The 72,089-nt window shown below is 40.4% G+C and overlaps 2 protein-coding genes and 1 pseudogene across 2 annotated transcripts; 2 read left to right on the top strand and 1 right to left on the bottom strand.

The window, feature by feature from the left end:
- LOC140467080 (acidic mammalian chitinase-like) overlaps positions 1-11,063 on the top strand; it is a 13,155-nt pseudogene extending 2,092 nt beyond the window's left edge.
- A 9,595-nt stretch (positions 11,064-20,658) lies between these two features.
- On the top strand, positions 20,659-41,435 carry LOC140467379 (acidic mammalian chitinase-like). The gene is made up of 10 exons (XM_072563700.1): positions 20,659-20,732; positions 24,782-24,983; positions 25,339-25,395; positions 29,482-29,647; positions 30,524-30,648; positions 32,096-32,219; positions 32,810-32,992; positions 34,802-34,918; positions 36,188-36,323; positions 41,197-41,435. The coding sequence occupies exons 1-10, from the start codon at positions 20,708-20,710 to the stop codon at positions 41,433-41,435; spliced, it is 1,374 nt and encodes a 457-aa protein (XP_072419801.1). The 5' UTR covers positions 20,659-20,707.
- A 3,063-nt stretch (positions 41,436-44,498) lies between these two features.
- LOC140467378 (acidic mammalian chitinase-like) lies at positions 44,499-66,887 on the bottom strand. The gene is made up of 12 exons (XM_072563699.1): positions 66,848-66,887; positions 64,275-64,304; positions 63,988-64,189; positions 61,258-61,314; positions 60,665-60,815; positions 60,014-60,138; positions 51,925-52,051; positions 51,617-51,799; positions 50,891-51,007; positions 50,044-50,182; positions 49,135-49,380; positions 44,499-44,676 (listed from the first exon to the last, which is right to left on the bottom strand). Exons 1-11 carry the CDS (start codon positions 66,870-66,872, stop codon positions 49,142-49,144), a joined length of 1,395 nt encoding a protein of 464 aa, XP_072419800.1. The 5' UTR covers positions 66,873-66,887; the 3' UTR covers positions 44,499-44,676; positions 49,135-49,141.
- Positions 66,888-72,089: the final 5,202 nt, after the last annotated feature.

Here is a 72,089-nt window from a genome sequence, read left to right as displayed (position 1 = left end):
CGAGCCTGAGAGGGGTGACTATTCCTGGCAGCGGGGGCCTGCAGGTTAAGGCCTCCCTGTACATGGATGACGTCGCTGTTTTCTGCTCGGATCCGCTGTCCGTGCACAGACTCATGTGCATCTGTGACCAGTTCGAACAGGCCTCGGGGGCCAAGGTAAACCAAGGCAAGAGCGAGGCCATGCTCTTCGGGAACTGTGCCGACCAATCCTCTATCCCCTTCACCGTCAGGACTGACCACGTGAAGGTGCTGGGTATTTGGGTCAGGGGGGCTGGGGCGTGCGCCAAGACCTGGGTGGAGCGGATCAGGAAAATGAGACAGAAACTAGGCAGATGGGGGCAACGGTCGCTCTCCATCGCGGGAAAAAACCTGGTCATCAGGTGTGAGGTACTCTCAGTATTGCTATATGTGGCACAGGTCTGGCCTATCCCCAGGACCTGTGCCGCCGCAGTCACCCGGGCCATCTTCCACTTCATGTGGAGATCAAAGATAGACCGGGTCCGAAGAGACACAATGTACAAAGACCGGTGCAATGGGGGAAAAAACACGCCCAATGCCACCCTCACTCTGATGGCCACCTTTGTGTGTGACTACATCAAGCTGTGCGTGGATCCCTGGTACGCAAACACCAAGTGTCACTACGTACTGAGGTTCTACCTGTCCCCGGTGTTGCGAAGGATGGGCCTGGCCTCGCTGCTGCGGAATGCTCCAAGTCGTTGGACCGTTCCGTATCATCTGTCCTTCGTGGAGAAATTTATGAGGAAAAACACCTTTGACCACAAGTCCATCAGGAAGTGGTCAGCACGTAGTGTCCTTGAGACCCTTCGGGAAAAGGAGAGGGCGGATCCTATCAAGCAGTTCCCTGAGCAGACTGTCAAAGCCATTTGGCAGAATGCCTCATCGCCAGAACTTTCCAACAAGCACCAAGACATGGCTTGGCTGGTGGTGAGAAGGGCTCTGCCTGTGAGATCCTTCATGCATGCCCGGACTCTCTGCCACACCGCACGCTGCCCTCGAAGTGGCTGCGGTGGGGACGAGACTGTCACACACCTCCTTCTGGAATGTGCCTATGCAGAGGAAGTCTGGAGAGGAATGCAGTGGTGCTTGTCGAGGTTTGTCCCGAGCAGTGCCATGACACGGGACTCCGTGCTCTACGGCCTGTTCCACGGGACTCACACTGAGATGAACATTAACTGCGCCTGGAGGAGGATCATCAACTCGGTGAAGGACGCTCTCTGGGCGGTCCGAAACCTGTTGATCTTCCAGCTGAAGGAGTTGACCCCGACTGAGTGTTGCAGACTGGCACATTCCAAGGTCCAAGACTACGTGTTGAGGGATGCGCTGAAGCTTGGGGCAGCTGCCGCCAAGGCGCGGTGGAGAAAGACCACCATGTAACATTGGCCTGCCTAAAGAAGAACAGGGGGGCCCATGCGGACGTTTTTTGGGCTCTGCTGATGCCTCAGCCAAATATATGTGCATAAGATTGAGAAATGCACAGACCTGTATATAACAATGATAAATTCTGATCTGTGTATGTAAATGTTGACATATGTATGGCATGACCAAATGTACAGACCATCAAATCATTTTATGAATAAAGTATATTTTTGAAATAAAAAAAAGCTTTTGGAATGGTGCCCCTTTGTCAGGTGAAGAACAAAACTTCACCTAATGAAGGAGCAGCACTTCAAAAGCTTGTGATTTTAAATAAATATGTTTGACTATAACTATGATTTCTGACATTTCAATGTTGGAGGCATACAAGGTTATGGGCCAAAGCTGAGAAATGGATTTGGAATAATAAAGTGACAGTTTTTGACCAGCATAGATGTGATCGGCTGAAACTCCTTTTTCTGTGTTGTAAATCTCTATGACTGTCTGACTCAGTGAATTTTTTTTATCTCCAGATTAATTAGATTTTCACAAAATCTCAACCTACATTTCCTGAAAAAATTTAAAATCAAAGACATAAGCAGAAAAACAATTTATTTACGACTTCAGTTTTAGAATATATATTTTTCCCACACAAGAATACATTTAAAATTTCAGTTTAATTCATTTTCGATGTGTCTTTTAACAGTAAGGTTCTTTGGTATTTAGTGACACAAAATTGCATTGTGTGTTTATTTTTATTTTAGTGAGTTTAATCCTACTGCAAGGATCACTGGGTAAGTGTTGCATATTTATAGATATTATAACTTTTTTAAAATTGGTCCAGGAACAGTTAACATGGTGTTTATATTACTGGGGTATTGACCCAATCAAGTATGATTTTAAATCTCACTGTGGCAATTTGAGGGTTTGAATTTGTGAGAATATTAAAGTTACTGAAAATTGGAGCCAATGTACAAAGTATGACTGAATTGATTTCATTACTTTCATAATATCAATCATAGTCACAGTTAACATCTTTGTGTCAAATAAGCAACAGTACATGAACCCAATCCCAACTCAAAAACGATGATTTGTTGATAGCCTAGTGTCTTGTAGATTTCTACAGATCATTGTCTATAATATTTCAAATAACCGCATGTTTTCTTCACACTTCAGTCTCTTCCTTACAAGCTGGTTTATTACTACACAAACTGGTCTCAGTACAGACCATCCACTGAAAAATTTGTTCCAAGTAATGTTGACCCTACCTGTGCAATCATCTGATTTATGTCTTCACCGATATGACAGATAACAAACTCACCACCTATGAATGGAATGATGAAACTATGTATGTGAAATTCAATGATCTGGAAAAAAAAGTAAGTCTTCATTCACTCTGTGCTCTAATATTTACAAATTTAAAATCTAAGTTATAATTAATTTCATGTTAAGCTACTTCAACATTTTGCAAGACAGTGAGCAGCAACATTATTTTGTGAAATTTTCCGGTAGAAGCGAATTGAATATTCATATACTCTGCTTCAGGTTACTGCAAAACTGAAATTCCCAGTTTGTGCACTTTTACTCAACAGAAATTCCAAGCTGAAAACACTTTTAGCTATTGGAGGTTGGAAGTTTGGTACCAGCAGGTAACACCTATGTTAGGTTATTTTCGCAAAATTGTAAAATTCCCAATGTTCAGTGATATGAGAGTTGAGATATATGAATCAGCAATTCTATGTTTAATTAGTAAACTGATATTGGTGAATTTTCCTGCATGAAATAATGGCAACATGTGCCGAGTTTAAGGGGTTTTAAGTTTGTATCTTACTAGATTATTTACATTGCCAAAAATCATAACAATGCAAAATAAGTTTATATGCAAGATATAAGTTTATCATTGAAAATTTGTACTTATGAAAACTGTTACATGCTTAAATCAAAACTTATATTTGAAGAATTGTTGGGCCAGTGCTGGAGTTTGTCAAGTTAAAGAGACAGCATTCCTGCTTGTAGCTTTCACATCTTGTTCTAAATATCTCTGTCCTTTGTTTCATGTTATTCTGTGAACTAGTGGAGGTTACTATGGGCATGTAGAGTTTTCAGAAGATAAATGCTGGACAGAAATATTCAGTTGGTTTTCAAGTGGAGATTGATCAATTTAATGCATTCTCTATTTTCAAACTTATCCCGAGATTAGATTTATCAGCATGGTGGCTACATCGCAGACTCGCAAAATATTTATCGATTCTTCAATCGACTTTCTGAGGAAGCATGGATTTGATGGTTTAGACCTGGACTGGGAGTATCCTGGATCGTGAAGCAGTCCACGAGAAGATAAACAGCGTTTCACAGTCTTGGTCAAGGTGAAAGGTCAAATGTTACCATGGTTAGACTCACACCATGTGACAGCATCACAGGAAAAACAGATTGTAACTTATTCAGAAAGCAAATTCTTCCATCTCATTCTTTTGAAATTGTATTTTGGTGCTTTTCAAATTTGTGAATGTTGTTGATCAACAAAACATGTGGAGATTAAATACAGAAACCCAAAGCCAGTAATGCTTCCCAAATGTCACTGAGGGCCAATTAAAAAACATGCAAACCTGAAACATGGGAAATAGGGACAGAAGTAAACAATGTGAACCTGCTCCTGCATTCAATGTAATCATGGGTGGCACGGTGGCACAGTGGTTAGCACTGCTGCCTCACAGCGCCAGAGACCCGGGTTCAATTCCCACCTCAGGCGACTGACTGCGTTGGAGTTTGCTCATTCTCCCCGTGTCTGCGTGGGTTTCCTTCGGGTGCTCCGGTTTCCTCCCACAATCCAAAAATGTGCAGGTTAGGTGAATTGGCCATGCTAAATTGCCCGTAGTGTTAGGGGCAGGAGTAAATGTAGGGAGTTGGGTCTGGGTGGGTTGCGCTTCAGCAGGTTGGTGTGGACTTGTTAGGCCGAAGGGCCTGTTTCCATACTGTAAGTAATCTAATCTAATCTAATAGCTAATCATCCAACTCAATAGCCCAATTCCTTTAATCCTAAGAACTATATCTACATCTTCCTTGACAATGTTGAATAGTTTGGCCTCAGCTGCTGTCTGTGGTAGAAATTTCACAGGGACACCACTCTTTGAGTAAAAAAAATCTCTTCCTCTCACTCCTAAATGGCCTACATCGTCTCTTTCGACTGCGACTTTCATGGAAATGGATGCACTGGAAATGGCCTTCGTATAAATAGTTAAGGCGGTAGATCAGGGAAATACACTCAACATCACAGAAGAAAATAATCCCTTAAATAAAGGCAAAATATAAAAAGCTGAATCTGACATGAACCATAGTCCCAGAAGGATGCTCTCTTATTGAAAACAAACTTGTGGTGAGTTTGACCTGACAGACATCACACCTCAGGCAAGTAACAAGACTGAGAATTCAGGACCTTCGTTGTAACCTCACACAGTACAGGAACCTGCACAGTTGGCGTCTCTCTCCATTGCAAACCAACCCATCCAACCAACTGCCCTAATCTGATCGAGTGACAACTGATGTTGAGTAACAAAATTCCCATGAACAGTGCACTACGGCAACTATTTTTTGAAAAATGTTTATCGTAATTTAAAAACAAAGTGTGCTCACTCTCTGTAGGAATTGCTAGCGGCCTTTAAAAAAGAGGCACAATCTTCCAGCAAGAACAGACTCCTGCTGACAGCTGCTGTTGCTATTGGAAAAGGAACCATTGATGCCGCATATGAGATATCCGAAGTTTCAAAGTGAGTACAACTTATAGAATGGTTCAAGCTTACAATCTTTGGGAAAAAGCTTTTATAAAGCATGTTGTAACTGAATTAGTTAAAGTTTAATGAGACATGGGAAGAACAATCAAAGCTTTTTAAGAATGTGAGCTTTGAAACTGTTGAGACAGAAGTTGTCCTCATGTACAAACATGACATAGACAGCCTTTTTAAATCACTTTTTTTCTTCTTCCCTAACGTTCCTGACCATTTATTCAATGTTGAGTTCAAGCAACAAGTCTGTTTTAATGATATTTCCTACACTACAGGCTAAAAGCAACGTAAGTAAAATATCCTTATATAGATTGAATTTTCACTGTAAAAGGGGATATGGGCTCAGCTGCAGAGTGCTGAAGTTAAAACATTTAAAAGTACCAGCAGCCTGGGAAGACGACATAATCCTGCCCAATTCCAGATTTTACCTTGGAACAAAACTTCCCTTCAGTCCTTCATAATCTCCAATTTGACCTTCCAGAGAACTGGAAGGATTATCCTTCCAAAGTCTTTCTGCCAACCTTTTTCTCCTTTCTGCCTTCAGCAGCAGTGCTGACTGATTTCAATCTGACTCCTGGACGAGGGCTATTTAAATCAATTCCCTTCCTTTAGCAGAGTACGTGTCGTCATCATCATCACTGCACTCTGTTATTGAGTGGAAACATGTCAGTGGTATGCTCATAGTGTGGCAGTGTGAAAATGAGACAACAACGTTTCTAGAGGAACTAATAGATTCTCAAAATAATTTCCTGTTGCAAGAAGGTCTTTTCTCAATAACATTTTCCCCAAGGCAATGAGAAAAATGATACAATATCCTGTCTACTACAGGAAATAAAATTTGTTATTTTTAATTTTGTTCTTTATTCTTTCTGCTCAGTTCCACAGTTTACAATCATACAATCCCTACAATGGAGAAAGTGGCCATCTGAGCCAGCAAGTCTGCACTGACCCTCCAAAGAACATCCTGTTCACCACTCCTAATTTCCAATGAATAACCCAATGACCCGGAACATACCTGGACACTACGGCCCAATTTAGCATTGCCAATCCACCCAGTCTGTACATGTTTGAACTTTTACAGACATCTGATTTCACTGTAACTGTAGGTGTGATTGCAAGAGTTTCAATGAATGAAGCAGTATGAGATCCTCCTTTGGAGATTGAGGCTGCTTGATGTTTCCTATTGTCTGAGACACAGTTCTCCTACAAAATGAAGATCACCACCTGATGCTGAGCTGAGGAATAAAGAAACACCACGATTAAGAATTGCCTTCGCTCCAATAATCAAAGAATAGGATGTAAACCAGGATGTAAACAGGTGGTGGGCGGCACGGTGGCACAGTGGTGAGCACTGCTGCCTCACAGCGCCAGAGACCCGGGTTCAATTCCTGCCTCAGGCAACTGACTGTGTAGAGTTTGCACGTCCTCCCCGTGTCTGCGTGGGTTTCCTCTGGGTGCTCCGGTTTCCTTCCACAGTCCAAAGATGTGCAGGTCAGGTGAATTGGCCATGCTAAATTGCCCGTAGTGTTAGGTAAGGGGTAAACGTAGGGTTATGGGTGGGTTGCGCTTCGGTGGGTCGGTGTGGACTTGCTGGGCCGAAGGTCCTGTTTCCACACTTTAAGTAATCTATTACCCAGGCATCAATACTTTACTATTAGAGCCATTGGCTGAGTAATACTCATAAATATTATTGTATTTAACTATCCAAAATAATTTTGAGTTTTCATGCTTCAAGTCATGTTATTTTTAAACAGATATTTAGACTTCATCTCTGTCATGGCATATGATTATCATAGCTCCCTGGAGAGAGAGTGACTGGACACAACAGCCCTCTGTATTGTGGCTCTACTGACCGAGGCCAATATATTTACTATAATGTCTGTAAACAGGATAGCCAAATTTGGTTATATTCATTACCACTGTAATATTTGACAAAAATTAACACATTTGTGGTGATTGAATCTCAGTAAAGCTAACAAGCCAAACTATCTTGCAGAACTTCACCATGAACTACTGGAAAGAAAATGGTGCCCCATCAGAGAAGCTGATTGTTGGATTCCCAACATATGGACTACCTTCACCCTAAGCACCTCACAAACAGGTGTTGGCGCTCTAGTGTCAGGTCCTGGTCAAGCTGGAACATTCACCGGGGAAGCTGGATTCTGGTCTTTCTATGAGGTAATTAGAGTGAAAATGATATCAATTTATCACAGAGTAAACTCTTCAAAGTTATCTCACCATTCAAACTAATAAACAATAGTTGTCACATTTCTGGACTCCCTATGTCATTTCAATTGTGTTTTCATGTTGCACAGAAGACATGTATCTTAAGGATGAGTCATTAACTACCATGAGAAACTAAGGACTGCAGATGCTGGAGATCAGAGTTGAAAATGTGTTGCTGGAAAAGCGCAGCAGGTCAGGCAGCATCCAAGGAGCAGGAGAATCGACGTTTCGGGCATGAGCCCTTCTTCAGGCTCATGCCCGAAACGTCGATTCTCCTGCTCGGATGCTGCCTGATCTGCTGCGCTTTTCCAGCAACACATTTTCAGCTCATGGTGTATATATATAGGTAAATATACAGGTATAATACTTACTTAACGGTTCTTATTCAAGAAACGTGTGTCAAAGAACAAAAAATATTTACAGCCAAGGAACAGGCCCTTTGGCCCTCCAAGCCTGATCAATCCAAATCCACTGTCTATACCTATTGTCCAATTTCAAAGCGTCTGTATCCCTCTACTCCCCACCTACTCATGCATCTGTCCAGACGCACCTTCAATGAATCTACCACGCCTGCCTCTGCTACCTCTGCTGGCAATGCATTCCATGCACCTACCACCCTCAGTGTATATCCCCCTTAAACATTTCACCTCTCACCTTGAACATGTGACCTCTCGTTATTGAATGCCTCACCCTGGGAAAAAGCTTATCCCTGCCTGTACGCTTCATAGTTAAAAATTGCACAACACCAGGTTATAGTCCAACAGCTTAATTGGAAGCACTAGCTTTCGGAGCATCACTCCTTCATTAGATGGTTCATCAGGTGGATTATAACCTGGTGTTGTGTGATTTTTACCTTTGTACACCCCAGCATCAGCACCGGGATCTCCAAATCATGTACACGTGAGCACTCATTATTGAATCCCTCACCCTGGAAAAGCTTATCTATACCCTTCATGATTTTGTAGACCTCAATCAGGTCCCCCCTCAATCTTCTTTTTTCTAATGAAAACAATCCTAACCTACTCAACCTCTCTTCAGAGTTAGCACCTTCCATACTAGGCAACATCCTCGTAAACCTTCTCTGCACCCTCTCCAAAGCGTCCACATCCTTTTGGTAATGTGACGACCAGAACTCTACACAGCATTATAAATGCGGTCGAACCAAAGTCTTGTACAATTTTAACATGACCTGCCAGCTCTTATACTCAATACCCCATCCAATGAAGACAAGCTTGGCATATGCCTTCTTGACCACTCTATCCACCTGTACAGCCTTCAGGGTACAATGGACCTGAACTCCCAGATCTCTCTGCTCATCAACTTTTCCCAAGGCTCTTCTGTTTACAGTATAGTTGGTTCTAGAATTAGACTTCCAAAAATGCATCACCTCACGTTTGCCTGGATTGAACTCCATCTGCCACTTCTCCACACAACTCTCCAGTCTATCGATATTCTCCTATATTCATTGACAGTCTCCTATGCTTTCTGCTACTGCACCAATCTTTATGTCATCTGCAAACTTACTGATCAGACCAACAATGCTCTCTTCCAAATCATTTATGTATATTACAGACAACAGTGGCCCCAGCACTGACCCCTGTGAAACACCACTGGTCACCTTTCTCCATTTTGAGAAACTCCCTTCAACTACTACTGTCTCCTGTTGCTCAACCAGTTCTTTATCCACCGAGTTAGAATGTCCTGCACACCATGTGACTTCACTTTCTCCATTAGTTTACCATGGGGAACCTTATCAAATGCCTTACTAAAGTCCATGTATATGATATCTACATCCTTCCTTCATCTATCAATGTCTCACAAACTTGATTGAGTTTTTTGAAGAATTAACAAAGAGGATTGATGAGGGCAGAGCAATAGATGTGATTTATATGGACTTCAGTAAGGCATTCGACAAGGTTCCCCAGGGGAGACTGATTAGCAAGGTTAGATCTCACGGAATACAGGGAGAACTGGCCATTTGGATACAGAACTGGCTCAAAGGTAGAAGACAGAGGGTGGTGGTGGAGGGTTATTTTTCAGACTGGAGGCCTGTGACCACAAGGATCGGTGCTGGGTCCTCTACTTTTTGTCATTTATATAAATGAGTTGGATGCGAACATAAGAGGTATGGTTTGTAAGTTTGCAGATGACACCAAAATTGGAGGTGTAGTGGACAGCAAAGAGGGTTACCTCAGATTACAACAGGATCTTGATCAGATAGGCTAATGGGCAAAGTGGCAGATGGAGTTTAATTCAGATATATGTGAGGTGCTGCATTTTGGGAAAGCAAATCTTAGCAGGACTTATACACTTAATGGTAAGGTCCTAGGGAGTGTTGCTGAACAAAGGGACCTTGGAGTGCAGGTTCACAGCTCCTTGAACGTAGATTCGCAGGTAGATAGGATAGTGAAGGCGGCGTTTGGTATGCTTATGTCTATTGGTCAGAGTATGGAGTACAGGTATTGGGAGGTCATGTTGCAGCTGTACAGGTCATTGGTTAGGCCACTGTTGGAATATTGCATGTAATTCTGGTCTCCTTCCTATCGGAAAGATGTTGTGAAACTTGAAAGGATTCAGAAAAGATTTACAAGGATATTGCCAGGTTTTGAGCTATAGGGGGAGGCTTAACAAGCTAGGCTGTTTTCCCTGGAGCATTGGAGGCTGAGGGGTGACCTTAGAGGTTTACAAAATTATGAGGGGTGTGGATAGGATAAATAGTCAAAGTCTTTTCCCTGGGGTCGGGGAGTCCAGAACTAGAGGGCATAGGTTTAGGGTGAGAAGGGAAAGATATAAAAGAAACCAAAGGGGCAACCTTTTCACAGAGAGGGTGGTACATGTATGGAATGAGCTGCCAGATGACATGGTGGAAGTTGGTACAATTGCAACATTTAAAAGGCATTTAGATGGGTATAAGAATAGGAAGGGTTTGGAGGGATATGGGCCGGATGCTGGCAGGTTGGACTAGATTGGATTGGGATATCTGGTTGGCATGGACTGGTTGGACTGAAGGGTCTGTTTCCAAGCTGTACATCTCTATAACTTTATGATTCTGTCGTCACTTGTTCAAAGAACTCTATTAAGTTAGTAAGACACGATCTACCCTGCACAAAACCATATTGCCTACCACTGATAAGCCCATTCTTTTCTAAATATAAATAGATTTTATCCCTCAGTACCTTCTCCAGCAAGTTTCCCACCACTGACATCAGGCTGACTGGTCTGTAGTTAACTGGAATATCCCTACTACCCTTCTTGTACAGGGGCACAACATGAGCAACCCTACAGTCCGCCAGCACCTCACCTGTGTTTAAGGATGCTACAAAGATATCTGTCAGGGCCCCAGCTATTTCCTCTCTCGCCTTCCTCAGCAACATGGAATTGATCCCATCCGATTCTGGATTAGTGGTGATGGAAGAAACGTCGATTTCAAAGCCTGAACTGCTGTGCTCTTCCAGCACCACTAATCCAGAACCTGGTTTCCAGCATCTACAGTCATTGTTTTTACCTCGTTGATCCCATCCGATCCTAGGGATTTGTCCACCTTAATATCCTTTAGCCTACCCAACACATCTTCCCTCCTTATGTCAATGTGATCCAGAGTAAACAAACTTCTATCTCTAATCTCTGTCCAGTATGAAAACACAACTGAAATGTGATATCTATTGTTTATTAGGTAAGCCCTTGAGAAAGATTTGTTGTGATGACAATTTGCCCTTCCTTTGTGATTAGTCTGCAAGATTGATCTATCAGGACTCCAGCAATTCTTACCATCTCCATCCTTATCTGCCAGTTCTTGATTCCCTCCTGTTTATAATCAACTGGGAGAAAGTGAGGACTGCAGATGCTGGAGATCAGTCGAAGAGGGTGTCGCTGGAAAAGCACAGCTGGTCAGGCAGCATCCAAGGAGCGAGCAGGAGTGTCGATATTCCTGATGATGGGCTTATGCTCAAAACGCTGACTCTCCTCCTCCTCGGATACTGCCTAACCAGCTGTGCTTTTCCCTACTGTTCATGTTTGAGACCATTCTCCTCTGCATATGTATTAGCACATTCCTTGGTTTTGAGATGATTTAAGGAGGAAGAGATAAGTTTGCTTTTGATTTTCAAATAATTTTAACTGTGATCAATCTTTTTGCCATGCTCTAAGACACAAATTCAAAATCAACATTTCTTAGCAGGTTTTATCTTTGCATCACCATAACCTTCCTTAAACTGACATCATTTTAACCATACATATTCCAAACTCATTATGGGCACACACACTGCAATTTCAAATCATCATACATTCCCAAAATACAAGTTAAATCCAAAGTATCCCCAACTGTCGAGTTCCAGAGAACAAAGTCACACAAATTATACAAGACAACATATAACAACCAGCAAAGATGCATTCAAACAAGACCACGAAGAGTTAGCAATCTACTCAGAAATTAGTGTCTCTCTCTCTCTCTGTTTCCAACAGCTTGACACTGCCTGTCTCTCAAGACTATCTCCTCTAGAATGAAAAAGCTAACAGTCACTTGATGCCAATATTTCTTCAACATATTGATACTCAACAATAAACTCTTTTTCTGGAGATTTGGACAGGCAACCAAATAATTTACTTCAACACATCGTCCCCTGGTTGAAATGGAACGGATGTAACAGGTCAACCTTTGGTCTGAAGATACCACCTTCTTTGGGGGAGATTATATGTGGCCTGCAAGAGCAGAAGTTGTGTGTGGCTTCATTAACCAGGAGTTAAAATTCCACTATCCTGACAGCATGTTCAAATTTAAATATTACACTAGTGGACCTCACACTGCTCCCTACTGGTCCCCTAGTTCTAGGCAACAATCTGGTATACCTCTTCTGTATCTTCTCCAAAGCATCCACATCCTTCTTGTAGTGTGGTGGCCAAAACCGTATGCAATATTCCAAGTGTGGCCTAACTAAAGTTGTATAAAGTTGCAGCATAACTTGTCTACCGTTACACTCAATGTCCCTTTCAATGAAGGCAAGCATGCCATAGGCCTTTTTGACTGCCTGTGCTGTGCTGCCACCTTCAGTGATCTGTGGAGCTGCACACCCAGATCCCTCTGCATATCAAAACTCCTAACAGTTCTGCCATTCATTCTATAGTAAGATGTACTGCTTCATAAAGAACTACATTTACGTTGAACCTTGAAGTCACAAAGCATTCTATAGAAACAGAAAAGGACATTGTGAGCAGCAATAGAAGAAAGTCTGGTGAGAAGACTGAAACCGAGGACAAAAGGAAATGGTTGCAGAAGTTATTTAAGGGGAATGGAAAGAAAAAGCTAACAGTCTCCTGATGCTAGTGTTTCTTCAACATAGTGATACTCCAACAGTCAATTCCTTTTCTGGAGCTGTAGACAGGCAACGAAATAATTTACTTCAACTCTTCATCCCCTTAGTTGAAATGGAACAGATGAGACAGGCCAACATTTTAACAAAGTTATGCTATCCTTTGCTTTTTTTTCTTCAGACAGATAATAAAACCAGCAATTCTGAAAGGTCTGGCTTACATGGGTTGTAGGGCCAGTTTGATTATACCTAACAGATAGTGCCTCAGGCAAGAGGCTTTCAAGTTTTTTTAAAAAAACACTTGCACAATGAAAGTGGAGTGGCCAGTTTTCCCAACTCAGCTTATCTCTAATTTGGTTTGGTTTTAGCAGTCTGGCTGTTCACAGAAAACAGTCAGTGGATATGAAGTTGCTAGACCCAAAGAAGCAGATCCATGCTGATCCTCCCTCTCTCTGACATCTCTCCTGTATGACCCTATGTTTGGTTTTACCTTTTGTGACAGGACAATTTGAATCTGGATGGGAAAAAAAACAAATAAAAGACATTGTGGTCACACCTTACACTGAAAATTACTTCAAAGACTGATATAGGACTTACTTCAGACCTGATAAGGATTGTGGTGGAACAGAAAGAATTTCCAGCTCCTAAGCTTAGGCACATTGGTTTCTGGGAGTGGTGCCAAGTCTGAGCTTTGCCAGTGAATGAACAGACATTGGCATCAAAACCAAAAATACTTGGTACAGAGGGGAAACCTGAAAGATCTTGTGTTACAGGGTAGCATCCCTACCTCTAGGCTAGGGAAGTTGGAACCACATGAGGAGCCTCAGTATTTGACTGAAAGGGTGACAATTTGGCCTGAGGAAATCACCTTCTTTGGGGGAGATTGTATGGTGCCTGCGAGAGCAGAAAACATGGGTGACTTTATTCAGCAGGAGTTAAAATTCCACTATCCTGTCAGCAGGTTCAAATTTAGATGTTACGTTAGTGGACCTCACACTTCTCCCCACTGGTTTCCTAGTTCTAATACATTTGTGTTCCATGAATTCTCATCATATTAAAACTGGTTACACTTATATTCTACCTTTGTGATTAAGTAAGCGACTGCCAGAATTTAGTGTCACTTAATTCACATTCAGTTAAAGGTGAGGTGTATTGGTATTATGCCACTTTGTCTGAAGTCAGTGGTTGAATTACATGGCTCAAACATGAGGAGCAGGTGAAGTGCAGCCTTCATGGAGGCTCCTCATGTGGGTCCAACTTCCCCAGCCTAGAGGTAGGGATGCTACCCTGTACCACAAGATCTTCCCTGTGAGCATGTCTTCTGGGTCCAATGAGCATATTACACAAGTCAGGTTGCACAAATATACCATTGGAGTGAAGTAGCAGTGATATTAAAATCAACGTGAATGACTCAGATAATTGTTTGTGGAATTTGAAGTGTGGCATGTTAATCATAATGACGGAATCAGAAATTACCTTCCATTTTTGTTTTGTTCATTATTGCTGGTTTAAAATGGTGGTACAAGGGAATCATGAGACGAGGAATGAGTTTCAGTGGTGAGAGCTCCCATTAGCTGACAATGCAGCAGACGTGTGGGCTGCAAAAAATCCTCCTGGGTAAACAGCCTAGACCACAACTTTCCATACAAACACTGGGGTTCATCACTATTATTTGCTGAGGCTTAAAGTTCTGGCAAGCCCAGTTGGCAAGCATTAATGGCTGCAGGTGAGTTAAAAACATTGCATACATAGTGAAAGAAACCATGCAATTCACACTTTATGGAACCTTCTTGTAATGTCCAGTATTGCATTCATCATTCGGTGAGATATGACTGAACTTACAGACTCAACCTGACATGCCAAGCGAAAAATCACTGACAGAGTAACTAGGGGCCAAGCAGCCTGATGGCGTAGTTATCAGGGCAAGACTTGAACTTGCAATCTGGTGAAATAGATTGAGAGATATTTGCTTCAATAGTTTAAAATGATATAATAGGTTATTTGTTGATCTGGGAAACTTACATTCTTTGGAGTGGGTTTTATGTAGCCATCAAGATGATTCTCAGTAGGAAACTGAAGAGTTCTGAATGAACTCAAACTCAAAGTCATAAGCTCTGATAGACAACACCCATGGACCACAATAACTCAGACTGATTATGTGATATGGGTTTAGATCAGAGCGGTGCTGGAAAAGCACAGCAGGTCAGGCAGCATCCGAGGAGCAGGAAAATCGACGTTTCGGGCAAAAGCCCTTCATAAGGAATAGAACAGGCTGATTGTGATATGCTCAGTGGACCCAGAATACATGCTCACAGGAGAGATCTTGGGACACAGGGTAGTGTCCCCACCTCTAAGCTAGGGAAGCAGAGTTCAAGACCCACTTGGTCTACAGATATGCAATAATACTCTGAGCTGGTTGATTGGAAAATATCTGTATAACCACAGGAGGTGATGTGATGTCATTTGACCTTGCTATTTTTCTCAGCACCATGACAAATGTTAAGATGTTTTAAAATTAAGTCAATGTTTTCCTTACCTCAGCAGACTCTGTAAATATTCGTCAGCACCACAACAGGACAAAGCATGTTATATAATCAACCAAACTTGACCTGATTCAAATGCTTTTGGCCTGGTTACCATTGTAATAGTGTCCCCACATCAGTGTATTTTTTTCTTTTAACATTAGATCCAATTTGCTCACAACTTCACAGAATTATATTACTTGAAATGCGAATGTTCTAAAATGCCACACACTATTCAATTACTGAACAATAGCTTTACCAAAGCAGCCAGGCCTCCCCCTCCTCCATCCCATTCCCCCACCCCACAATAGATGGATGACTCAATAATGACTCTGAATATGACACGTGAAAATGGATCGTTACAAGTTATTTGGAACTTCAGCTGTGAATATACACAACATCTTTTTGCCAGTACCTAGAGGAAGGAGAGAAAGTAAGTACCTGAAAGCTTGAACAAAAATCTAAATGCTCAACACTTTAAATAAAATGGTGACACTGTTCTAGTGGGTCAAAACAACCAGGTCAAAGTTTTCTCAACAATTTTAACCAGTGGTTGGTATGCCAAACAATAAAAATGTCACAAAACATGTGACCAACTTCAAAAAGTTTAAAAATGTGGAATGCTCAAAAAGCAACTTCTATTTGGTTGAAATAAACCCTGAGTAAAAGACTTATAACAAAGACATGCACTGCGTTCTGGCAGCTGACCATTTATATTTTTAATATTACACTGAATCTTAAGATTTTTCTGATTTATTTCAAGTTCACACTAGAGATTCTTTGCACGAAACTGCTCCAAGTCAAGATTGACACCAGAAGTAGATCACCCAGATTATAGCAAAAACATTTTCAATACCGTGCATCATCAACCCTAGATGTGCCAGTCATGTCATTGAAAATCCAATCTGCTCAACAAATTCAGACAACTAATAATTTACAATCAAGATGAAGCATGGAGCAAAATCTGTTAATTTCTGCAACAATTAGTCATGGCCTTTACTACATTTCTTATCACAGAGCAGAAGTTCCCCTATATTACCTGCTCACAAAAAAGGAATTATGTTCATAAACTGTCTTTAATGTAATGAAATATCTCAGGGTGTTACAAAGGGGCATTATGAAGTAAAATATTACACTGCATAAGGAGATATAAAGTTAGATAGTCAAAAGCCTTGATCAAAGAGGTGTATGTTAAGGAGTGTCATAAAGGAGGAAAGCAGGATCTTGAGATCAAGGTATAGGGAAGGAATTTCAAAACTTAGAGCGAGAGCAGCTAAAGACACAGTCTCAAATGATGTACCAGTTCAAATTGAGAAGCTCAGGAGGTCAGAATGAAAGGAGTAGTTGATATCCTAGAGGATTGTAGGACTGCATGAAATTTCTGACATTGAGAGAGATATGGCCATGGAGGACACTTAACAGCTAGGAAGAATACTTTACAATCAAGATATTACTTGACCAGCAGACAATGTAGCCCAAAGAGCACAAGAGGAAGAAATGTGAGAGACAAATTAAGAGCAAGTTCTAATAGAGAAGTCTAAGAGTAAAGATAAATGGTTTGGAACTGAAGATAAACTCAAGCAAAATTGGGTAATGTTGCAGGGGCAGCAATGAATTTTCTTAATGACAGCATGTATATGTGGTCAGAAACTCATCAAATATGACACTAAGGCTGCAAACAGACTGTTGCCATTGACAGGAATGATTTCAGTAGCTGGGAATGGAGTTTGAAATGGGGATCATAATCAATGGTGTCTGTTTTCCATTCACTGAAGCTGATTAGAATTTATCCTTGCTCTGCTATAGGGGGATAAAAAAACTAGCTGTTGGTGAGACCCTTCCTCCAGTAGTTGGCTCTTAACTTCAGTGGAGGGCAGAGGTTAATTAGTGAGCACTGGTAAGTTTTCAGCTATTCTAATTCTAATAAATAGTTTATAAAGTTATAGGATAGTAGGTCAGCTTGGCCAAATGAAGCGTGTGTACTGCATTTTGTGAAAAGTTCTAGATGCACAATGTAATCCAGACAAACACATCCACAGAAGGTGATGTTGGCTGCATGAAGGTGAGCTCCAGGTTTCATAACTGTGCTCATTAGCTTTTCAGCCAAGTAAAACAGTTGATCACATAAACATTTATTACCACATAGATATACAATACCATCAAATTCAGTGCACATAGAAAAAGTCACTTACATGCTTTCTTAGGAAACTAAGGCATAAACATATGAACATAAGAAATAGGAGCTGAAATAGACAATTCAGCTCCTGAACCAGTTCCCCACCATCAATAAGATCTGTTCGTGTTTCGAATTCTACATTCCCAACTATCCCTGACACCTTGTGAGTTTCTAGCCTATCAAGAATCTATCTGCCTCTGTCTTAAAAAAACCACTTAATGACCTCGTCTCCACTGCCTTCTGAGGCAGAGTTCCAAAGAAAGACATTTCCCTCATTTCTGTCTGAAAGGATTATTCCTAACTTAGAACTGTGCAGCCTCATTCTAAATTCATCCAAAAGAGAACATCCAAATTACCCTGTCAAGACCATTCAGGATCCTGTACATTTCGATCTAGTCACTCCTTACCCCTCAATACTCCAGTGAAAATACATCTAACCTGTCCAACCTATCAAAGGACAATAACCATAAGATATAGAAGCAAAATTAGGCCATTCAGCCCATCCAGTCTGCTCTGCTGTTCGGTCATAGCTGATAAGTTTCTCAACCCCATTCTCCTATCTTCTTGTATCCATCATCCATCTACCAATCAAGAACCTATCTATCCCTGTCTTAAATACACTCAATGATTTGGCATCCATAGCCTTCTAAAACAATGAATTCCACAGATTAACTACCTTCTCGCTGAAGAAATTTCTCCTCTTCTAATTCTAAAGGGTCATACCTTCACTCTGAGGCTGTGTCCTCGGGTCCTATCTCTCCTACCAGTAGAAACATCTCCCCATCCACACTATTCAAGCCTCTCATTTTCTGTAAGTTTAAACCAGACCACCCTTTATCCATCAAGTTCAGACCCCCCAAAGTCCTCAACCATTCCTCATATGACAAGTTCTTCATTTCCAGGATCATTCTTGTAAATCTGCTGTGGACCAGCCACTGCCTGCAGATCTTTCCTTAGATATGGGGTCCAAAACCACTCTCAATATTCCAAGGGTGTCTAACCAGAGGTTCTTACAACCTCAGTAGTGCATCTCTGCTTTTGTATTCTAGTCCTCTTGAAATGAAAGCTGACATTGCATTTGCCTTCCTATCCTCATAAAACAGCTCACTCATTTCAGGTATCAATACAATAAACCACCTCCAACCCATTTACAGCCTTCTTTAAATAAGGAACAGCATTTGAGATGTGGTCTGGCAAATAGACAAAGTATAAGATCCTTACTTTTACATTCAATTCCACTTTTAATAAAATATAACATCCCTACAACTTGACGAGACCTGCAGCTCCATCAGTTTTCCCAGTATCACTTCTTTTGTGATCATAGTTATGCTAAGTTCATCTATCTGTTCCACTTCCTGATTTACTGTTATTAACTGGAATGTTGCTTGTATCTTCTATATTGAATGCAGAAGCAAAATATTTGTTCATTGAATCTGCCATTTACTTATTGTCTACAATTAAATCCCCATTCGCCCTGTCCAGAGACCTGAAACTCAGTTTATTCTCTTCCTTCTTAAATACCTATAAAAACTCTTGCTATCCATTTTTCCATTTCTAGCTAGCTTCCTCTCATACTTTAATTTCTTCCTCCTGGTTAATCTCCTAATTATGTTCAGCTGTTCTTTATATTCTGACCAGCCACCCGTTTTGACACAGTCATATACTTTTCCCTTATGTTTCATGCTTTCCCAAAATTTTTTTAGTTAAGCCTACATGGTAGTTGTCCCTTTAAGACTTTTCATTAGAGCAGGAACATATTTACTTTGAATATTCAGAAATATCTCTTTAAATTCTGCCATTATGCCTGTATTGATCAATCCCATAGCAGAGTGTGCTCGTTCATTTCATCTAGCTTAGCTTTCATGCACACATAGTTGTCTTTACTTATGTTTAAAATCTGAGCCTTATACTACTACTTCTCTCTTTCAAGCTGGCTGTAAATTTCAACTGTGTTATGGTTGCTGCTACCTTTACACTGAGGTCATTCATTAATCCAGTTACATTACACAATAGAGACCCAATTATAACCTGCTCTCTGGTTGATTCCAAAATGTGCTACTCAAAGAAACTATCACAAAAACATTCGACGAACTGCCCAACAAGGGGACTGCTACCATCTGAATTGACCAGTTACATGTATATTAAAGATACCTGTGAATATTGATGTCTCTCTCTCACAAGCACCCAATATTTCGTGGATATTTTGGGTCAGATTGTAATCTCTATTAGGGAGCCTGCATTCCTTCCTTTACTGTTCCATAACTCCATCCAAACTGAGTCTGCCTGCTAATCTCTCCTTAACCAATTTTATGTCTAACTACTGTACAATTGCCATTTTAAGTGTACTCTCTCCATATTTATCCAGCTTCCTATATACCTTGTCATGTACCTCTCAATATTAGGACCTAGTCCCCATTATCCTGCAGCCATGTCTCCAAATTGTGATCAGATTGTCTTTATTTACCTCAAGGTGAGTTACTAATCAATTTATTTTATTAAGAATGCTACTCACATTCAGATCCAGGCTTCCAAATAAATGCACTCTTAGGCAGCAACAATCACAATATGATTGAAGTTCACATCCAATTGACTGGATGTCCCTGAATTGTTACATGTTTCATAATGGATGGAAGACAGAAGTACCAATCTTCCAATACAAATTTTACTTAACCAACAGAGGACTGTGAAACATTTGCAGTGTAATTAGCATCTTTAATGCAAAAATATTTCTTTAAACCACCATGCCATGCCATTCCATCTTTCTCGTGTAATCTCTCTCAGAACATAAGGATCACATTCCTCCCAGTTTTCTGAAAACATCCCTATTTCATTCCTATTCCACATCATTATCCTACTCCATCCCTATTCACCATGTCATTATTCCATTACAATCCCATTTTCATCCCCAATGCCACATTTCCCATGCCAGCCTGTCCTTCCTCCCACACTGACCCCTGTCTGCCATGCTGTCCTCTAAGCCAAAACTTCCCAATCTCATGCCGCCTTCCTCCTGTCCTCCCATATCATCTTCCTCACTGCATACCTTACCCCTGATGTGAAATAGCCCCTCCATTCCTCCCCTCCCTTCCAGACCATGCACTTTATGTTCTAACACAGTGTTGCCACACCACACACACCCTCCACCATCCTTCCCATACTGTTCTATCTGAATTAAATAACTTTCATATTTTAAGATAATGTTCCTGTGTGAATTAATGTTGTATATATGATTTATTCCTCAGGTCCTTTTCAAAAGTACGTGCACATACTATCAAAGGCACCACTGAAGGTAAAACCTGTGACTGAACATCTTCAGAGCACTAAGATGGGGAAGGAACTTCTCTCAAGTGGTTAGTATTGTAGAGTTTTAATCTTATTTTCATTTTTCAAAACTGAATGAAAGGCAAGTATGGCCAAATAACCAGAGTCGAGAGTGTGGTGCTGGAAAAGCACAGCAAGCCAGGCAGCATCTGAAGAGCAGGAGAATCAATGTTTTGGGCATAAGCCTTTCATCAGGAATGAGGCCATGGGATGTTGTGAAACTTGAAAGGGGTCAGAAAAGACTTGCAAGGATGTTGCCAGGGCTGGAGGATTTGAGCTACAGGGAGAGGCTCAATAGACTGGGGTTATTTTCCCGAAAACGTCGGAAGCTGAGGGTTAGCGTTATACAGTTTATAAAAACGTAAGGGGCATGGATAAGGTGATTAGCCGAGGTCTTTTCCCAGGGGTGGGGGGAGTCGAAAATTAGAGGGAATAGGTTTAGGGTGAGAGGGGAAAGGTTTAGAAGAGACCTAAGGGATAACAATTTCAAGCAGAGGGTGGTGCATGTATAGAAGAAGCTGCCAGAGGAAGTGGTGGAGGCTGGTATAGTTACATTTAAAAGGCATCTGGATGGGTATATGAAACAGAAAACATTTAGAGAGATTTGGCCCAAATGCTGTAAAATCAGTCTAGGTATATTTAGGATATCTAGTTGGAATGGGCAAGTTGGACCGAAGGGTCTGTTTCCATGTTGTATAACTCTATGACTCAGTCCCTATTTTAAGTGTGTAAGGGTTTAGATGTATATGGGCCAAATGCTGGCAAATGGGATTAGATTAATTTATAATATCTGGGGGGCATGGACGAGTTCAACCAAAGGATCTGTTTCTATGCTTTACAACTCTATGACTCCATGACTCTATGACTATCAATCGCATCATTCTTTTGGAGGTCCCATTATGTGCTGGAAGCATGTGTTTTATCACCCTTCAATCATTCTCAGATAATTATTCTTTAATGTTTCGCTTGTTTACATTTTCACAAATCACCAACCTATGTAAAACACACAAGTGAACTACTGTGTTGATCTACTACAGGCTGCAAAGCTTATCTTTTTATTTCATTTTTTGAAGTTATATTTACACTATTAGTAACTGTAAGGTAATGTAACTTTTAAAAAGATTTTTCTATTTTGTATGTAAGATCTGTACCTAGGTTCCTAAGTACCTAATTTGTACTAAGATGGAAGCATCAGGGTGACATTGTAAGCTTTTCACTGTACTCCTATACTTCTTGAGAATTAGTGACAATGAACCTAATTTTAATTCAAGTCAGTTTACCTGTACAGGGATCAACGCCAAAGGCAGGGATAGTAGTTTAGCAAGTATGATAAGCATTTTACATCACAAAATGATCAGATTAATTTATTACTTTTAGTTTGCAACGTGTCTTTCAACATCCTGGAGGTATTTACCATGAATGTGAAATGAAATAAAAAAGTATATTTATTTCTATTTTAGTGAGTGTGATCTTCTTTCTACAAGTATCACTGGGTAAGTCAAACACATTTACAGTTTATACACAGTGGTAAGTTTCACTAGCCCAAGGAACAGTAATGTAGTGATTACTTTATTTCAGTACTAATCCAAATGAACTTGCATTCAAATCCCACCACATCTGTTTGATGATCTGAATTTGGTTTAAACAAAGAAGTTAATGAAAGTCAGGAGAGATATAGTTAAAGGCTGGATGAATCAATATCACTCGATTTATGCAATTCGCTGAAGTCAAAATTACCTAAACAGCATGAAAGCAGGTTGACCCCTACATATTGGATGAATGAGTTTTACTGATGCCTGGAGCTTCCCCTGACTGTAATGTCTTCCTCAGCAGAATTCAACAGAAATTAGCTTAACTAGTGCAAATGATCAGGTAATGATAAGTCCAAACTATATTCAGCACAGCTGCAGTTTCACGATCACTTCTGCAAGTTTATATTTTTTATTTGCTCAAATCTGGTCTAATCAGCAGATTTGTATAGCCCAACATTATATATTCATAATTGGGGTTGTCTCAAAATTACGTTCATGGAGGTTCTGAAAATTTAATATTTTTTGATTGCAAGGACGCTTTTGAAAACTCCTGAACATAGCTTTTAATTTGGTGAGAAACAGACTACTATAGCCCTACATAAGTCGTAAATATGGTTCTGCATATGTCCTCCAGGTCACTTTTAGGGATTTAAATGCAGCTACTTGAAGGTGACAGCATGACTAAAAGAGCTTTATGTGACAAATCTATTTTCACTTCTATTAAACACATCACTTTCAAGTTATCATTCTGAAATATATCAAGCAATACTTTTAAAAGTTATATTTTAAAGCACTTTTCAATTTTACAGGTCTACAAATACTTGGTAAAAACAATGACTGCAGATGCTGGAAAGCAAATACTGGATTAGTGGTGCTGGAAGAGCACAGCAGTTCAGGCAGCATCCAACGAGCAGCGAAATCGACGTTTCGGGCAAAAGCCCTTCATCAGGAAACCTGATGAAGGGCTTTTGCCCGAAACGTCGATTTCCCTACAAATACTTGGTGTTCAGGAGTACACAAACACATTTTTTTCAGAAATTTGCAGAATCATTCTTTCTGAAAAAGTATTACTTTGTATTCAATTTCAGACAATGCAGAAACTCTATCTCATGTTTTATTTCTCTCTCCCTGTCAAAGTGCTGGGAGTGACTACACTGGAAGTATCATATTCACCAATCAGTTCAATAACCACCCTCAGCAAATCAGGTTCAAACTCTTAGCAAAACCTATTTGTTCACATTTAGTATTGTCTCATGAAAATTCCAAATAGGTTGTGAAGGTATTTTTCACCAGTCCAGACAGTATTCAGCATTCATTTCACCTGTTTATTAGAATGTATCACAGTTTCAATTGTTAATTTAAAATTATTATAAAAGTATTTAATTATATAATTATTCTACATTTTAAAAAAAGACTTTCTAATTTCTTTTGTTTTAAGGTAGATTCAGGAGGTTATCTGCCAACTTGGTTGAACATAAAGGCTCTGAAAACTAGAGAGAATGAAGGATACTTATAGCATTGTAGTTGAAAGGGTGTTGACGGAAACAGCAAGGGTAATTTTGGCAGTGAAAAGTTCAAGGCAACAGAGAAAGTCGGTCTCTGGAATCTGACTAGCTTTCTCTGGTCTAATTGGAACTTGCAAGGTTTGACAAGAGTGACAAAATTAGTCCAAGCAAATTGTTCACTATAATGAAAGTTTCAAACACTCAAAGCCAAAACATTTTGTTAAGGAGGTTTGCAGTAAGACACAAATTCTTGACTGAACTTTCTCACTCAAATTGTGAAATATATGTCCAGAGAAACCTATTGAAGTGGAGGCAGTACTTGGAATCACTAACAATTAAATGTGTGTAAAGTGTGAAGCTGAGCTGGATTTATCTAAAATTAAAAATCACACAACACCAGGTTATAGTCCAACTGGTTTATTTAGAAGTACAAGCTTTCAGAGCACTGATCCTTCATCAGACCTAGTTATCAGATGAAGGAACAGAGCTCTGGAAGCTGGTACTTCCAAGTAAACCTGTTGGACTATAACCTGGTGTTGTGTGATTTTTAACTTTGTCCACCCCAGTCCAACACCGGCACCTCCACATGTTGTGTAAAATTGAAAGTATTGCACAGACCAATGACTTTTCTAGCTCCCAGACATCTCTTTCTAATCATCAGCTACATGCCCCACCATAACAGGTGTCTGTTTCTGTCTATTTTATCCAGAAACAGAAATATGCTTACACCTAAATTTCTTTTGGCTTAAGTACAAATTAAAACATGCAAATTAATGTTAATTGATCAAACATTATGGAACATGAGAATCCAAATTGCATTTACTTCACATAGTGCTGCTACAGAAGTACTGAAGACAGTTTATTATTAAGTTAAATGCAAAGATTATCCTGGAATCAAAAATAATAGCCCTCTTAGAACCTCATCAAATGTTTGTTCTGATCAAGGATACAGCAAAGTCTACCGTGGGTTTTTTTTTTCAGATATGCCACTTTATCGGCTTTAATATTTGAAATAACTTCAACATTTTCTTCATACTTTAGTCTCTTCCTACAAACTAGTTTGTTACTACACAAACTGGGCTCAGTACAGACCAGAAGGTGGTAAATTCTTCCCAGAAAATGTTGACCCCTGTCTGTGCACCCACCTGATTTATGCTTTTGGCAGCTTGGCGAATAATGAACTCACTACCTATGAATGGAATGATGAGCCCATGTTCAAGAGATTCAATGATCTGAAAATTAGGTAAGCCATATCATTCCTTCTGCATTGCATTTGTTACAAAAAGCACTTGTTGCTAGCTGTCCTTTTCAAATCTGAGATAGATAAATTTATTAAGCAAAGGGATATAGACCAAAGACAGGAATGTAGCTTTAGGCAATAGATCAGCCATGATCTCATTGAATGGTGGGACAGACCTGAGGGGCTAAATGGCCTACTCCATTTCCAATGTACAAATCTCAGATGCGTTTTGCAATTTAGTTTTCTCGCATTGTATTACTTTAAAACGTTGTGACCGTGATAACCACTAGAACCATTACATGCAACATACTTTATGGAAATCCTGAAAATCACAGTTTGATATTCTTTCTCTTAATAGAAATAATAATCTGAAAACCCTTTTAGCTGTTGGAGGTTGGAATTTTGGTACCACCAGGTAATGTTGATCATATTTTAATTTTCACAAAATAGTAAAAGGCAAAAGTAATGTTTGAGAATTGACAACTGACAATGTCAGAATTTCGCCAAACTGGCTATTAAAGTCCAGCTGAAAATTTATAATTGTAAGAAAATACTTCATCAACATATAGCAAGCTGGAGGAATTTTGTCCTTCCTATCATATTTGTCAACTGGAATGTCGAGAACTGTAGATTGTTGCCAGTCAGAAAACCCATCAATATGGTAACTTTAGCAGATAGGAACAAGTGCAGGAAATTTGGATTAGTGCACTTTTAGTGGTGGTTATGTAGGTGCAGACTCAACAGGCCGAAGGGCCTTTTCTGCCCTGTATGAATCTATTAACAAAGAGTGTAAATATAAGACAACTGGATAATTAATTAGTGTCTATAAAACAGTGACATTTGTTGAAATACTCCAAAGATTATTATGAAATATTGCAAGTTTTCAATCATCAAGGAGATGTGTAAATCATCTGTCAATGCTTATGTGGATAGCAAGAGTTGATGGCATCTGTCCTAAATAATTTTCCAGTTATTTAATAAAGAACATCCCCCACATTCCTCTCTGCATTTCACAGCTGCTCAAGTTTGTTAATGATAAGGAAAGTCATCATTTGTATTTTCTCATGCAACTACTGATCGCTGCTTAAATTATTTTAATGTCTGGCACACATTAAGCTAAAACAGTGACTCCAGTTAAAAATAAGTTCTTTAAACTATGCTGAGAATGTGAAAGGTGTGCTGTCAATGGAAGACTTTTCTTCCTTTCCTCGTCCTGGAGGGCTTGTTTCATAGCTTGACATTTTGTATGAGAAGGGCTGAAAATGTGTTGCTGGAAAAGTGCAGCAGGTCAGGCAGCATCCAAGGAACAGGAGAATTGACGTTTCGCGAATAAGCCCTTCTTCAGGAATGAGGAAAGTGTGTCCAGCAGGCTAAGATAAAAGGTAGGGAGGAGGGATTTGGGGGAGGGGCATTGGAAATGCGATAGGTGGAAGGAGGTCAAGGTGAGGGTGATAGGCTGGAGTGGGGTGGGGGCGGAGAGGTCAGGAAGAAGATTGCAGGTTAGGAAGGCGGTGCTGAGTTCGAGGGATTTGACTGAGACAAGGTGGGGGAGGGGAAATGAGGAAACTGGAGAAATCTGAGTTCATCCCTTGTGGTTGGAGGGTTCCTAGGCGGAAGATGAGGCGCTCTTCCTCCAACCGTCGTGTTGCTATGGTCTGGCGATGGAGGAGTCCAAGGACCTGCATGTCCTTGGTGGACTGGGAGGGGGAGTTGAAGTGTTGAGCCACGGGGTGTTGGGTTGGTTGGTCCGGGTGTCCCAGAAGTGTTCTCTGAAACGTTCCGCAAGTAAGCGGCCTGTCTCCCCAATATAGAGGAGGCCACACCGGATGCGGCGGATGCAATAGATGATGTGTGTGGAGGTGCAGGTGAATTTGTGGCGGATATGGAAGTATCCCTTGAGGCCTTGGAGGGAAGTAAGGGGGGAGGTGTGGGTGCAAGTTTTGCATTTCTTGCGGTTGCAGGGGAAGGTGCCGGGAGTGGAGGTTGGGTTGGTGGGGGGTGTGGACCTGACGAGGGAGTCACAGAGGGAGTGGTCTTTTCAGAATGCTGATAGGGGAGGGAAGGAAAATATATCCCTGGTGGTAGGGTCCGTTTGGAGGTGGCGGAAATGACGGTGGATGATACGCTGTATATGGAGGTTGGTGGGGTGGTAGGTAAGGACCAGTGGGGTTCTGTCCTGGTGGTGGTTGGAGGGGCGGGGCTCAAGGGTGGAGGAGCGGGAAGTGGAAGAGTTGCGGTGGAGACCACATCTGGGGAGAAACTGCGGTCCTTGAAGAAGGAGGCCATCTGGGTGGCACGGTTTTGGAACTGGTCCTCCTGGGAGCAGATGCGGCGGAGACGAAGGAATTGGGAATATGGGATGGCGTTTTTACAGGGGGCAGGGTGGGAGGAGGTGTAGTCTAGGTAGCTGTGGGAGTCGGTCGGTTTATAGTAAATGTCCGTGTTGATTCGGTCGCCCGAGATAGAAATAGAAAGGTCTAGGAAGGGGAAGGAGGAGTCTGAGACGGTCCAGGTGAATTTGAGGTCGGGGTGGAAAGTGTTGGTAAAGTGGATGAACTGTTCAACTTCCTCGTATGCGAAGCCAAATTACCTTGCATCAATCCAAAATTTACCATTAATGAATTGGAACCTGTGTCTCTATTACCTTTCAATTACTTTTTTCTGCAATCTGAGACTGTCATTCCTGACTCCCAGTTTTACATTCTGCATTTTTTTGGCCTCCACAGCTAAGGAAGAAGTCATATGATGCCAGGTTATAATCCAACAGGTTTATTTGAAATCACAAGCTTTTGGAGCCTGACCAAGGAGCAGCGCTCTGAAAGCTTGTGATTTCAAATAAAACTGCTAGACTATAACATGATGTCATGCGACTTCTGTCTTTGTGCACCCCAGATCAACACCAGCACCTCCACATCATAGTTAAGGAAGGGTATATTTGCCTCAGGGAATGTCCGGCGAAAGTTCACTGCATTCATTTCTTGGCGGAGAGTGTTGTTCTATGATAGAAAGCTGAATACGTTGGTTTGATACCCTTTGGAGTTTCAAAGTATAGGAGGTGACCTCTTGAAACATAGAAAATTACAAAGGTCCTTGACAGGCTAAAGAGCGATTGTTTAATGCAGCTATAAATCTAGTGCACACAAGTTAGACTTTGACACATGCCCATTTGGTTGGTGCACATGCAATGGGTTTGCTGGAAGATGGTGCAGGTGTGAGATTGACATAGCATGGTGACATACAGCAACATGTCAACTGTCCTGTCTGCTCATTGCTGACAGCCACGAAAACCTGCTTGTCTGTGTCTCTCCATTAAAAGACAGAATTACCAGAATCTGCAACTTGGCCATATACATGAGATGGAAACATGTCCCTGTCTGTAAAGCACCTTGGCAGCAGCGTTGTAAGGGAAAATGCTGGTGCACTCCGACATGCAAATTGAAATGCAAAACCATCTTCTAAGTGGATGGGAGGTGGGACATAATGATGCAGTGATGCCTGTACATACGGAGTGCCAACATCCATGGATGTGGAATACATGCAGCTCCTGACCATGGAGCATGGTTTAAGATATTGGTTGCTTGGTATCCAAGATGGACAGCTGAAGGAGATAGCAATAAGCTGGAGTTACCAGATAAGCACTTTGACTTCCTCTTCATCATTTATTTTCTATCTAGTGGGTTAAAAAATAGGAAAGTATGTATTAATGAGGCAAGGTTAGGTTGTGATGAGATGTAAATGCATGATAATAAATGCAAGTAGTCTTCTTGCTGCTCAGTGGTGAGAGATTTACTCCGAGTTCAGCATTTAGTTGGAAATTGTGACAATGTTTGCTTTTAATGTTGTCACTGGTCATCTCACCCTACTTTCTCAACATTCTCAGCAACGCCCAGATCATTGTGTATCTGAGAAAATCTGTCCATGATGTCTGCACTGCTTAAAGTTAGGAGCAGTTTGGAAAGACAAGGCATTTTTTATGAGTTAGAGACCAATTGATTTATAAACATTCAGTGAATCACTACATGTTATAAAACCCATTTGACTTCACCAGCTCAAAAGGCAAATGAGAGAAATTAACTTTAAGGTTGGTTTACGATTATTCAGAGCTGGGAACATCATGAGGGAGAGAGATTGGAGTTAGGAACATTCTCCAGTTTCAATGTCTCTGTGTTTTCCTGGGTCAGATCATTGTGGTTTGAACCTCTTGTGATTACTGAGAGAAGTTAAACAAACTAAAAAACAGACAAACTTGCAATGTAACTTGCAATGTAGGTGACAGGATAGTTATAACACAGAAATATGTTCCTAAATTAAGCTTTGATCTTATATTTCTCTGTGCTGTTCTTAAAAATTGCAGGAATTGACACTTTAAACAGTGCAGCTTAGTATGAGAATGTTAAGTGATCAAAGCAGCACTACTGGTTAGAAATAAATACACATCAGTTCTCCAAAGAACGTTTACTCGCTTAATGTTTACCCATGTTCAATCTATTTCTGTGATTAGATTTACAAGCCTGGTGGCTACAGAGGAAACTCGAATAACGTTCATCAATTCTGCAATCAGTTTTCTGCGGACCCATGGATTTGATGGTTTGGACTTGGACTGGGAGTATCCTGGCTCCCGAGACAGTCCGCCAGAAGATAAGCAACGTTTTACCGCATTGGTCAAGGTGATAGGTCTAAGGTTATATACTTTTTTAAGGTCTAGTATTACAGAGCACAGCTACTTCAGCAACAAAATCTCTAGTATTTCCTTTAAGATAAGATTATAGTTATTTAGATAGTGGAAAAACATAGCAAGCACAAATCAGCTGCAAATCCCTAAAACTGTTAATTCATTCCCAAGAGCAAAGTATTGCAACTGCTGGAAATCTAAAATAAAAATACCAGTAACTCTCAACAGGTCTTGCGGAATCCGTGGAGAGAGAAACAGACATTACACTCCAGATTAATGATCTTTCATTAGAACGTTCAGAGGAAATAGGGGTTGGGGGTGGGATGGGGGAGGGGGGATGTTGTAGAACTAAAGGTGTAGTTTCCAAAGATGGTCTCCCCACATAAGGCAAAGGTGAGAAGAATTTCTTCTGCAGAGAGCCTTGAAGACTAAATCATTGAGAATATATACAAGACTGAGATTCTTGTACTATTGGGCAGTCAAGGGTTATGGGAAGAGACAAGTAAGTGAAGTTGACATCCAGACCTGTTCAACCAAGAGACTGCCAATGGAGGATCAGGTTCAAAAACATATGTTCCTGCACCTTTTTTTTTCAATTCCAGGGTTCTTGTGTTCCACCAGACCTGCTGAGTTTACTCAGTATTTTCTATTTTAAAGTCAAGGTTACATAGAAATGGCTGAAAGATCAGCACTGAAGGATGACCTTAATGTATTCAGTTTAACCAGGATCACAAAGGAGTACACACAGATCACTAAAGTCAATTACAATATTCAATGGAAACAGCATAGCAGAGGAGATTTGCCTACAGCAGTCTATATTTTGAATAATGTCTATTATGATTAAAAATCAAAATGTTCTCATCATTTGCAGGAATTGAGGGAAGCTTTTAAAACAGAAGGAGAGTCTTCTGGAAAGGACAGACTCTTACTTACAGCTGCAGTTGCTGGTGGTAAAGATACCATTGATGCTGGATATGAAATAACTGAAATTTCAAAGTAAGTGCAACTTATAGAATGCTTAGAATTCACAGGCTTTGAGAAAAGCTTTCATTATGGATTATACAATATATTCTGAATAAGCTATTTGAAGTCTCCTTTCCCTTCTTATAAACAGTTGAAGAGTTTGAAGATGTTAGTTTTAAATTTGCTGTCATAGACCTCTTCCAAGTAGCACCTCCACAATTCCCCTTGACAGTGAGAGGACACTCCATGGGAGGTTAGATGATGCACCAAGCATTTTCAGCTGTTACCCTGCCTGTCACCCTGTCTGAACCCTGTCCTCAACGTTCTGCAACAGGATCTATTTGTAAGCTTGTTCTCTGGTGAGCTAGCGCAAGAGCCATCCTTTATCCCTGGCCTGGCTACAGTCCACACATTCAGAGTGGAGAGTGTGGTGCTGGAAAAACACATCAGATCAGGCAGCATCCAAGGAACAGGAGAATCAATGTTTCGGGCATAAGCCCTTCATCAGAAATGAGCCTCATTCCTGATGAAGGGCTTATGTCCAAAACGTTGGTTCTCCTGCTCCTCAAATGCTGCCTGACTTGCTGTGCTTTTCCAGCACCACACTCTCAACACTGATTTCCAGCACCTGCTATCCTCATTTTCTCCACACATTCAGAGTGGGTCACCATGAACAGGTCTCGCCTTTATTCTTGTCCCTTGGGTGCCAGGAACGTGCCAGTACCTGAAGCTGGTGACAGCGTGTCAGATCAACTGATGGTGTCTTTCCACCAATGTAAATGTGTAGCGCTCTCTCCTCTTCCTCTGCAGATGCTGTGATTACACATGTGGCAATTCTTGGCTGTCTGAAAGCGTAAAATTAGAAGATAAAAGTTGGGGGTGGAGAGGAGAGATTAGAAAGGAAAGCAAAAGCTTCATGAGCCCACAATCTGCAACCTGTTCATGACAACAGATAGTAGGATAAAGGCGAAGTTGAGAAGGGACAAAAAAGTGGAATATGCCATAATTCATAATATTCTAAGTAGCCACAGTCTCCATTGCAGTCACTCCAATCGTACGCAGAGCCATCTTCTTCTGATTCAGGCTTTGTGACCCCTTGCTTTATCTGGTTTGTTTATTTCTTTTGTCTTGCAAAAAACCAGGAAAAATAACATATCAGTGCACAGCATTTGACAGTGTGGGAGGCTGTACTGAAGTGCTAAGTGATTGCATGTGAGGTTACACTGACTGACCTCGAGCACGCACATGTGGCTATTGTGGCATTGTCACCAGGAACTAACTTATCCGTCAATTTCTACCATTCCATTCAAAGGCTATTTTTGGTCCCCTTGGAACTGTTAACATCTCTTCCCTGGTTCACTTCCACAATGCCTCCAGTGCATCCTTTAAAACCTCTCACTATGCTGATTGTCCGTTTCCTTGTTAATTATACCATTGCAGCAATAACATTCAGCAGCTGCCTCCTGTTTTTTTTCAACAGATATATAGATTTTATCTGTGTGATGACGTATGACTTTCATGGGGCTTGGGAGAACATTACTGGTCACAATAGCCCTCTCTATCGTGGGTCTACTGATGAAGGAAAATTTATTTACTTTAATGTTGTAAGTATGTGAAACTAGGTTTCATTCTCACTTACAGTGTCTTCCCTTTTCTTTTTAATGCATGTCACCAGCTGGTCCACCCCTAGTTGCCAGAGAAGAGACAACCACATTGTCATGTGGTCTGGACTCATATGTCAGTAGGCCAGTCCAGATTTCCGGATTAGTGGTGCTGGAAGAGCACAGCAGTTCAGGCAGCATCCAAGTAGCTTCGAAATCGACGTTTCGGGCAAAAGCTTTCGAAGCTACTTGGATGCTGCCTGAACTGCTGTGCTCTTCCAGCACCACTAATCAAGAATCTGGTTTCCAGCATCTGCAGTCATTGTTTTTACCCAGTCCAGATTTCTTTCCTGAAGGACCAGCAGTGAACCCGATGGGTTTTATGACAATTGGCCATGATTACCATTCAGCCAGGTATTTCTTATTGATTTGGAATTTCACCAGCTTTTATTGTGGGGTTTGAACTTGTATCACCAGACCACTGGTCTGGGGATTCTTGAGCACTAAGCCAGTGCCATTGCTTCCCCTTGGGTTTATATATCATAGTTTCATTGAAGTTCTATAAGTGAAAATGTTATCAAATTATCTTGCAGGACTTTGCAATGAAATACTGGAGAGATAATGGCATCCCAGCAGAGAATTTAATTGTTGGATTCCCAACCTATGGACGTAGTTTCACCCTTAGCACCTCCCAAACAGGTGTTAGCGCTCCAGTGAGTGGGGCTGGTCAACCAGGCCAAATAACTAGGGAGGCTGGATTCTGGGCCTACTATGAGGTAATTATGCTGAGAGAGTTATTCATTTATCACTAGATAAATCCTATATTGTATTTTATAGAAATTGTTCAGGATTAAATTGAATAGGCCAGGAGTTTCACTACAGGTTTCAGAATCCCAGCATCAGTTACTGAATGGGAGTCAGGGTCTCCCCTGTATAGTGTGTCATCAGCCCTTTGTGATTTTTCCCATTTGGCCAGTTGGTGGATAATCCAATCAGGATGGTGATCCATCTCTTAAGGTGGGGTGGGGGGGGGGGGAGTGTGTGCGCAGAGGAAGCTTTCCAGCTGACTAAAGAAGCACAGGTGCTTCCTCAGTATGAGAGAATGTGGTTGCCTCCATAATGAAGGTGCACTCTCTCTCAAAATTTTTCAATCTTATATAGAAAACAGACTGAGCAACCAAGACACCATTCTGCAGAGAGAATCAAGATTCAGCAAGATCCCAACAATTCCACACATGGCTGCCTAATCAGGTTCATTGGTATTGGTGATTGGAGTGTTAGACTAAGAATCGTAGTGACCCCTGTTGGTGGTCAAACTTTGTCATGTGATCATTACCAATAGAACAAGGAGAACATTTCATTTAACATCTCATTGAATGGCAGAAAGTACAAGAAGATGGGAGTCTCTCAATAATGCCTGAGTTTCAACCTTTGTTACTTTCTTAAGTCCTGTGCCATGGAAACTACAGCTTGTGGACACAGTGACTGACCAAGCCAAATAAATACCTGAATGATTTCAGCTACAAAATATGGTACATCATCCTATTTTTTATTTCTTAACTATATCCATACTTCTAATTTTCCAAAACAAATAGACAGACCATTATGAGGAAGGTAGGAATTTTACGGACATTGTGCCCTTCTTCTGTTTACTATAATCCAACATGTAAGGGAATCACTCAGCTTTATTACGTGAGGTAACCTCATCCCTCACTGGGGATTTGTCTATTTTCCAGCAACGCTCTTCAACTTTGTAATGAACGAAGGTAGTGAGGGTTATCTCATACACTGTAGCATGATTTAGACCTTTCAAATTTATAACTGGAGATTAACTTACTTTCTAACTAGTCACGCATAGTAGGGCTCATCAGCATAAGGTCTTCCACCAATGTTCACTATGACTTTTTGTGATAATTGTCTAATAATGAATCACTCATCAGTGATCGATTAACTCCATGAGTTAGTTCATTTAAAACAACAAAACTTGTTACATTTATGAGTCAGGCATTATTGATTTCTGTGCATGCAGCTTGCAAACCAAAGCAGAATAACTGGCACACAGAATTGCTATATTGAATACATACAGCACATGGAATCCTTAAAAGTGAATTATTTTAAAGGTAAAGTGGACTTACAAATGGTTGAGCTATGATGTTCATACAAATGGGAAGTGTGACACTCCAGAGATTTGTTGAGCTAACTTCTTTCACTCATTACTGCTCAAAAGTTTGATAAGCCACTAATTAACCCATTGTGTGTTTGATAGCAGTTATTTCAAACCCAACAAGAGTCAATTTTAAAATATAAACATGGTAACAAAACAATAATTAACAATTTATAAAACAATTAAGATCCTCTTCCAGCCTTGTAGTATGACATTCTCAGTCAGAATTAAAGTAATAATATTATATCAATGTAATACATAATATCCCTTGAAGGTTTTATAATGCCTGTTGTTTTGATTAAATATCTTTTATTAATTAACAATGGGAATTAACTAACTGATGACTATAAATGGATTTTAAACTAAGAAAAAAGATACATTTGTTTGATAAGTTGAAAATATTTATTCATTTAATTGACAGATTTGTACATTTTTGAAAGTTGCTACCTCAGAGGTGATCGATGACCAGCAGGTTCCATATGCATTCAAGGACAATCAATGGGTTGGATATGACAATCAGCAGAGTTTTATAACCAAAGTATGTGTTACAAATCTATTGTCGCAGTTTCTCACATAAGTCATGAGTTTTCAAATTACAATTCAGTAACAGCTGAAATCCAGACAAGTCACTCTAAGATAATTTTATTTGTCACTAAAGATTGATAATGGAGATTTCAGAAACTGCTTTGATAACATTAATCAGTTGTTAACATAGAGTTCTTCCTCTTTCACTCGGGGTCCTCCCATAAACTTGTTCAGTAATGTAAATGTCTCAAATGATCTCCACTCCCATTTGTTTGAAGTTGAAAATCACACAACACCAGTTTATAGTCCAACAGGCTTCATTGAAAGCACTAGCTTTTGGAGCACTGCTCCTTCAACAGATGGTTGTGGAGGACACTATTGTAAGACACAGAATTTATAGCAAAAGTTTACTGTGTGATGTAACTGAAATTATACATTGAAAAAGACCTTGATTGTTTGTTGAGTCTCTCATCTGTGAGAGTGACTATGTTGGTTTCACTTCTTTCATTTGTAAATCACAAAACCTTTTTTAGAAGCTACATTCTCAGGTTAACTTTAACAATTGGTGTCAGCCCAGATAATATATTGAAGGTGTTAAGCCCCCTGTGCTGTTGTCTGTGCCATACAGTTTAGACTGATTCTAATCTAAAAAATGAGTTAACAGAGTCTTACTTGGATTCATGCAGTTTTTGAGCAAAGTACAATGTAAGTCTGCAAGTACAAGTTCACCCCACAAATGTATATGTGTGTGTGTGTGTGTTTCTGGGGTGGGGGGGTAGAGTGTATATGTGAATGTGTGAGTGTAAAGGGGTCTAAGTCTGTGAGAAGGTGCATGTGTGAGTGTAGAAGTGTGCATCTACAGGAGTGTGTGAGTGTGAATAAGAGTGTGTGTGTGTGTAGAAGTGCCTATGTGTGTATAGTGTCACCTCCAAATCATCTCCAAACATATGGGTTGGACTGATTTGGAGGTGGCCACCATCTGTCAGTGGTGGTCTATTCCTGATGAAGGGCTTTTGCCCGAAACGTCGATTTTGCTGCTCCTCGGATGCTGCCTGAACTGCTGTGTTCTTCCAGCACCACTAATCCAGAATCTGGTTTCCAACATCTGCAGTCATTGTTTTTACCTCCAAATCAGTCCAACCCATATGTTTGGGAACTCAGTAACTTTCAGTGGTATATGAGTGGAATCTCATCCATTATATACTTACTTTACTTACCTCCAGTAAAATGACCTGTTTATTTGAAGCATTTTAATGGTATGTTAATATATTTTTACCTGTAGATTCAGTGGTTGAAGGAAAACAACTTTGGAGGTGCCATGGTGTGGACTTTAGACTTGGATGATTTCACTGGAAATAAATGTGGTCAAGGAGTTTACCCTTTGATCACCACATTGAAGACACTCCTTAACATTAATGGTTTGTACAAATGCTATATTAATCCACTCAAACTTGAATTATGCCCTATTGCTAAATAATTTCAAGTGCACAACTCTATTTTATGTAAAACTTAATTTCCTCATCATATTTACGCTTACATTTTCCAGTTAAAGTTAAGATGTCAACATTTATGATGGAAGCTGCCTCTATAAACTTCACACATTGAATTGGGCAAAGGACAATTTTACTAAGCTGTGAAATGATTTAACACAAGTGACATGGGAACAGTTTCTTGAAGGTAAACAATGTCAAAGCAATGGGAAAAGCTATTACTGCAAGTACAAAGAGTGGTGCTCACAAATCCTGAGTTGCACTGAGGGAGGATAAAATCTAAAAAAAGGACGCTAAGAGTTCAGTGATGCACAAAGCCTAGAGGAGGATAGAGAGTGCAGAGATAAAAGTAAAAAGGAGATGATAAAGCAAAACAAAGAGTCACACATTTGACTGAGATCGCCATCAAGGACCCCTAGCACAACACCTACCTCTGACTCTGGGAATCAGGGAAATTTCTCCAATGGTTGAAGTCATATCTTGCACAAAGATGGTTATGGTTGTTGGAGATAAATCCACCTCAAGTCCCATGATAACTCTACAGAAGTTCCTTATAGTAGTGTCCTGGTCCCAACCAGCTAGTTCATCAATAAGGACATGAGGACATAAGTAGTGATGTTCGATGATTATTATGGAATGTTCAGCACCATTCAGCACTGGATATTAAAGCAATAATTATCCAAATGCAACACTTAAGCTTGAGCTGATAATTAGCTGGCACAGTAACATTCACATCATTTTAAGTGCCAGGCAATGACAAGCTCCAACAAGTAAGAATCTAACCATCTTTCCCTTGACATTCAGCAGCATAACCATCACTGAAGACTCAAACACCAACATCCTGGTAGTTGCCATAAATCAGAAATTGAACCAAACCAGCCATATAAATACAGTGGCTAAAAAAAAGTAATTCTGAGGCTCAGAGTTCTGTGGAACTCATCAGTTTCCCCAAAGCCTATCCATCATCTACAAGGCACAAATCAGGAGAGTGATGGAATATTCTCCACCTGCCTGGATGGTTGTAACTCTAACCACCCAAGGAGCTTGCTACCACCCAGGAAAGATACCTGCTTGAGTGGCAGCCCACCCTCCACCTTCAATATTGACTTTCTTCACCAACAACACAGAGTGGCAGCAACGGTTACCATCTAAAAGATGCACTGCAGCCACTACCCCAGAGACTTCTGGCAGCAAGCCCAAAGGCACAACCTTCACCATTTTGAAGGACAAGGGCCACAGATGCAGAGAAACATCACCAGCTCCACTCTTCCCTGCCACAGGGCGAAGAACCTGGAATTCCTTCCCTAATAGCACTGCGGGTATGGCTGCATCCCAGAGACTGCAGCAGATCAAGCAGACAACTCACCACCACATAGAAACATAGAAGATAGGAGCAGGAGTTAACCACTTGGCCTATCAAACATGCTCCATCTTTTAATATGGTCATGGCTGATCAGCCAACTCATCCAACCCTGGTCCTACTTTTTCCCCATATCCTTTTACCTCTAAGAACTCTCTCTAAATCCAACATTCACCACCTTCTCAAAATCAGTTAGGCAATTGAAAAGTTTAGGACAACAAATTTGCTAAGAACCCATAAGCTAAGAGAACGGGGAGGCAGGAAGGGGACAACATATCAATATATATAAAGAATTGACTTGCCTACAGGAGGCAAAAAGTAAGAATTACATTTTCAAGTTGGCAGGATGTAAGTGTCAGTGTGGGAGTCTGACCTACTTAAAATCAATATCAATGACATGGATGTAGGGAAGAATGGATGCCAGCTAAATTTGACAACGCCTGTAAGATAGACAGGGAAGTAAATTGTCAAGAACAGGCATAGAATCAATAAAAGAAGACAGAGAGGTTGAGTACGTGGGCAAAAATTTGGCAGATGGAGTATATTGTGAGTAATTGCTGACACTGACAAGAAAAATGGAAAACAGTACGCTGTTTTAATGGGCAGAGGTCTCAGAACTTTAAGTTAAGGATACATGAACAGCAAGTTATTAAGATGGCAAATGGAATGCTGGTGTCAATTACAAGGATAATGGAAATTAAAAATAGGAAAATATTACTACAGCTTTTCGGGACCTTGATAAGAGAACATCTGGAGGACTGTGTATGCTTTTGATTTCCTTATTTGCAAAAACAATGTAACTGTGTTAACAGTAGTTGAGAGGTGTTTGCACAACTCATTTCTGGGATTGGGGGTTGTCCTATAGGAAAGGTTAAGGTAAAAACAATGACTGCAGATGCTGAAAATCAAATACTGGATTAGTGGTGCTGGAAGAGCACAGCAGTTCAGGCAGCATCCAACGAGCAGCGAAATCAACGTTTCGGGCAAAAGCCCTTCATCAGGAAAGGTTGCCTACTGGACTTTAAAAGAAAGAGAGGTGAGCCAGACAGATAAGGGTGGTCAGATTTCCTTCTCTCGAAGGCGTCATTGAACCAGTCAAGTTTTTTGCAACAATCTGGTAATCACCATTCCTAATGTAACTGTCTCTTTTAAAATGAATGGAATCTAATTTACAAGTCTTGATTATTGAATTCATGCATTCAGATCATTAAATCAGATCAGGTGATTTGTATCTGAGTAGCATAGCCATTATGCTACCATTTCAATGACTTGCAAAAAGGAATGCACAACACACAAGCGCATGGTCTAATTATCAAATATACCCCTAGCTCCCAGCCAAAAGCTACACTTGGTCTTGACTGGTCATGCACCAATATCATGGAAGGTTAAGGTGTATTAGTATTAATGTTAATTTAGAAACCAAATGGCACATTTTTTACAGAAAAATTATCATAGAATCTTCGAATCCCTTCAGTGTGGAAGCAGGTTATTCAGTCCATCAGGTCCACACCAACCCTGCGAAGAGCATCCCAACCAGAATCACCCTTCTATCCTTTTCCCATGGCCAATCCATCCAGCATGCTCATCCCTGAATGCTATGGGCAATTCAATATGTCCAAACCACCTAACCTGTATACCTTTGGACTGTGGGAGGAAACCGGAACACCCACTGTGGGAGGAAACCCACACAGGTACAGGGAGAATGTGCAAACTCCACACATACAGTATAAGAGTAAAATGTATATAGAGAAAGAAGTTTTACAAAATTATATAGAGCATATCTGAGGTCCTGCATGCAGATTTGACTTCCTTATTTATAAAGTGACAGATAAACTTCTAGAGAGAGTGCGACAAAAAATAAATTCTAGGCTGGATTCCTGGGATGAAGGGATGGCCTTATGAGAAAAGATAGATTAGACCAGGTTTATATTCACAGGAGTTTAAAGAATGGAGAAGTGGCCAGATGGAAGCATTATATAAACATTCTGAAGGGGCTTGACAGACACTGAGAAAATGCTTTTGGTCAACTGGGAAAGGTTCACATTCTCAGAATAAGTGGTCAGCCATTTATGACAGACATAACAAGAAAATACTTCGCCAAAAGGTTTGCAAATCCTTTGAACTTGCAACCCTTTAAAAGTCAGTAGAATTTTGAGCAATTATTTTATGTTTGTAGTGAGGTAAGGTGGAGTTGAGGTACAAAATCAGTCACGGGCCAAATGGCTTACTCGTCCTATTTCTTATTTAGGTAGACTGTGTTCTTCAGTAAACACAACACAAACAAATGGCAATGCTTTCAAAAAGGTAGAAACTTAAACTTGTAAATTTTGAATTTAGCTTATTTTTGTGGTAAGTATATGCAACTCAATTCAAAGTCAAAGTTCTCAACTTGGCTTTCAAATTCCTTCAATAGTCTCAACCCGATTTTGTTTGATAGCCTCTGTCAGGCTGACATGCTGGAATTCACATGCTGTGTGTTTCCAGCTCTTGTTTCTGTTTCATTCATTCCACCACTCTAATAATGTGATAGAGCCATCAACTATCTTGTTCTATTAAGTCCTCTTCCTAAAACTTCTTCATCCTGTTTTCCAATCGAACCACCTCAAATCTTTCCTGTTCAATCTTGGTTTCAGTCATTGACTCATTCCTTTTCCTTCTGTTGTTCAGTATCGTTCCTTTGCCCCCATGAATCACTTTTTTGCACTCCCGTGCTGTACAACCACAGGTTGTTGTGAAACTTCCTATTATGAAATCTAATCTGTCATATTGCCATATTTCATGTTTAAAAAAATCACATAATACCAGGTTATAGTCCAGCAGATTTTTTTTTAAGATTACTTACAGTGTGGAAACAGGCGCTTCGGCCCAACAAGTCCACACCGACCCGCCAAAGCACAACCCACCCAGACCCATTCCCCTACATTTACCCCTTCACCTAACACTACGGGCAATTTAGCATGGCCAATTCGCCTAATCTGCACATCTTTGGATTGTGGGAGGAAACCGGAGCACCTGGAGGAAACCCACAGAGACACGGGGAAAATGTACAAACTCCACACAGAGTGTCGCCTGAGGCGGGAATTGAACCTGGGTCTCTGGTGCTGTGAGGTAGTAGTGCTAACCACGGTGCCAGCATGCCACCCATTTTGTATTTGGAAGCACTAGCTTTCGGAGCGCTGCTCCTTCGTCAGGTAGCTGTCGTGAAGGAGCTGCTATTCTGAAAGCTAGTTCTTCCAAATAAATGTGTTGGACTATAATCTGATGTTGGGTGATTTTTAACTTTGTCCACCCCAGTCCAACACCAGTTCCTCCACATCATATTTTATGTTGCTTATTATGTTGTCACAGTGTAGTCATGTGTAGAGGCAGTTGAGTCTAACAAGGAAATGGAAGCCTGAATCAAAAGAAAGATTAAGATACTATTTTTATTCTGCTTTACAGAATGTGGGCTATCAACACCTTTTAGCACAACTACCAGGGTGACTCTCTCTACAGTTGGCATAACTCCAACCGTTGTGACTGTAGTCCATGAATTTTGCCAAGGCAAGTCTGATGGGACATATGCTGATTACTCTGATCGTAGTAAATATTACCAGTGTCACAGTGGACAAACCTACCATATGATTTGTTCTGAACATCTGGTCTTCGATGAAAATTGTAGTTGTTGTAATTGGCCTTAATGAATATTAAGTACATTTGCTTGAAAGAATGCATTTTAAGACGTAAATAAATAATTAAAGCATACAAAATGAAAATAAACTTGCTGATAGCCTCACATTATTGTATTTACCAGAATTCAGTGTGAAAATAAAGGAGTGTGTCAGAAGTAATAACAATGGCTTTTCATCTCAGTAAATCAATATGGTACTGAATTATTTGTTTACACAACAAGGTTTAAGATTAATGAATAAACGAACAGGTGAAATAACTGCAAAGAGACCAATATCCTAACACTAAGTCACCCTTTATTTTCTTGTCCCCAGTGCACTGGCTATGGCCATCCAGTTTGGAGTCAATCTTCTGAACTGAGGAGATTCTAAATCCTCTGTTTATATTATACATTTTCTTTTTTTTTTAAAGCTCAGAGTCACTCACCTGATTTGAGGAGATTCAAAATGTCCTGGTTTTTTTTTCTCTTTTTTTTAAAGAAAATAAACAGAAAACAAAGAAGAAGAAGGAATGTCTCCCAGTCCAAAAAACTTTGCCAGCCAGCTCAGAGTCCATTCCCTGAACTGAGGATATTCTAAATCCCCTGTTTATATATTTTTTAAATGAATGAATCATAATATCCCTACAGCGTGGAAACAGGCCCTTTGGCCCAGCAATCCACACTAACCTTCTGAAGAGTAACCCACCCAGAACCATCCCCCTACTTCTCTCCATTTACCTTAGACTAATACATCTAGCCTACACATTCTGAATACTATGTGCAATTTAGCATGGTCAGTTCACCTAATGTGCACATCTTTGGACTGTGGAAAGAAACTGGAGCACCCTGACAAAATCCACACAAACACAGGAAGAATGTGCAAACTCCACACGGTCACCCAAGGCTGGAATTGAACCAAAGTCCCTGGTGCTGTGAGGCAACAGTGCTAACCACTGTGTTGCCCCTTTATAACCAGGGCTTCCCGGCTGGGCCAGGTTAACAACTCCAATCAAGGATCTCATACTCAATAAGATCCACCTGGTTCCAATTCTCCAGCAGGGAATCACACAACTGAGAATAGTTGGACTCTTTGGACTATATTTGCAAAGTGTCATCAAACCACATCAGCATAATAGTTGTGTGAATCTAAAATCAATATCTATATGTATTGAACAATTACAATGCTGAATTTCTTCAAGCAGTCTTATTTTCCACAGTTCTCTCTGTAACAGTTTGTTCTTTCAGCATCAAAACAGCATAAATTGAAAGATTCTTCAGTTGTACATTTTTTGCCATTTTGATTTGGATTTAATTCCTTTTAGTGTATATTTTGCCCTCAGCCCAATACAAACATAACATCCAATGGATATTTATGCAAGAGTGCAAGAATGGATGAATAACGCAAAAACAAATAATCTGTAGCTTGGGCCTCCATCCTTCCAAACACAAGTAAGCAGCATTAAAATTATGTTATAGCTCCACAACACACTCAAAACGCAATATGATCCAAAAACAAAGAGCAACCCATTTGATTTGCACCCCATCCACCATCTTAAACATTGACTCCCATTGTCACCAGTGAGCCATGTGTGCCATCTGTAAAATGTACAACAACTCCACAAGCATCACTTGATCTTACCTTCCAAACCCACAGTCTCTATCAACTGGAGGAAGAAGAGCAACTGGTACATGGGGACAGGACAAACTCAAGGTTTTCCTCTTCGAGTCACACAGCATCCTGACATAGAGCCGGGTCAACATTCCTTTGATTTCACTAGATCGAAATCCTGAACCTCCAACCTGAATAGCACCATGGTTGTCCCTACACTATGTGGACCGCAGCTGTTTCAGAAGGCAGCTCACCATCACTTTCTCAAGGACAATTAGGAATGAACAATAAGTGCTCCCCTTGACAGATAAACCCACATCCCAGGAATGAGGATAAAATAATACACATAAGTAGGCAAGGGGTCTAACTAAAAACATTCTGCCAAATCAAATTCCTACTCCATATCATATTTGCCTCCCCAAAAATTATTAATCTGCTATATAAATGAGAAGTTCTTTTTTATCCAGTGAAGAGAAATGCCCGGAGAATTTGGGATACCAAAACCCAAATGGTTCCAATTTCCTTCCCAAGTCAATTCCCAGGAGGCCTGTCTGGCATTACTGTAGTCAGGGGTTGTGCCAAATTTGGATTGATACAGGTGAGTTTCTTTCAAATTATATTAAGACATAGAACATTACAGCACAGTACAGGCCCTTCAGCCCTTGATGTTGCACTGCACTGTGAAACCAATCTGAAGCCCATCTAACCTACACTAATCCATTCTTGTCCATATGTCTATCCAATGACCATTAAATTGCCCGTAAATTTGGTGAGTCTACAACTGTTACAGGCAGTCCGTTCCAAGCCCCTATTACTCTGAGTAAAGAAAATACCTCAGACATTTAGCACCCCTCAATTTGAAGCGATGTCCCCTTGTGCTATCCATCACCATCCTTGGAAAAAAGCTCTCACTGTCCAGCCGATCTAACCCTCTGATTATCTGTCTCAATTAAGTCACCTCTCAACCTTCTTCTCTCTATGAAAGCAGCCTCATTCCTTCAGCTTTTCCTCGTAAGACATTCCCTCCAAACTAGGCAACATCCTAGTCAATCTTCTCTCAACCCTTTCCAAAGCTGTACACAATAACCCCAAATGCAGCCGCACCAGAGTTTTGTACAGCTGCAGCTTGGCTTCATGGTTCTGAAACTCAATCCCTCTACTAAGAATAGCTAACACACCATATGCCTTCTTAACTGCCCTATCAACCTGGATGACAACTTTGAGAGATGTATGTACATGGACACCAAAATCTCTCTGCTTCTTTACACTGCCAAGAAGCTTACCATTTGCCCAGTACTCTGCATTCCTGGTACTCCTTCCAAAGTGAATCACCTCACACTTTCCTGCATTAACCTCCATTTGCTACTTCTCAGTCCATTTATGCAGCTTATCTATGTCCTTCTGTAGCCTACAACATCCTTCGGCATTGTCCACAACTATCTACATTTTGTTGCATTTCATTCATTGAAATAAGCACCAAATAAATGTTTTTGTATGAATCAATGATTTTATTTTTCTGTGTAAACTGCAATTTATGTCTTCAGATGAGGAAAATCAGATGTGGTATATTTGTGGTCTTTATTGACAAAGTAGTGTCACTTCTGTAATTAAACTGAAGACCTATTACAGCTTCACTGGTGCCCAACGAAGATAAATGGCAGGCCTGAAAAACAAAAAGTATTTTAGTAATCCCCCATGCAACAATAATATAATAACAACAATAATATTTCAATATCAAATTGGTGCCATAGAAATTGCATACATATTGGGTGCTTTGTAAATTGCAATTTCTTTCTTGTTTCCTCACCTTTCTTCTTACCCAACAACACATCTTCATTCATAGCATTCCCCAATTCCCAAACCAACTTCTGCAACATATCTAAAAACTGCTTGGGCTGAATTAAAACTCCATATTGCAAACATTTATGAAAATTACAGAGGAATATTAAGAGACTAGGAGAATGGGTTGAACTGCAGCAGATGGTGTTCAATTTAAGTAAGTGTGAGGTTATCCATTTTGGACAGTAGAAGGATAGATCAGGATGTTCCTTAATGGCACAGGAGTTAAATATAGCAGATATCCAAAGAGATTTGGGGTTTCAGGTGTATAAATCTTTAAAATGCCACAAACAGCTGCAGAAAGCAATGCAGAAAGCTAAAGCTGTCTTTTATACCTAGAAGAGTACAAGGATGTAGAAGTTATGCTACAGTTATACAAATCCCCTGGTTAGATCCCACTTGCAGTACTGACAGCAGATCTGGGCACAAAACCTTGGGAAGGATATATTGCCCTTGAAGGAAGTACAACATAGGTTTACTAGAATGATCAATGGACTTCACGGGGTATTTTGATTAGAGATCATACAAATTAGGCCTGTTTTCTCTGGAATTTAAAAGGCTAAGGTGTGACCAAAGTCTTCAAGATATTAACAGGGAAAGACAGTGTAGATAATGATAAACTATTTCCATTGGTTGGAGATTTGATAACTAAGGGGTATAGTCTAAAAATTAGGACCATACTCTTTAGGAGAGATTTTAGGAAGCACTTCTACACACAAGAAGTAGTAGATGTTTGGAATTTTCTTCCACAAAGAGAAGTGGATGGTGGCTGAATTGTTAATTTTAAATCTGAAATAGCCATATATTTGTTAAGCAAAGGTATTAGGGAATACGGGCTAAAGGCAGGAATATGGAGTTAGGCCACATATTAGCCATGATCTCATTGTATTGTGGGACAGGCTCAAGGGGCTGAATGGCCTACGGCTGTTCCTACTTTCATAATAGAGCTCAACCATGAGTACCGCAGCTGCTCAGCAAAGCGGCACATAATGGGTATAAAATGAAAGGCGATCACTGTTGACCTGGCCAGGATGTCCATATCACAAGACCAAATAAAAATAATAACACACAACATCCATCTTAACCCGACTAAAGATAAATAAGTTACATTCTTTTGACATGCACGCCATCAGGAGTTTTTAGAATTGAAATACTTTGGAACTCAGCAGACTTACTTTTTATCAATTTTGCCCAATTATTTTGAATTCCTGATGCAATTCTACAGATCTTGTTGAATTGCTGTAAAAGACACATTTCAGAGTCATGCAGCATGTCTATGCTAATTAACAAACACCAAACTACACTAATCCCATTTGTCTGCACTTGGTCCATTGCCTTCTAAGCATTTTGAGTGCTCGTTCAGATGCTCCTTAAATGTTGCAAGATTACCTGCCTCCACCAACCTCTCATATTTGGGTGAATAAACATTTCTCAGAAGTCCTTTAAACCACTTACTTTTCACCTTAAACTTATGCCATCTGGTCTTAGACACACCTGCCATGGGGAAAGAGATTCTCATGATTCACTATGTCTCTCATGATTTTTAATACCTCAGTTCGATCCCTCTCAGCCTCTTCTGTTTCAAGAAAAACAAATCCAATCTACCCAGTGTCTCTCAGCGTATCTGACACTTTCCATCCCAGGCAACACTCTGGTGAACCTCCTCTGCACCTTCTCCAGGGCAACCACATCCTTCCAATAATGTAGCGACCAGAACTGTACACAGTATTCCATCTGTGACTTAACCAATGTTTTGCAATGGAAACAAGACTTCCATGCTCCTAAATTCTACATCCCAGCTAATGAAGGCAAGCATTACATATACCATCTTCACAATCCTGTCCACCTGTGCTGACACCCTCAGGGATCTATGGACACCAAAGTCCTTCTGTTCCTCGGGATTTACCTTCCCTTATTAGATCTCCCAAAATACACCACCTCACCCTTATAAGGATTAAATTCCATCTGCCATTGCTCTGCCCAGTATCAGCCTGAGACCATCCTCCTCAGTATCAACAACACCAATTTTCATGTCATCCACAAAGTTACTAATTATATCTTTTACATTTACATCCAAGTCGTTAATGTACATAACAAACAGCAAGGGTCCTAGCACCAATCTCTGCGGTACACCATTGGTCACAGGCTTCCAAGCACAAAAATATCCCTCCACCATCACCTTTTGCCTCCTATTTGCAAGTCACTTTTGGATCCAGATTGCCAACTTATCTTGGATCCCATGGGTTCTTATCTTTTGGACCAACCCTCTATGTGGGACCTTGTCAAAACTCTTACTGAAGTCCATGGAAACCACATCAATTTCTCTACTCTCCTCAATATATTTAGTCACCTTTTCAAATAAAACTCAAATAAATTAGTGAGACAGGATCTCCCTCCAACAAGTTCATGTGACTATCCCTAATCAATCCCTACCTTTCTAAGATTTGGAGGTGCCGGGGTTGAATTGGGGTGCACAAAGTTAAAAATCATGCAACACCAGGTTATAGTCCTACAGGTTTATTTGGAAGCCTCACACAGGGCACGTCACACCTTCAATGCATTATCTGAGACGACATGGCACCTATTGCTAAAGTTCACTTGAGAACGTAACTTTAAAAGAACCTCTGGGATTTACTTATGAAAGAACTGAAACCAACAAGAGACTTAACAAACAATCTTTTGTTTTATACTCCACAACCACCTGATGAAGGAGCAACGCTTGGATTACAACCTGGTGTTGTGTGATTTTTAACTTTGTACCTTTCCAAGGATTGATTAATCCTGTCTGTCAGAGCTTTTTCCAATAATTTCTGTACTACTGATGTCAGACTAACTGCTCAATAGTTACCTAGCTTATCCTAGCTGCCTTTCTTGAATAAAGGAACCACATTAGTTATCCTCCAATCATCAGGTAGTTTACCAGTGACCAGCAAAGTACTAAATATTTTCACCAGGGTCCTAGCAATTTCATTCCTTGCCTACTATAGCGGCGTGGAATAGATGTCATCAGGCCGTGGAGATTTGCGCACCTTAATGCCTGCGGAAACATCTAATACATCCTCCTTATTAATCTTAATGTGTTCTAGAACCTTGCAATTCCAACTGAAATCTCCAGCTACAATGCCTTTCTCCTCTGTAAATACAGATGAGGAGTATTCATTTAAGGCCTCACCCATGTCCTCTGGTTCCAGGCGCATATTGCCCCTTTGGTCTCTTAAGAGATCACACTCCTTCCCTGGTAATTTTCTTAATATAATAAGAAATGCCTTGGGGGTTTTCCTTAATCCGATCTGCCAAATATATTTTGCAGCCGTCTTTGCCATCCTCATTTCTTTTTTAAGCAACTCCCAACACTCTATATTTTTGAAGAGCCTATGTAAATGTTAAATCTGGCAGCTTGACAATGATGCTCAGGGCATTGTCATGGAAAATGAACTGACTTTGTTGAGTTGAAACTGGCATAACGTGTGTAATTTTTTTTCTGTCTGCAAAGAACAAATTTACAAGTGGAAAGATTATGACATTGCACTGTGTCTGTTTCAACAAAACAACTGGTACCCATTTGCTGGTTCATTTCCCAGGACAATTCCTTGAGTCAACCTGCCAACCTCAGCATTTAGATAAAGCCCGATGGTTAACTGTCAATTAGCATTAAAAACCAAAAGTACTGCAGATGCTTCAATCAGGAACAAACACAGAAATTGCTGGAAAAGCTTGGCAGGTCGGGCAGCATCTGTGGAGAGAAATCAGAGCTCATGTTTCAATCCAAGTGATCCTTCCTCAGAACCCCTGAGGAAGAATCACTCGACCCAAAACGTTATCTCTGATTTCTCTCCTCAGATGCTGACAGACCTGCTGAGATTTTCCAGCAATTTCTGTTTTTGTGTCAATTAACATTATTGTGTGCATTCTCCACGGAAACACTTCTACCAATCAGCATTCATTTCCAGTATCCATGATCAGCACTCTCTTAATCAGTACAAATATTGGCTTTCCTGCTGAACTGTTATTCTTGCAAATGTAGCTGTTACTGGAGAGCTTTTGACAAAATGTGTCTTTTTCCTGAACCAACAAATGACTATTTGAAGAGTTTGCTCCATTTAATTCTTGTATGGTCATTTTTTTCTTTGTTTTAAGAATAAATTTGTTGCTTAGTTCTTTCAGTTCAACGCGAGGCTTCAAATATTGCTTCATACATTAACAGACACTGCAGACATCATTGTAATTATTTTGCACAGAATGTCCACTTTCAGTTGTTACGTGCATCATTAAGAACCCTTACCTTCTACTTAAGCCCAGTTGCAACAGTCACAAGAAGGATCAAAGACTAATCCAACAGCACAATTCTTCAGGTAGGTCACTCCATTCACACACTGGTAAAATTTGTTCTTGTCTTTTGGATCAGCGTAGACACCATTTGCTTTGCCAGCACAGAACCCACTTCCACCACCACCACTGCTGCCACCACCACTAGGAGCCTGGGTAGGAGGAACAGCTGGTCGCAGTGTTGTTTTAGATGGGACACAGGCTAGAAAGAAACAAAATTCATGGATTTATCACTTCCTTCAAAATTGGTAACGAACGAAGACATGCATTGCAAAGTCATGGGCAATTGAAAACCCTCAGACAAAACTCAATGCCTCATGGTATCAGGAACAAGCTGCTTGCAAATTCAATAAAATAAGAACACTGGGGAAACCTTATGATGTTGTTGATTCTGTGTGCGGAGTGTGTTTGCTGCAGTGCAGATCTTGAAGTGGGGTTTAATTATCACTTTATTTTAAATCAAGTTGCATAAAATGTGTGCTAGAAGTCATTGAACTGCCTGTGATTAAAAAAAATCTGATCAATTCTTTTGTCACAATATGATATCCCCTTAAATTATGTAATTTGTTCAAGTACCATACATACTGGATGCAACATCTGGTTCAAATTCATGACTTAACCTGTTAGCAGGCATATAGGCTCCAGTATATTACTGCTTGGCTCATCCTTTTCTTAGGATTGTCAAGCTCATAGACGCTCAGCTTTATTCTGGTAGTCAGATTTCTTTAGACCTAACATTTAGATTGAAATATACATCAGCAGTCTAAAGAATTCTTAAGATATTTTAGTAATCAATGGCTGTCTATGAAGTCTTTGTTATGACAACCAAGTAATTAACTCAGACTGTAAAGAACCTGATAGTTACATGCAGAGATTCCTAGTCCGGTGTGCAATGCATTCATGAGAGGATAAGGCCCCTCATCACAGAAAGAACCAGAGAAATCATCCATGCCAAGAGTCCACACCATAGCTCCTCCATAGTTGTTCTGTTTCAGCCATTCAACCTAAAAGATATTGGTAACAAATTCATTTCATAAATCCTTGTTTGCAAACACTTTTACCACAAATATAAATAAAGTTTGGCAATGCAATACTTTTGAATACAAAAATAATATTCTGAAATTATGGAAATGCAATGAATATTGATTCATTAAACTTGCATCATGGACTAGGTAACATTTACTTCCATGACCATGAGGCAGAGGTTAGAAATTTCATTGGTGTTGCTGTATTAGGGTGTCTGGCAACCAATCATTTCAGACACTGTCATAGACTCTGTCATTGATTTGTAACTGGAGTACAAACAGAAATACAAACTAAAAACTCACTTCTGTCAGGAACCGGATAAGAAATAAAAATGATGGTCTGAACTCATCAAAAAAGATATTTAATTAAAAACCATTAAAGTAGATAATGCAGCAGGCATGGATGAACTGTTTTCATAGTGTTCTTTCATTGGCAATTTTCTGTGCAATTTTTCTTTAGTCTCATTGCTACAGTTGATGGTCAGGATACAAGACAAATAGTAAAATAATTTGTTTAAGAAAAAAACATGGTCCAAACAACCCAATACTGTAATGGTTCAGTTGTTCAATTAATCAACATCATAGCATGATTGTAATGTTTAGGAAGACAAGTTAGTTGTATATTATGACACAAATTGCAACAAATAACCAAATAGAAAGCCTATGACATCAGTGTATCAAAGTTACCTTGTCTTTAAAGCTTTGTACATTGTCATATCCAACCCATACGTTTCCTTTGTAGCCATATGGAACCATCTGTGGAGCATCCCATTTCATAGTGCCACCTTTCAAAAACGTGCAGATCTGTCAGAAGAGTGAAATGTTAGTATTCAAATCATCCAGCAGTTCCTTACCATTGCGATAGTTTGGAACTGGTGAATGAGGTTGGCATATAAGCTGCTAATGACTGTCAGTAATGTTTGCATTAAAAATGCATTTTCTTTTAGGGAGGGAGGCTATGGAGCTAAAACATTAAATCATGCCCCTTTAGCTCTGTGCATTCTCCAAGTAGACAACTGTGCTCAAAGTGAGACAGTCAAACACCTTCAGATGTCTCTGTTCATCTCAGTATAATGCTAGAGATCCTGTTCCTTTACTAGTGAAGAGGCAGCATTAAATCCACACATGGGAGCGATGATCAGATAGGGATGTCTTTGCTAAGGATTTTGGAATCCACTGCTTGTCTTTCAATGAGGTACATCCCAGATACTTCCAGCACTCAAACAGCACATGCTTGGAAAATGCAACAGACAATATTACTTAATCAATTTTAGGATGTTTGACTGATGGGGCAATACAGATGTTCTTACAATAAAAGTGGGATCCTTTGGGAGAGGGAAATTCACTGCATGGCTAGTTAGCATTTGTAAATATAAACCTTATGGAAAAAAAGAAACAGCATGAGTATAGTACCTCATAATAGGACAACACTCCAGATTGCTTGGTGTATTTCCCAGCTGGTGCAGGACCTCCTGCTGGGGCTCCAATTCCTGTCTCAGATGTGGTTAGTATGAAGGTGTGGCCATATGTAGCGAATCCAACATTCAGCTTCTCTGCAGGGGCGCCCTTATCTATCCAAATTTTCATTGCATAGTCCTATTAAAACAAACCATGAGAGCATATGGCTAAAAGGGTTCTAAAACTCATCTGGTTGAGGTTAGTTAAAAAATTTTAATAAGGAATTAACAAAGTGATTATATTCTATTTTCATTAAAACTTACCACATTAAAGTGCACGTTGGCATAAGATTTTGAATTTGGAAGAGGATAAAGAGGGCTATTTTCTCCAGTCTTGGGACTTCCAGATCCAGTAAAATCATATGTCATCACATTGAAAAAGTCAAGGGTCCTGTAGGAGGAAGGATGTGAGTTACACAAATGGGTTATTTACTAAAATAAATGCTTCTTATCTGATCTATTAAACAAATCAGCACCGACAGATAAAACTGTAGAAATTAAACAAGGGCTTGGACATGAAATTGGGCCTCATCGCCTCAGTGTATTCCAAGACAGTAAGGGTCTTATTGGTACAATGGCAGTGTTCCTGCCACTGAGTTGGAAGGTCTGGGTTCACCTTCAAGCTATCCCGGAACTGTGTTATAATATGTTTGAGTATTGTAATTTAAAAATACGTATTCCAAAACCATTCACATCTAATTAATTCATTTCAGTATGCAGTCACTGCTGTATTAAGATAAATACCCAATCAAGAGTGACATGATGCTGTTAGCTGTGGAATAAATGTTACCACGTACTCAAGGCAATCTATTTTTTGAATAGATTCAGGAGAACTTTCACATTTATTTAAGAAGGTATTGCAATGCAGCACTCTCTGAAAGTAGTATTGAACCGTCAGCTGAGAACATGTGTTAAGTCTTTAAGCAGGATTGAACCTTGTATCATCTTAATCCAAATCAATTCAATGTAATTCAAATTATTTCCTCTATTACTCACCTCCTGCTTCTCATAGCTTCGAACTCAATGAAAGAAAGAATCATGATTGTACCTTTCCTAGTACTATCCAAGCTGTGAGTAGAGTATAACTGGAATTTTCCCAATCAAAAACCAAATCTTAAACATGTAAGAAGTTAAGCAAAGAAATCATAAATTTTGACAAATAGCTGTATTCAACTTACCTTTCTTCAACTTTCCAGCATTGTCATCCTACCCTTCACCCCAACTCCCTCTCTATCCTCCCTACTTTCTATCTCTCTCTCCACCCTTTGTTTCAAGAATTGGTGGCATTTGACAATTCTTTCAGGGCCATTTTCTATCTCTTGCCAAAATACAAGCATCACACCAGAGAACATCCAAACAGGCGTAGGTCATTCAATCCCTTCATTCTGGATTAGTGGTGCTGGAAGAGCACAGCAGTTCAGGCAGCATCCAAGTAGCTTCGAAATCGACGTTTGGGGCAAAAGCCCTTCATCAGGAAGGGCTTTTGCTCGAAACGTCAATTTTGAAGCTACTTGGATGCTGCCTGAACTGCTGTGCTCTTCCAGCACCACTAATCCAGAATCTGGTTTCCAGCATCTGCAGTCATTGTTTTTACCTTATTCAGTCCCTTCAGCCTGTTCCGTCATTAGATGAGATCATGATAAATCTGTAGCCTATCTTCATATACTTGCCTTTGGTTCATATCCCTTGATACGTTTGCTGAACCAAAAATTCTGTATCCCAGATTTCAAACTGATCTAGCATGAACTGTCATTTGAGGAAGACAGTTCCAAATTTCTATTACCTTTTGTGTGTATAAATGCTTCCTTACATCTCTCCTGAATGGTTCAGCACCAATTAGAACATAGAACAATACAGCGCAGAACGGGCCCTTCAGTGCTCGATGTTGTGCTGACCTGTGAACTAATCTAAGCCCATCACCCTACACTATCCATCATCATCCATATGCTTATCCAATGACTGTTTAAATGCCCTTAATGTGGCTGAGTTAACTACATTGGCAAGCAGGGCATTCCACGCCCTTACCACTCTCTGAGTAAAGAACCTGCCTCTGACATCTGTCTTAAATCTATCACCCCTCTATTTGCAGCTATGCCCCCTCATACAAGCAGATGTCATCATCCTAGGAAAAAGACTCTCTCTATCCACCCTATCTGATCTTCTGATCATCTTGTATGTCTCTATTAAATTGCCTTTTAGCTTTCTTCTCCCCAGTGAGAACAGACCCAAGTCCCTCAGCCTTTCCTCATAAGCTTCAGACCAGGCAACATCCTGGTAAATCTCCTCTGCACCTTTTCCAATGCTTCCACATCCTTCCTGTAAGGGGGCAACCAGAACTGTACACAATATTCCAAGTGCGGCCGCACTAGCATTTTGTACAGTGGCAGCATGACATTACAGCTCTGGAATTCAATCCCTCTACCAAGAAAACCTAATACACTGTATGCCTTCTTAACAGCATTATCAACCTGGGTAGCAACTTTCAGGGATCTATGTACATGGACACCAAGATCCCTCTACACATCCACACTACCTTTTCATTGACCCAATATTCTGCCTTCCTGTTATTCTTCCCAAAGTGAATCATCTCACATTTATCTGCATTGAAATCCATTTGCCACCTCTCAGCCCAGTTCTGTAGTTTATCCAAGTCTCCCTGTAACATGCAATATTCTTCCAAACTGTCCACCACTCCACCGACTTTAGTATCATCTGCACACTTACCAACTCATCCACCTATGCCTTCGTCCAAGTCATTTATAAAAATGACAAACAGCAATGGTCCCAAAACAGATCCTTGTGGCACACCACTAGTAACCATACTCCAAGCTGAATATTTTCCATCGTTGCCATCTTACAGAAAGCCAGTTTCTAATCCAAACTGCTAAATCACCTTCAATCCTATGCCTCCACATTTTCTCCAACAGCCCACCATGTGGAACTTTATCAAAGGCTTTGCTGAAGTCCATGTACACCACGTCAACTGCCCTACCCTCATCCACAATGAGGTTTGTGAGACACGACCTGCCCTTGACGAATCCATGTTGACTATTTCCTATCAAATTGTTGCTTGCTTGATGATGATAAATCCCATCTCTTATAATCCTTTCCAAAACATTTCCCACAACAGATATAAGGCTCACTGGTCTATAATTACCTGGGTTATCTCTACTGCCCTTCTTGAACACGGGCACAACATTTGCAATCTTCCAGTCCTCTGGTACTAAACCTGTAGACAATGATGACTCAAAGATCAAGGCCATCTCCTTCCTAGCTTCCCAGAGAATTCTTGGAAAAATCCCATCCAGCTCAGGGAACTTACTACTTTCACACCTTCTAAAATTGATAACACCTCCTCCTTACTAACCTCAATCCTTTCAGGTCTAATAGCCCATATCTCAGTCTTCTCCTCTACAATATTCTCCTTTTCCTAAGTGAAAACTGATGAGAAATATTCATCTAGCACCTCTCCAATCTCCACACACAACTTCCCACTTCTGTCTTTAACAGGCCCTATTCCTACCCTCGTCATCCTTTATTCCACACATTTCTATAGAAAGCTTCAGAGTTCTCCTTTATTCTACCTGGTAATGACTGCTCATGTCCCCTCATTGCTCTTCTTAACTTTCTCTTTAAATCCTTCCTCACTACTCTGTACCTCTCCATCTCCTCAACTGAACCATCTCGCCTCCATGTCACATAAACCTCTCTCTTCCATGTAATAAGAGATACAAGTTTTTTAGTAAACCAGGCTCCCTTACCTTATCACTTCCTCTTTGACTGACAGGAACGTACCCATCAAAGACATGCAATATCTGTTCCAGACTAATTCTCAGACTATGCCCCCTAGTTCTAGAATCCCGAACCAGTGTAAATAGTTTACGTGCTGAAAATGTATTGCTGGAAAAGCGCAGCAGGTCAGGCAGCATCCAAGGAACAGGAGAATCGATGTTTCGGGCATAAGCCTTTCTTCAGTTTACGTACCTATATTTTCTTGCTAATATCTTGAAGCTTTCAATCATAACATCCTTAATCTTCTAAATTCTAGAGAAAACAGGACTATTTTTTTATATTCTTCTCTTGTAACTTAACTTGAGAAGTGCACCTATCGTTCTACTAGACTTATGTCCTCCCTCCAAGGCCAATACATCCTTCCTAAGATGTGGCACCCTGATCTGCTCACAACTATTAACTATTACTGATGACTTTATCTGTCAAGAATGGTAGACAAAACCAGAAATTGTTGGAAAAACTCAGCAAGTCTGGCACCATGTGTGCAGAGAAATCAATATTGATTCTGCTTTCTCTCCACAGATGACGCAGCGTCCAAGGAGCAGGAGAATCAATGTTTCGGGCATGAGCCCTTCATCAGGCTTAAGCCCAAAATGTCGATTCTCCTGCTCCTCAGATGCTGTCTGACCTCCTGTGCTTTTCCAGCACCACACTCTCGACTCTGATCTCCAGCATCTGCAGTCCTCACTTTCTACTACACTACAGATGATGCTAAACCAGCAGAGATTCTTCAGCAATTTCTGTTTTTGTTTCAGATTTTCAGCACCCGCAGGTCATTGCTTTTTGAACGCTGATAGACAGTTAACTGTGTAAGAGGTTCAAAGCAGACCCCAAATATTTTTTCACATGCACATTCAGTTAGAGCTTTTGGACAGTCAGAAGCAAAACCCGCAATGTCAGGGACAATCGCAGCACCTTGAACAATGACGTTTCTGTGGCCAGCAGAGAAAAAGCAGAATGGTGTGTTGTTTCCCTGGTGCCAGGATCAAGGATGTCTCAGAGAGGGTGCAGAATGTTCTCATTGGGGAGGGGGGCCAGCAAGAGGTCATTGTCCACATTGGAACCAACGACATTGGAAGGGAAAAGGTTGAGACTCTGAAGGAAGATTACAGAGAGTTAGGCAGAAATTTAAAAAGGAGGTCCTTAAGGGTAGTAATATCTGGATTACTCCCAGTGCTACAAGCTAGTGAGGGCAGGAATAGGAGGATAGAGCAGATGAATGCATGGCTGAGGAGCTGGTGTATGGGAGAAGGATTCACATTTTTGGATCATTAGAATCTCTTTTGCGGTAGGAGGTACAAGAAGGACGGATTGCACCTAAATTGGAAGGGGACTAATATACTGGCAGGGAAATTTGCTAGAACTGCTTGGGAGGATTTAAACTAGTAAGGTGGGGGGGGTGGGGGGGGAGCACCCAGGGAGATGGAGGAAAGAGATCAATCTGAGATGGGTACAGCTGAGAACAGAAGTGAGTTAAACAGTCAGGCAGGCAGGGACAAGGTAGGACTAACAAATTAAACTGCATTTATTTCAATGCAAGGGGCCTAACAAGGAAGGCAGGTGAACTCAGGGCATGGTTAGGAACATGGGACTGGGATATCATAGCAATTACAGAAACATGGCTCAGGGATGGGCAGGACTGGCAGCTTAATGTTCCAGGATACAAATGCTACAGGAAGGATAGAAAGGGAGGCAAGAGAGGAGGGGGAGTGGCATTTTTGATAAGGGATAGCATTACAGCTCTGCTCAGGGAGGATATTCCCGGAAATACACCCAGGGAAGGTATTTGGGTGGAACTGAGAAATAAGAAAGGGATGATCACCTTATTGGGATTGTGTTAGAGACCCCCCAATATTCAGAGTGAAATTGAGAAACAAACTTGCAAGGAGATCTCCGCTATCCATAAGAATAATAGGGTGGTTATGGTAGGGGATTTTAACTTTCCAAACATCGACTGGGACTGCCATAGTGTTAAAGGTTTAGATAGAGAGGAATTTCTTAAGTGTGTACAAGACAATTTTCTGATTCAGTATGTGGATGTACCTACTAGAGAAGGTGCAAAACTTGACCTACTCTTGGGAAATAAGGCAGGGCAGGTGACTGAGGTGTCAGTGGAGGAGCACTTTGGAGCCAGCGACCATAATTCTATTTGTTTTAAAATAGTAATGGAAAAGGATAGACCAGATCTAAAAGTTGAAGTTCTAAACTGGAGAAAGGCCAATTTTGACACTATTAGACAAGAACTTTCGAAAGCTGATTGGAGGCAAATGTTCGTAGGTAAAGGGACGGTTGGAAAATGGGAAGCTTTCAGAAATGAGATAACAAGAATCCAGAGAAAGTATATTCCTGTCAGGGTGAAAGGGAAGGCTGGTAGGTATAGGGAATACTGGATGACTAAAGAAATTGAGGGTTTGGTTAAAAAAAGAAGGAAGCATATATCAGATATAGACAGGATAGATCGAGTGAATCCTTAGAAGAGTATAAAGGAAGTAGGAGTATACTTAAGAGGGAAATCAGGAGGGCAAAACGGAGACATGAGATAGCTTTGGCAAATAGAATTAAGGAGAATCCAAAGGGTTTTTACAAATATATTAAGGACAAAAGGGTAACGAGGGAGAAAATAGAGCCCCTCAAAGATCAGCAAGGCGGCCTTTGTGTGGAGCCACAGAAAATGGGGGAGGTACTAAATGAATATTTTGCATCAGTATTTACTGTGGAAAAGGAAATGGAAGATATAGACTGTAGGGAAATAGATGGTGACATTTTGCAAAATGTCCATATTACAGATGAGGAAGTGCTGGATGTCTTGAAATGGGTAATGGTGGATAAATCCCCAGGACCTGATCAGGTGTACCCAAGAACTCTGTGGGAAGCTAGAGAAGGGATTGCTGGGCCTCTTGCTGAGATATTTGTATCATCAATAGTCACAGGTGAGGTGCCAGAAGACTGGAGGTTGGCAAACGTAGTGCCACTGTTTAAGAAGGGCGGTAAATACAAGCCAGGAAACTATAGATTGGTGAGCCTGACCTCGGTGGTGGGCAAGTTGTTGGAGGGAATCCTGAGGGATAGGATGTACATGTATTTGGAAAGGCAAGGACTGATTCGGGATAGTCAACATGACTTTGTGCATGGGAAATCATGTCTCACAAGCTTGATTGAGTTTTTTGAAGAAGTAGCAAAGAAGATTGATGAGGGCAGAGCTGTAGATGTGATCTATATGGACTTCAGTAAGGCATTCGACAAGGTTCCCCATGGGAGACTGATTAGCAAGGTTAGATCTCATGGAATACAGGGAGAACTAGCTATTTGGATACAGAACTGGCTCAAAGGTGGAAGACAGAGGGTGGTGGTGGAGGGTTGTTTTTCAGACTGGAGGCCTGTGACCAGTGGAGTGCCACAAGGATCGGTGCTGGGTCCTCTACTTTTTGTCATTTACATAAATGATTTGGATGCGAGCATAAAAGGTATAGTTAGTAAGTTTGCAGATGACACCAAAGTTGGAGGTGTAGTGGACAAAGAAGAGAGTTACCTCAGACTACATCAGGATCTGGACCAGATGGGCCAATGGGCTGAGAAGTGGCAGGTGGAGTTTAATTCAGATAAATGCGAGGTGCTGCATTTTGGGTAAACAAATCTTCGCAGGACTTATACACTTAATGGTAAGTTCCTAAGGAGTGTTGCTGAACAAAGAGACCTTGGAGTGCAGGTTCATAGCTCCTTGAAAGTGGAGTCACAGGTAGATAGGATAGTGAAGAAGGTGTTTGGTATGCTTTCCTTTATTGTTCAGCGTATTGAGTACAGGAGTTGGGAGGTCATGTTGCGGCTGTACAGGACATTGGTTAGGCCACTGTTGGAATATTGCATGCAATTCTGGTCTCTTTCCTATCGGAAAGATGTTGTGAAACTTGAAAGGGTTCAGAAAAGATTTACAAGGACGTTGCCAGGGTTGGAGGATCTGAGCTACAGGGAGAGGCTGAACAGGCTGGGGCTGTTTTCCCTGGAGCGCCGGAGGCTGAGGGGTGACCTTATAGAGGTTTACAAAATTATGAGGGGCATGGATAGGGTAAATAGGCAAAGTCTTTTCCCTGGGGTCAGGGAGTCCAGAACTAGAGGGCATAGGTTTAGGGTGAGAGGGGAAAGATATAAAAGAGACCAAAGGGGCAACTGTTTCACGCAGAGGGTGGTACGTGTATGGAATGAGCTGCCAGAGGATGTGGTGGAGGCTTGTACAATTGCAACATTTAAGAGGCATTTGGATGGGTATATGAATAGGAAGGGTTTGGAGGGATATGGGCTGGGTGCTGGCAGGTGTGACTAGATTGGGTTGGGATATCTGGTTGGCATGGCCAGGTTGGACCAAAGGGTCTGTTTCCATGCTGTATATCTCTATGACTCTATAACTGGATTCAGTCAGCTCCATGCTGATTGGAGAGTGAACCAAGTACTTTCCAAATCTGGATTGTTCAGCTGTCAGCTCGTTAAATTTTCAGAAATGGAAGGAAGCACAAGAGAAAAGATTTATTTCCACCATTAGCCCTATAAGACTACGATGAGCACGTACTTTCCAAGCTCGGGAACCTCATAGCTAGAATCAATGATAGCCAACCCAGCTGGAACTGCAGCAGAGAGCAGCAGTCTTGGTCTTCCTGTACTTTTTCCCTCAGCTTCAAAGGCAGCCACCATTTCCTAGAAATTAAAAATGCAAAGAAGGTTCACTTAGTTACAGAACCACACAAACAGGAAGGTTTCATATTGAAATCAAAGAAACCTCTGGCTTCATAAACATGTATTTCTGGCCAAGCATCATGTAACTATCCAGTTCAAGGGTATCATCAGAGGTAGGAACCGGCTCAAAGAAAGCTGTTACTGCGCAGGGCCAGAACAACATTAATGAAGTTGCTATTAAATGTTATTGATACGGTAATTCAAATATTCTAATTTTGAACATTCCTGTTTCATAATTTGCAAAGGCTGCAAAGTAATATTTTAAAACTTTCTGTGTAAAATGCGCATACATTTGGTTAGGGTGCAGATCCTCCAAGATCTCAGTGAATGGCACAGCATGCCAGATTACTACAATGACCTACTCCTGCTCCTACCTTCTTATACCTTTAGCAAGTACTTGAGAGAAATTGTAAATTTGCAACAATGTTTGGGAGCTCTTACATTTTAGTTAGTAAACTAGCATTCAGTTAAATGCATTTGGTCCTACCTGAGCCAACAGAGTGAAGAGATGTTTGACTTGTGAGCCAGGATATTCCCAGTCAATATCCAAACCATCAAACCCATAACCACGCAGGAAGTTAATTACAGACTTTATGAAAATTTGTCGAGTTTCTGCTGAGGAAACCATAGCGGTGAATCTAGAGGAGAGGAGAATGTTAAACATAATCAAAATAAGTGTATTTTGCATTCTGCAATTTCCCCTCAACATTTAAGAGCTTCATATCTTTTACAATTTTAAATATATCACAATTTATAATGTAGAACAATATAGTTCTATCATGGAATTGCACTTTGTCCTTTCAATAAGCATTCAATCAATCTTCACTACTGTGTTAATTTAAAACAAATCTTTGTCAAAATTGCCTTATTTTTCCTTTCTGACTGAGATTGTCTCGTAAATATTGTTTGAATTGTAATTTAGTGAGAACTGAATAAAGTGACAGCACTCTCATTAATAGCAACCTGAACCCATGTCTAAAACTACACAGTTGACATTTCAAAAAGAATTGATTTGACCCCAGCTTGATTTACATTGCAACAACTTGCTGCAAATATTAAAACAGAATAGTTTAATCTTACTTCTGAGTTCCAAAGTTCCAGCCTCCAATGGATAGAAGTGTCTTCAGGTTTGCATTTCTGTTGAAAAAATTAACAAATTGCCCTTTTAGAATAAGGACTATAAGCAGATACAATTATTAATACTTCAACAACTGCTGAAAGTCAATAATTGTCAAGATCTTTGTATCGCTTACTCCTTTTCGTAGTAAATGTTAATGGAGCAGAAATACCTCAGGAGTGTACAAATATGTAATATGATGTCCCACAGGTTTGAGGATGTTCAATTCATATAGATTTGTGGGCATCACTGACAAGGTCAGTAATTTATTGTGCATTTATAATTGTGCTTGAGATGGTAACTTCTTAAATTGCTGCAATCTATCTGGTGTGCTGCTAGGAACGGAATTCCAGGATTTTGATCCAGCAGTAGTGAAGTGGCAGTGATATGGTTCAAAGGCAGGATTAACAATGCCATGGAGAGCAATGTGCATATGGTGATGTTGCCATGCAACTGCTACCCTTGTCATTCCAGTCAGCAGAAATCATGGGTTTAGAAGATACTTTCGAAGGAGCTTTTGTAACTTGCTACAGTGCATATATGTGAAATTATGGAGGAAGTGATGGTTTAAGCAAATAGATGCAACAATGATCAAATGGACTGCTTAGTATTGGATGCTGTTGAGTATTGAAGCAGCATTCATCAAGGCAAATGGACAATATTCCATCATACCAGTAATATGCACCTTGTAGAAGGTGGACAGTCTTCAGGGAGTCAGGAGCTAAGTTACTCACCTCAAAATTCACAAGCTCTGACCTACTCTTGTATCAATGGTGTTTATATCTGGTATATATTGATCTAGTTCAGTTTCAGGTCAAAGTTAATATCAGAAGATTGATAGTGGAGATTCAGCAATGCTAATGCCATTATATATCAAGGGCAGATGGTTAGATTCCCTCTTGTTAGACATGGTCGTTGCCTGACACTTGCTTGGCACAAATACTTGCGCCATTTATCAGCCAAAAACCTGAATATTATCCAAGTCTAATAGCATGTGGACCCAGGCTGCATCAATATCTGTGGAGTTGAAGATCGCATTGGACATTATGATATTAAAAGAGAACATCCCAACTGCTGACCTTAGGATAAAAAGGTGGCCATTGAAGAAACACCTGAAGGTGGTGAGGCCTGAGATACTCCTGCAGCAATGTCCCAGGATTGAGATGAGTGGTCTCCAACAATCACAGGCATCTTGATTTATGCTAGCAATGATTACAACTAATGAAGAGATATCCCATATACTACCATTGACTCCAATTTTGCTAGTATCCTTGATTCAATTAAATGCTGCCTTAATGTCAAAGACAGCCACTCTCATCTCACATCTAGAATTCAGTTTTTTTTTGTCCATGTCGGGACCAAGGTTGCAATGAGGTCAGGAGCTGAGTACCGCTGGCAGAAACAAACAGAGCATCAGTGAGCAGGCAATTGACGCGTAGTGCCAGTTGATAATAAAGCTCATGCCCCTTCAATTTGCTGATACTTGTGCAGAGGATGATGGGATGTTTATTGGTTGGATTGGATTCATCTAGATTATCAGATGCAAAGGGGAAATTTTGCATACTGTTGAGTAGGTCCCAGTGTTGCACCTGCACTGGAACAGCTTGAGTCATTATTTTAAAAATAAAACAGTTTTCTCAGAACTTTCGCTGGACAATATGCTGATTGCAGCTACTAAAAACATTGTTAAAAATCACACAACACCAGGTTATAGTCCAACAGGTTTAATTAGAAGCACCTGGTGTTGTGTGATTTTTAACTTTGCACACCACAGTCCAACACCGGCATCTCCAAGTCATGACTGCACACATTGGCAGTGGAGCAGAAAACTGTAAATAACGAAAGAGAAAGCAAAATCAAGGGAACAAAATCACTTATGATCAGGTTATGAATATGGTCAGGTAATATTATGAAAATACTTTCAGGCAACTGACTGTGTGGAGTTTGCACGTTCTCCCCGTGTCTGCGTGGGTTTCCTCCGGGTGCTCCGGTTTCCTCCCACAGTCCAAAGATGTGCAGCTCAGGTGAATTGGCCATGCTAAACTGCCCGTAGTGTTAGGTAAGGGGTAAATGTAAGGGGTGGGTTGTGCTTCGGCGGGTCGGTGTGGACTTGTTGGGCCGAAGGGCCTGTTTCCACACTGTAATGTAACCTAATGTAACCTAACCTAACCTAAATGTATTGATTGGCGATTCACTTGGTTGGAACAGTCAAAATGCAAAGGTCATAACACTCACCTGGTGTTGGTGAGCAGAGAGGAAACTCCAGTTCTTTCCAAAGGCCAGTGTTTCTGTGCATATGCATATGTGTACACACTGCACTTTGCATGTGCAGCAGTATACTCTGAGTACAAGTGCAATCTAGTTGCACACTAGATAAAATAATTCATCAGCTTGATGTACAAGCTCAAGGTTTATGAATTGCATGTAACTTTTTTTGTTTACATATCAGAACATAGTAATGATTGTGTCTGGCATTGCCTCACCCATTGCCTTTCCCAACCGCTGCCATTGGGACAGAAATCAACAAAGCCCAATTCCACCCACATATGACCAACCTGGCTGGATCCGTCAAATTATAGTTAGATAGAATTGCACAGTTTTTTTTAGAATAGGACAACCTATAAAACTATAAAAAAACTCAAACTATACTAAAAATTACCAATACATTCTTAATATTGAGAGTACAGTTATACTTGTTTTTAAGGGAGTTGAAAGTGTGGTAGAGAGTCCTGTCATTCCATTCAAAGGTGGTGATTTGATTGTCCTTCATTCCAGCGAAAGCGTAGATCAGATGCGTGCACAAGCAAGGGTCCACATTGTCTACTGTGTATTTCCCTGCTCCTGGTCTGTACTGAGCCCAGTTTGTAAAGTAACAAACCAGTCTGTAGGCAGAGCCTGCCAGTGATAACAAACGACAATCAGCACAGAGTCTCTACTCATTGCATAAAGTTTACAAAAGCTTTAAAACACAAAGACTTACCCAGTTCCAGGCATGCCAACAAGACCAATGCTATAATAAAGAAACATAGAATAAGTATCAATATTATGATTGAAATATGCTTAAAGGTTCAAGGGTTCACAGAACTGGCGTTATATGATTAACTGACATTCTCTAACAATTTATTTTTGATCAGACTCCTTTCCTCAAGTATTTGCTTAAGTGAAATCTTCAACATACATGGAGTTAGGATCTCCATATGCTTGGATTTACCTCAATATCATCTTCCTGTCCACTGCTTCCATTCTGTTAGATTTGTTGCACAATAGCCTGTCTTAGGTGAAATGCAACTTTTAACAGCTAATCAATGGGAAGACTGCATTCACCACCTACAGCCCCAACCACAATCGTCCCACTGACAGCTTGCAGCTGCAGAATTAACCAGATTTTTCACTATACGTGGCCTATTCAATTCTCTATTAACTTTCCAAGCCTATATTCTCTACACCTCAAAGACAGACTAATTCTGCCTGTCTAGTATTGAACAGCTTCTCTTCTATTTCAAACCATCATCCATCACCATCACCTTCACCATCTTTAGTCTCACTGGAATAGAAAGCAGACCTGGGCCATCTAGGAACTGGGTAGGTTAGAGCTTCTTCAAGGAAGAAGGGCTCATGCCCGAAATGTCGATTCTCCTGCTCTTTGGATGCTGCCTGACCTGCTGCACTTTTGCAGCAACACATTTTCATCTAGGAACTGAACCTTAACTACATATTTGGTGTGAGCTGTCAAGACTAGTCCTGCCTCTTCAGCTAGTTTGCCTTACAAGAGAAGTACAGTTTAGTCAAAAGGGCTGAAGGTCTGAGGTGTCAGGAACATATTGCCTGCCCCTCCCAGCTCCATAAAATTGGAGTGATTTTCTATAACAAAGGTATAATACTAATACAATTTATTCTTTGTTATAGATTATATTTTGAGTGATGGGATGTATTAGTTTACTAACAGGAGACAGTTAATCTCTAACCTGACCTGGACCTTTACTTTGAGATACAAATTAAAATACAAGATCTTCCATTGATTGTATGTGGCCATAATTTAGCTAAATGTTAATTATAAGAACGTTTCCAGTTGATCTAGAAGTTCACAATTTAGGTTAAGGAAATAGCTGTATCAAACTACAGATAGATAACCTCAGGTAGATAGAATAGTGAAGAAAGTGTTTAGCATGCTTTCCTTTATCGGTCAGACTAATGAGTACGGGAGTTGGGAGGTCATGTTGTGGCTGTACAGGACGTTGGTTAGGCCACTTTTAGAATATTGTGTACAATTCTGGTCTCCGTCCTACAGGAAGGATGTTGTGAAACTTGAAAGGGTTCAGAAAAGATTTACAAGGATGTCGCTATTGTTGGAGAGTTTGAGCAATAGGGAGAGGCTGAATAGGCTGGGGCTGCTTTCCCTGGAGCTTCAGAGGTTGAGGAGTGACATTATAGAAGTTTATGAAATCATTCGGCACATAGATTGGGTAAATAGACAAGGTCTTTTCCCAGGTTTGGGAGAGTCCACAACTGGAGGGCATAGGTTTAGGGTGAGAGGGAAAAGATTTAAAAGGGACCCAATGGGCAACTTTTTCACACAGAGGGTGGTGCATGTATGGAATAAGCTTCCAGGGGAAGTGGTGGAGGCTGGTACAATTACAACATTTAAAAGACTCCTGGATGAGTATATGAATAGGAAGGGTTTAGAGGGATATGGGCCAAGTGCTGGCAAATGGGACTAGATTAATTTAGGATATCTAGTCAACATGGGCGAGTTGGACTGATGGGTCTGTTTCCTTACTGTACATCTCTATGACTCTATGACTTTAATTGCACCTGAATACATTAGAAAGATATTGCAAATTCCATGAACTTGAATAGTCAAGAAGTATAATTGGCTTTGAATGATAATACTCCAAACAGGGAAAAAAACACAAGCAATCTGAGCAACAAAGCAAACAATTATTTTATCTAGTTGATCATGGACAAATTTCAAGTAAATGAACATAAATTGAAGTACGAAACAACTTTCTTACTACACCCTTACAAATAAGTATTTGTTTGGGCAATCACACTGCACTTGTGGTTGTATGGTATTCCTTTGCTAATTTAACCAGTTAGTTCTCACTAGGTTAATGCTTTTGCTAAAATAACAAGCGTAATGATTTCCTGCAGGTATACAGCCGTTGCCCGATATAACTTAACTGTATTTGCATTAACTTCACCAGTACTTAATAATGGAAGAAGGTTGACCTAAAAATTAACGTGGATCAATGGTTGCTGTCCAGCATGACTGTAGTTTAATATTACTTCGCAACTCAATTCAAACATTCAGATTTACTGTACAGTCACAAAGCACAAAGTGAAGGAACAGGATGTGGATAATCTAGTGGGGTAGATGTAGTGTCCTGGGAGCATGTTAACATAATTAAGTGTCTTTAGTTAATTCAGCTAAGTATCAATTCCTTTATAATTGGGGTTGGATTTGGGAAAAGTTCTATGCCCTCTTCAAAACCAACAAATTTACAAAGAGAAGTCTCAAAGCATTTGAGATAATAAATGGTGATATTAGCTTACCTGTTCCAAATAGAAGCTTTGCCATCTTGCAGAAGTGTGTTGTCAGCATCACCTCTCACTTTTATACACTGAGTTTATCTTCCATGTTAAATAATTACACACATTATTAGTCTTATCACTGGAAAGCCTTAATGGAAAAATAATAGTTCTTGTCTTATGTTCATATTATTATCTTCACTTGAATAACAACTAATCCCCTGTGCAATGTCATCTAGATTGTCGACTTTCACTGTCATCACAGTCTTGGGTTTGTACTATAAACAGAGGCCAAACACCAGGAGGGGAGGGACAATGCTCTTTTAACCTGGAATCAAGGAGAATGCCAAAGCTCCATCTTTAGTCTCAGATGGGTTTAGATCTTCTTGGTGGTAAAAACAATGACTGCAGATGCTGGAAACCAGATTCTGGATTAGTGGTGCTGGAAGAGCACAGCAGTTCAGGCAGCACCCAAGGAGCTTCGAAATCGACGTTTCGGGCAAAAGCCCTTCTTCCTGTTAGGTAGTGTCTTGTTGGGATTTGAAACCCATCAAACGGTGAATGAGGCAATCTTAAAGTCAAACATTGCTCATGTAAGATGAGAAGGGGCTTAACTTAAATGAATTGTTTCCTACTTTCAAAGTTATTAATGTGCACTTCTGACAATAATGCAGCTTATGTAGCAAATAATGTACATTCATCCAGATTGCCATACATTGACGGGAGAATGGATGAATTAAATGAATGATGCTGAACAAACTCAAGGGGATGCATTTCCTAATTCTGTTCATTTTGTTTTCTACTCCTCATGTTAAGGAAATATCCAAAATGCTCAAGTGGGAATGGTCAAAAGGATTTTAGCAGATATTTTCCTAATCATCTTGTTCAAAGACATTATTACATACCTCTCAAGCAGGTGGGGCTTGAACCGAGGTCAGAGGTAGGGACATGACCACTGTGTCACAAGACCCAAAGATTACCAGGCTTTCTTATCATAGACCACACCTGTGCCCAGCTGTTTAAAAGAGCTATCTAACTAACCCCACTCCACTGCTTGTCCCTCAAAGCCATGTAAATATTTTCCTTTCAAAATTCCATCTATTCTCTTTTGAATGTTCCCATTGCAGCTGCACTTGTACCCTTTCAGGCAGTGCACCCCAGTGTACATAAAAATGTTTCTTCATTTTACCTTTAGTTCTTTAAGTGATAGTTGTCCTTTACTTAGTGACCTTCTGCGTTTAAATTGTTCACTATCACAGCGCATCGCCGTTCCTTTAAATAATTGTCTGACCAAAGCAACTTAATTGGCTTTGCAATGTGCCTTTGTGTTCACGGGTATTTTACTCTGGCTGGAGGATTCCAATCAAGGAGGATCTTGGAATTTGAATTGCTCAGTTGTTCCGTGAAGCCTGGACCAGAAGACCATAAGAAGTCAGAGCAGAAGTAGACCATTCAGCACACCCAGTCTGCTCTGTCCATGGTTGATGTGATAATCCTCAACTTCATTTTCCTATCTGTTCCACGTAATCCTTGATTCCCTTATGGATTAAAAATCTATCCATGGCGGAGCCAATAAAATTGAGTTGTTCAAGGCGACAGAATTGTAGATACACAAGTTACTCAGAGGATCGTGGAGGAGATGACAGGGACAGCGATGGATTTGAAAAATCAAGATAAGACTTTTGAACTGAATACACTGCTTGACTGGGCATCAGTGAACACAGTGGTGAAAGGGGATTAGGAGTTAACTGAGTTAATACAATAGAACTTTGGATGACCTCAAGTTAGAGTCATAAAGTCAGACAGCACGGAAGCAGGCCCTTCAGCCGAACTCGTCATGCTGAACATTTCCTATACTGAATTAATCCCACTGGCTGGCATTTGGCCCATATCCCTCTAAATGTTTCTTGACAATGTATCTGTCCAAAAGTCTTTTAAATGTTGTAACTGCACCCACCTCTACCACTTTCTTTGGCAGCTCGTTCCTGACATACATTGCCTGCTGTGTGAAAAAGTCATCCCTAAGGTCCCTTTTAAATCCTTCCCCTTTCACCTTAAACCTGTCCTCTCTAGATTTTGACTCCCCTACCTTGGGGAGAAGACCTTGACTATTCACTTTAGTTGTGCCCCTCATGATTTTATAAATCGTGATAACCACTCAGCCTCCTATGCTCCAGGGAAAATGATCACACCGTCTCCTTATAATCCTTACCTTCTGGTCATGGTAACATCCTGGTAAATCACGTTTTGCACCCTTTCTAAAGCAGTATGGCCAGGATTAGATGCAGGACTCCAAATATGTCTTGACCTACGTCTTGCAACAGCTGTAACAACAGTAACAGGTTTACGGAGAGTAGAATATGGAGAGAGGAGCGTTGTTCCTACTGCCAGGTAAACACCACCAGCAGATGGGTATGGTACGGGAGCCGCCCACGATTGGTTCAGGTTGCATTGGAATTCTTGTCTGGCGCTAGATCATTTTGTGGAATGAGGGTGGACACCCCACTTCATGCCTCTGGCCATGTGGTTTCAGCCAAGAGTCCTGACTGCACTGTCGGTTGCCCTCCAAAATCTCAAAATATTAAGAAAGCTTTGCATTTAAATCAATGACAAGCTAATACCTTAATTCATTAACTAAGCAAAATTCTATCAGTTGAAAGTGCTTTTGCTTTGTTAGCTTTGGTTACTTTGTTCCTAAGTTTATTTTAGAATCCCAGAGCCATTAACCTTTCCTCACCAAGATAATAAATACTGATTATTCATAAATTAGATTAGAACTTCAGGGATCACTGAGTCTAATTTAATAGTACTTCGAATTCCAGAAATTCCAGATAAATCACATGGCTCCACTTCATAAGTTTCGAGTTAACAGCTCATGCATGCAGTCACTGAAACAAGTTCTGAAATTGCTGCCCTTCAGCTGGCCAGCTTTCAGAAACAGCTAGCTTACTCTAATGCTAACACTGAACAATTGAATGAAAGCTATTTTCGTCAGCGTAAATTACAGCATAGACCTGTTCAGCCAAATGACTTGTTAATGTTATGTTAATTTTATGTAGTTCTCTTATGTATGTTATGGACCAGACCAGACCCCCTCAAAATATTTTAAGAAGATAGCCTAGACCTTAAATTTTTCTTACTTTAAAGCCTGTGTTCCAGATGCAACTCGATTGGTCAAACTACTCAACATTAAGCAAAACATAACTGATTTAAACTCTATACCTAAAATACAACAAAATGAAAGAAGAACTTTACTCTCCTGGAAAGCCGAACTGAATAATAGATGCAGTAACTATTATTAATTTGCTGCTACGACATAGTAACAGCCAAAAAACATACCCCTTGGCAAAGAGGCAAATTCAGAAAAATCGATTTGTCTCACAGGTAACCCAACAGCAGAGAAAAACCCTTGTATCTGTAACTGAGAGAGGGAAATGATAAGTTCTACTTTTTCAAAACTCCAGCAGCTTCTGCCTTGTTAAGACTCCAACAGCAACTGCTTAAAGCTAAACCAAAATAATTTTTAAAAAACTAGAAATCCTGGTCTGCGACAGCTAGCCACACCCATCCAGGCTACTTTTTTTAATATATAAAATCCCTAAGATCTCCTAAGCTGTTTACTTTACAAATCTTCACTAGTCAGCTTAGTATCTCTGCCTTAAAACCTCTCTTCAAAAAAAAGGACAATATAATCTCTTAAAGCTACATCTTCATCACATGTATGAAATAGTTAAGAGAAACAGGGGTCATCACAAGGTGGAGACACCATCTTTCAAACCTTTCAAAATTGAAAATATTAAACAGATTGAGCAGCCACACTTCCATTGCAGAGGATAAGGGATAGAGTGGCGTCTATTACAAGGGAACTAAGGAATTTCATAAAACCATGTAGACGTACAGCTGGCAATCAGTAACTTTGTAATATGCTTTTCTAAACATCTAATTTCATCTTTGCTTTTCAATTTTAAGTAAACCTGAATTGAATTACTACTCCGTGAACCTTGATTTAATTATTATTACTGTGTTTTAATTAAGCCAAAATTAATCAATTATGGAACCAATAGAAAATATATCAACCCTACAACAATTCTAAAAAAGAGTCAAATCTGCTCTGAAACATTAACTTTAATTCTCTCTTCACAGATGCTGACCAACCTGCTGAATTTCTCCAGCATTTTGGTTTTGGGTTTCAGATTTCCAGCATCTGTAATTCTGTGCTTTCACTGTCTTGGGCTTTTTTTTCTCCCAGGCCTTTTCATTTTGGGTGCATCACAGTTGCTGCTGTGACTGAATTATTGTTTTTTTCTTTCCTTAATCAGTACATCACAAAAAAATTAAGGGCTGAATCTCATTTTTCTATTTGGCAAGGCGTCAATTTTGTCAAGTTTAATGGAGGGGCTCTCTCCTCAAGACCTATCAAATTTTCTTGCTGCATTTTACCAAAGTCTGTGGTAAAGTCTGTGGCACTGATGGTCTCACACAGGGAAGCTCACACCCTAAATGCATTCTCTGGGCCGACATGACACCAATTGTTAAAGTTCACTTGAGAATGTAACTTTTAAAAAAGTTTTTCAATTTACATATAGAAGAACTGAAACCAATATGGTCATGTTAAAAGATGAGAGACTTAACAAACAATCCAGAGTCTTTTTCAATAAATCATTTCAGTTGCACCACACTGTAAACTTTTATTATAAATTTTGTGTCTTACGATCTTATAATCCACAACCACCTAATGAAGGAGCAGTGCTCCGAAAGCTAGTGCTTCTAAATAAACCTGTTGGACTATAGCCTGGTGTTGTGTGATTTTTAACTATATCCATACAGACCGTCGCCAAAGGGTGGAATCAAAACCAGGTACCCAGTGCTGTGAGGCTGCAGTGTGAACTACTGAACCACTGTGCTGCCCAATGATGCACTGAAAATTCATGTAAGTCTGCCTTTACCTTTACTGAACAACAATACAATGGAATACCTCTCTCACAGAATTTTCACAAAAGACCAGTGCCCTGTGAAAGCAGGGTTCATGGATCAATCCGCTACTGGATGTTGTCTCGTCTTTAATGTTTCACTCCAGTAATAACCGTGTTGGAGTCGTATTGGGGTTGGTGGGGGATGGAGGGAATGGATGACAGTCTGAGTAATCTGCAAGAATCTGCAATCTTGAAGGTGATCATTGAGTGGTGTTCTCATGTTGGGAAGGTACTGCATCAATACTGCATCAAGATGTCACGGCTGACCACTACCTTTTTCCTGACTGATCATT

Source organism: Chiloscyllium punctatum, chromosome 45, assembly GCF_047496795.1.
Source record: "Chiloscyllium punctatum isolate Juve2018m chromosome 45, sChiPun1.3, whole genome shotgun sequence".
In the NCBI taxonomy this organism is placed as follows: Eukaryota; Metazoa; Chordata; class Chondrichthyes; order Orectolobiformes; family Hemiscylliidae; genus Chiloscyllium; species Chiloscyllium punctatum.
Note: the sequence above shows the minus strand (reverse complement) of the source record. Positions and strands in the feature narration are given on the sequence as shown.

Coding starts and splice junctions, on each gene's coding strand:
- LOC140467379 (XM_072563700.1), top strand. CDS start 20,708: ATGGGGAAGGAACTTCTCTCAAGTG. Junction 32,220..32,809: donor AATTTATTTACTTTAATGTT/GTAAGTATGTGA, acceptor ATTATCTTGCAG/GACTTTGCAATGAAATACTG. Junction 32,993..34,801: donor GATTCTGGGCCTACTATGAG/GTAATTATGCTG, acceptor TTTAATTGACAG/ATTTGTACATTTTTGAAAGT.
- LOC140467378 (XM_072563699.1), bottom strand. CDS start 66,872: ATGGCAAAGCTTCTATTTGGAACAG. Junction 64,190..64,274: donor GTTGGCATGCCTGGAACTGG/GTAAGTCTTTGT, acceptor TATCACTGGCAG/GCTCTGCCTACAGACTGGTT. Junction 49,381..50,043: donor CGGACTAGGAATCTCTGCAT/GTAACTATCAGG, acceptor GTTTCTTTCTAG/CCTGTGTCCCATCTAAAACA.